The sequence below is a fragment of the Saccostrea echinata genome, unplaced genomic scaffold, assembly GCF_033153115.1.
Source record: "Saccostrea echinata isolate AGI-Se365-2 ecotype Australia unplaced genomic scaffold, CSIRO_AGI_Sech_v1 ptg000030l, whole genome shotgun sequence".
Classification (NCBI taxonomy): Eukaryota; Metazoa; Mollusca; class Bivalvia; order Ostreida; family Ostreidae; genus Saccostrea; species Saccostrea echinata.
The window spans coordinates 23532661-23602245 of record NW_026889779.1 but is presented as its reverse complement, the minus strand read 5'-3'; the positions used below and the strand labels follow the sequence as shown (position 1 = coordinate 23602245).

At 32.0% G+C, this 69585-nt stretch overlaps 3 protein-coding genes and 1 long non-coding RNA gene across 4 annotated transcripts; 2 read left to right on the top strand and 2 right to left on the bottom strand.

The window, feature by feature from the left end:
• Positions 1-12338: 12338 nt before the first annotated feature.
• LOC133197559 (leukotriene-B4 omega-hydroxylase 3-like) lies at positions 12339-28675 on the bottom strand. Its single transcript, XM_061333650.1, has 13 exons — positions 28607-28675; positions 25350-25562; positions 25121-25265; positions 22556-22737; positions 22175-22299; positions 21863-21925; positions 21466-21589; positions 20860-20992; positions 18994-19123; positions 18370-18645; positions 17951-18016; positions 17622-17748; positions 12339-13527 (listed from the first exon to the last, which is right to left on the bottom strand). Exons 2-12 carry the CDS (start codon positions 25536-25538, stop codon positions 17643-17645), a joined length of 1539 nt encoding a protein of 512 aa, XP_061189634.1. The 5' UTR covers positions 25539-25562; positions 28607-28675; the 3' UTR covers positions 12339-13527; positions 17622-17642.
• An 8178-nt stretch (positions 28676-36853) lies between these two features.
• Positions 36854-38697, bottom strand: LOC133196580 (uncharacterized). The gene is made up of 2 exons (XM_061332446.1): positions 38161-38697; positions 36854-37724 (listed from the first exon to the last, which is right to left on the bottom strand). Exons 1-2 carry the CDS (start codon positions 38411-38413, stop codon positions 37471-37473), a joined length of 507 nt encoding a protein of 168 aa, XP_061188430.1. The 5' UTR covers positions 38414-38697; the 3' UTR covers positions 36854-37470.
• A 7095-nt stretch (positions 38698-45792) lies between these two features.
• On the top strand, positions 45793-47243 carry LOC133196967 (acanthoscurrin-2-like). The gene is made up of 3 exons (XM_061332810.1): positions 45793-45832; positions 46110-46142; positions 46624-47243. Exons 1-3 carry the CDS (start codon positions 45793-45795, stop codon positions 47241-47243), a joined length of 693 nt encoding a protein of 230 aa, XP_061188794.1.
• Positions 47244-55688: 8445 nt separating this feature from the next.
• Positions 55689-56484, top strand: LOC133196579 (uncharacterized). Its single transcript, XR_009722380.1, has 2 exons — positions 55689-55773; positions 56152-56484. It is a non-coding gene; the product is annotated as an uncharacterized LOC133196579 (long non-coding RNA).
• Positions 56485-69585: the final 13101 nt, after the last annotated feature.

Genomic DNA, 69585 nt, shown 5'->3' with positions numbered 1-69585 from the left:
GATCGGCGTTACAAACTGTAGATAATGTTAACAAGAAATATCTATGACTGGAAAGCGACCAAGCGAATTTTATGTTTCCTTATGCTACATAAGCTCACCGCAAGTCTTTTTTTTTTGGATGGGATAAAATAAAACAATAACAGTTTATGGATGGAAATTATAATTCATTAAAAATGACAAAATTGATGGAAAAAGGCATTTCATGAATATGGATCAGATCAACTCCAAGTAGCACAATGTAAAATGACATTCAATATGCTGATTTTGTAAAATGAGAGTAAATGACAGAGCAATACCATGAAAAAAAGCAAAATAAATTTAGTTTAAAAATTTTGTGAGACAAGAAATATAAAAACCCAGAGTAAATGTCTATACACACATTAGCTAGTCGAACTAGCCCAGTAGGACTTTGTGTATCATCTTTAGCTTGTTTTTTTTTCCTAAAGGACAGTGGGAAAAAATCATATTAAGATAATCTTTAACAATCATTTCAACAGACCAATTTAAATTTCGTATATTTGAAAATAAATCTCCCACAGGATATGTATTTTTTTTCTTTATTAAGGATTAAATTTCAGAATTATTGGAATTAAAAAGAAAAGAAAATCAATTTTGCTACTCACTCCTTGGAAAGATATAAATATTCCACAGAGTGCTTACCAATTTGTAGAATTAGCGCGTAAAATGAAGTTGATTGGGTACTTCAGAGACCCAGCACATTACAGATTTCTTCTCTGGGTTCAAAAAATGGAAGTTTTTTGTCATTAATTTTTCATATCTTGGCTATTAATAACGACTTTCTAGAATTGATTCTCTGAATTGTGATGTAAACGAGTATGCCCTTGATAGCAATAAAATCGTAATTAGAATTTAATTAGATTTTACTTCCTCGTTTACCTTTTAATCTAATTCATGTTTCAATCAGCTTTTTGTTTAACGATTCAAAAACAATTTGCAGGATATACATGCATAATGTTTGTATCATTGTTAAACATTCAGTATAATAAAACAAATATTGGATGTAGTTGATGATAAAACTTGCTAACACCTCGGTTAACACTGTTTTTTGGGGTGAAAATTTCCAATGTTACTCTCAACTACATGGAATAGTTAGATACTCCCTAGTGTTCGTGTGCATGCACGAACTAATATTATTTCTAGGCCCATGGAACGCGCCCCCACTTTTTTCTAAGTATTGTATTTTGCTATAGTAAACTATCCTTTGCAAGCAGATTCCTAGATGCTGGATTTTCTGTATGAGAGAGGACTATCTAAATTTTTAGAACTTGTGTCCAATCCCTTTGACATATTGTCATTAAAATATGTTCAAAACAGATGCTGGTTGCCCCCTCTTAATTTTTTGTTGCTGTATGGTCGAGCACTGACAAATTCCAGGATTTGAATAGTTAATATTTTGTTAATTATTATTTTTTTTAAAATGTTTTTTCATTTTATTTTATTCTATTTTTTGCTTGTCAGATTTTTTTTGGAATTTGCCCCTCCCTACTTTTCGGACAGTTCAGTTCTTTTTTGGGGGAGGAAGTCGTCAGATTTAATTGGGAGGTTGCTCCCTACACTTTTATAACCGTTGCTACGGGCCTGATTTCATAAATGCTTGCTTTGAGAGATGGCTTTAATGATTTGCTGATAAATCTTTAGAAACTTCTCTCTTGGAAAATTCATTCAATTTTTGGAATCCTGTTGGAATTTATTACATTATTCAAGGGCAATATTGAGGTCTGTGCCATGTTTTGATTGATATAATTGAAACATTAAGGCACAACATATATGCTCTTGAGAATATAAGGGCAATTATTTTACATTGTATTCGGAAAATTAATCGTTTCAAAGAGAGTTATTTATCTATCTCGGACAATTATATTTGTTATATTCTTTGTGATCGTTATGTTTTAGTTAGAATGATTATTTATCATAAAAGTAGAGCATTCCATCAAAACATGATTTCATTCAAACAATACACCATTATTTTTTCACAATAAATTAAAGTCAGTGGTGTTTTTTAAACTTAATGAATAACAGTCATTCTCAGCAAAAGTCCTTAATTGATCTTTGACCTTTTTATTCTCTGTTTGCAAAACCCAGTCTTTAGCTTGTGTCGAAAACATAGTCTCTACTTCTGTCTTTTATTTTGACCTGGAATCAATAAGGTTTTGCTGACAGCGATATTCTCATGAGTTTTGTTGAAAGAAGTAAGGAAAGGTCACGAAACTGCTCATCTAGAAACACTCGAACACTTAAAACATATCAAACAATATTTTTTTTTTATCTCTGAAGTACTTGAATTGTTTCGATGTACCTGTATGCGAAAAATGTTTGACTGCGTGGCTGAAAATTATGAAAACTGGTCGGAGGTGTGTACTGCCTTGTCGGAAGGGTTGAATAATATCCCTATGAGAAAGATGAATGCAGTGACAAACTCCATGTAGAGGAGAATCAATTCTGTGACAGATGCGCAAGGGAGATAATGAGAATTTTTATTTTCACTTGTTGGGGGGTACCGTCTTATGAATTTGTGGGGGGTACCATCATATGAATTTTAATAACTCGTGAATTATCAGTCAAAATCAAATGAAATTTCGGTAGCTTGTTGATTAAAGATGAGTTTAAATGTTAGATAACAATACTGGAAAATACGTTAAAAATAGCATTAATTCACTTCAAATGTTTACCCTGCGTTTCTTTTTCCTTTCAGTTTATGTTTAATTATTTCTAGGTGTCAATAGTTCTATTGCTGACCAACGAACACTTAATATACTTCATTGGAATTTTTGTGCAACTGAACTTCCTCTCCATATTTTAAAGCACCTCAATAGGAAATTAATGGAAAATGTTCGATTTCATAAAAGTATATACATGTACTTCAGTATCTTAAACCAATCGATACGCATATGGAATTTAATTATGTTTTTCTAATCAATTCTAGAAATATAAAGTGCGTACCGCTGAGGGCTATAATTTCAACGTACTCGACTCAAGATACTAGAAACGGACTTTTGTACTTGGCAAACAGTTTTACAACTGTTAATAAATAGCTAAACAATAAACACTTTAAATGACTATGGGATCTGAAATCTTTCTACCCAGAGACAAGATCGGAAAAAAAACATTCTGATAGATACAATGAAAATGCTCACATACATGACTAATTATTAATGTGCATTATTTGATTCAATCTCAAACGCTGAAATCACCGTCTGAGTAATACAGTTTGATTTTGCAGCTGTTTTTGCCATTCTGCGATTAATAATATCAGACTGCTACTGATAAAAGATATGCAGCATTGACCGAAGCTTGTGGTGATTAAACCTGGCTCTGTTTCCATCGTTTAACACCAGTAGCGAAAGGGTTATGTTAGAATAATAATTAATTTAAAGCATTATCATGTTTCTGTACTACTAAACTATCATCTACCGTGAGTATGCGCTGTAGTGACGTAGTATAAATACAAAAAGGGGAAAAGGATAGGCTTAGCTATAATTTCCATCTAGGCAATAAACTTTTTTTTTTATATTTCTTCACTAGGGGGATCGTGCTGACAAGAGCGAAAAGAAAATTGAAGAGAATGATTAAAATCAATATAAAGCAAAATATTTTCACTGAAAGACTGTGACCATGATTACTGCTGGTAATAAGACGAGATCGAAATACTAAGCTTTCATGGGATGTACACCGTGTCATGTATTTCTCGATACCTTGGGGAGTAGTTCTTAATTGAAGCTAATTCATTTCTTTTTTTGTATTAATGAAGATGAGTCTTTTGGTTTAAAAAGGTCACATTGTCTTATCTTAGGAATAGTTCTGTGTTTCTGTCTTTTCCACAAATATGGATATTTATTACTTACTCGATATTATATTGATCTGGTCCCCCCCCCCTTTTTTTAAATACATATTTCAAACTATCCATGCATAAATACATAAAACAGAAAAACAGACAGGAGATGTTTCTAATTCATACACTTTAACGTTGTACTTGAGACTCAATACCTAAGAAATCAAAAAAAAAAAAAAAAAAAAAAAAAAAAAAAAAAAAAAGGATTATATCGATGATATGTAAGGGGCAAAAATGTTTACAAATTTAGTTCATGAATACACGTCAATCACTCATCTCAAAAAATACATTGTGAACAAAAAATAAAAAATAAAAAAAATAAATAAATAAAAAAAATAGAATAAAATTCGTGTTTTTTCATAAAAACTTTTGACTTTCCACTTTTTCGAGAAAAATGTCAATTTTATTTGAAGATAACGAACAGAATTCAAACTCAAAAGTCCATTCAAACAATACAAATCAGGAGCAGAGGAAACATGGATCTCTAATCAGAGGTGGGATCAGGTGCCAGGGAGGAATGAGCATCCCTTGCCTACCGGTCACACCCGCCGTGTGCTCCTTGTAATGATCGGGAAATAATGGAAAAATCCGTCTACAATTCAGTGTTTAAATAACGGCCTAACAATTAGTATGAAAAACCTCAGTCAGCATTTGACTCAATGATAAATTGTATTTGCTGACAAGGTCATTGTATCGACCATAGAAGTTGCTAAATGATGACTTTTAACGAGACTGTTGATATATTTTCATCAACATGTTTGTCAATAATTTACCTCGTTTTAGAAATTGTTTATACGTAGAGCATGATCAACTGGACACAAAAACCCCATATGCAGGTGATAAAGGTATATTGCTAAATAAGTAAGGGAAGTTGACGATTGAAAAGTTAGTCATCACGTTTATCATAAAGCTTTGTTGTTAGATTACCATTAACGTCTTTTTCTAGTAAAATATCAAAGTATGAAACACATGTGTCGGACTCTGTGGTATCTTTAATTTCAAGCTCACTGGGATATAACGTGTCGACATATGAATGGAAATAGCTTTTGTTAAATGATAATACGTCGTCGATATATCTAAATACTGAGTTGAAGGCCACAGCAAGTGTTTTCTGCTTCTCATATTTAAGATTTTGAACAATTTTTTTTTTTCATAAGGATACAAAAATAAGTCTGCTTATAACGGAGCGCAATTGGTACCCATGGGATTTCCAACAGATTGTTGGAAGACATGGTCTCCTAAAACCACATAGATATTGTCAATCAGAAAATCAAGCATCTTCTAAATATCAACTTCAGACTACTAGTATAGTACTTGTGTGCACATCAGAATGTTTTTAACGAAATAATTTTGTAAATAACCAATGACAAGGTAAATAAATTTACGAGTTCCATTTTTATTGAAAAAGCAAATGTCTTTAATGTCAAAAAGCCTTGACTTCAATTTATCGTGGGGAATGCTTGTATATTGAGTTGGAAAGTCGTTTTTATATTATTGACTTTGGTAAAATTTTGTGATTTCAAAGTTTCCAAAATTTCCTTTGAATTTTTAAGTATCCACATCTGATTTACACCACTTCTCGAATATATTGTTGCACAGTACTCCTGCAGTTTCTCCTTCATTGCTGTAAATATTTTAGTGAAGAGTACAGAAAGAGGCTTGATAGGACATTTACTGGAACCCGCAATGTATCTTTGTTTGTATTTTTGTATAAAGTTTCGGGATCCAATATAGATATGGTAATTTAAATTCATTTTGATTTTTGGGAATATTAAAAATATTCAAAACTGGTCAAAAATGGTTACTAAAATTTAATTTCTCCAAAACTTAAGTCGTCTTTTAGTACAAGAAAAAATGTAGAAAATCCAAATCTTCTTTTTCCAAGATAGCCAATACGTTCAAACTCACCAGCATTTAGAAGTAACTTCTTCATTTAACTTAAACATAAAGTTTGTCGTCTCATTTTAAAATCTTACTGTCTAATGCAGAAAAAAATCAGTCTATTACTGAAAAAGTGAAGATAACGAACAGTGATCGATCTCAAGAAAACCTACAAATACAAATCTGTGAACATGGCATAAAACAAGGGCACCAAGAAATTCCAGAAATAGGATCAAGTGTCCAGGAGGAGTAAGTATCTCCTGTCGACCCGTCAAACCCGCCGTGAATGCTATGTATTAATCAGTTAGACGGCATATTCCGTAGTCAAGTTTAGAATGAAAACGAAGGCCTAATAATTCGTATATCAAATAAGTCGGTCAAAATACGACCCTTTGATAGGTTATATATTTGCTAACAAAATCATTATAACGACCACAAATTTTACGAAATGCTGACTTTAAAGGATGTTCTTGAAATCCCTGTAACATCAACTTATCTGTGAGTAGCCTACCTCGGTTTAATGATTTCTCAATAAACATACATGTATGCATTTCAATACAGACTGGGAACTGCATCATATAAGTAGTAAAAGACCCAAAACCCACAGATTAAATACCATGCACAAAATTTATAATAATTTGGATCTTGATTATCTATGTGATTTAGAGCTTATATCTGACATGGACACAATTCTTCTGTTTATACAACAAGGAATTCTCAAAACTGTAATATGTTCGTATGTATATTTCAAACTTATAAATCATCATTTGTTCGAACGTTAGTAAACAAGTGGAGCTCATTATCACTAGACAAAGGAACTTTGAAATCACTGTCTGCTTTTAAAAGTAAAATTACACAAAAAGTAACAGTAGTTCTGTCTTACTTCAGTTTTGGAAGACGACTCTATGATTTACTGCACAATAGACTTCATCATATAAAACTGTGCACTAGAAAGGGATCACTACAAGTGTAGCATTATTTTTAGTCCATTGCGTCCTTGTAGGAAAGTCGTACGTTTATATATCCAACACTGATTGATTATTCTTGTTAAATATTGTGTATCAGCCATACCTTAGCAGCGTTTGTATTCATGTTTTGTGTTGATGTAATTTATTCTGTGCAAACTGTGGGACACGTTTAATTTAATTTTCCATCGTCAACTTTCCTTATTTTTGTAGCAATATCCCGATATCACCTGCATATAATGATTACATCTCCTAACTGATTTAAGAGCATGCTCCGAGTGCGATCAATTCTTCAAACGAGGCAGGCTACTGACAGATAAGTTGATAATACAGAGATTTCAACAACCTCGTTTAAAGTCGGCATTTCGTAAATTCTGTGGTCGTTATAATGACCCTGTTAGCAAATATAACCTATCATTTGGTCGTATTTTAGCTGACTTACATGTATTTCATACAAATTGCTAGGTCTACCTGAACAATACATAGGGCCTACGGCGGGTGTGAGATCAACAGGGGATGTTAACCTCTCTAGGCACCTAATACTACCTCTGGAATTTCCAGGGGTCCGTGTTTTATGCCTTCATCACAGAATTGTATTGTTCATAGATTTTTTGAGATCGATCACTGTTCGTTATCTTTACCTTTTTCATTTTTGAAATTTCATGTAGGGAGAGCGCAAATTTAAGTTTAAGAACTTGTGTCCAACTCCATTGTATATATTTTACTGCAAAAATATATGATCAAAATTCATAACGAGTTTTTGCATTAAGGGGAACATAAATCATCAACATTTATTGATCCCATTATGCACCGGGGAAAGGGTACAGAAGACGTAAATGCATAACTGAAAAACTACTGAAATACAAAAAAAAAAGGGCTAAAAAATAAAAATCAGCAGACTCTGTTTCAAATGGAACGATCACTAATGCAAAACCAACAGTCATTTACAGAACTGACGCTAGATGGCGTCCAAAAAAGAACAGATATGATGTGAATTTACACTAGATGGCGCTCAAGTCTGGTTATCATGGAAAGTTTAAGTGTTCAACTCCGTCGTTTCCTAAAAGTAACAAAATGCAAGGAAACAAATCTTGAAAGTAAAAAATTTACATTTCACGTTGACAAATCGCATGTTCAAAAATTATATATTATATGTATTACTCTCCTTACCAACTCACAACGTACAAGTAGTTCGTTTTTCTAGGGGTTGGGGGGGGGGGGGGGAGGGGGGAGTGTCTGAGATCATTTTTTCACATGTATTGAATTCTTTTGTTGATCTCTCAGAAATTTGTATTATTAGCATTTAAAGACCTTGCCTCAGAGAAAAATTAAAGATATTTTGCATAAATAACAAACTAGGCACAATAATTCCAAATACGAAATATTTTGTAAATATCTATACATGTAGATATGGGTCCTACGAAGCTCGCCTACTTTTTGCTATTATACCTCATATATCATTTATATTAGGTTATTTTTTCAAGAAAATTACCACAATTTCAGAAGAGAAGTGGAAAATTGCGATTTAATGAAAATACATATACATTTTTTTACCGACAAAATCTAACATTTTTTTTTAATTAATTAATTTTTTGGCCCATTCTCTATATTGGACTTTCCATAAATGGCCGATTTAACAAAGTTTGCCTAAATTCAGAGTAACAAATCTCCTTAGACATTTAATTGTTTTTAATATGCCTTTTACTTGGCCACCAATCTCCCTATATTTTAAGGTATTTCGAATTCCTTCAGTCGACACCGGAACTGATAATCTATAATTAAGCAACTTTTTTTAAAAAAAAATTTGAACAGTTTAGAATAAAGGCATAATTATGAAACTAACTTTTACTTGGATAATCGACAACAAAAACAATCCGTCGGAAGTACTTTTCTATAAAATCATTAGAAACCGTATAAAATGATTTGTAATTGAATTTTAAACTAAATTTTATTCTTATAAGGATAAAGACTTCAAATAGATTACTTTGGACGTCCATCGTCCGTCGGAAGACCTAATCGTTGCTTTGCAACGAGCTTTGCTCTAGTTCATATTATATCAGTGTTTAAGGACGTGAGCTGGAATGAGATGTCAAGGCTATCAGGAAAGGTCAAGGACATAACATTTAGGAGTTGAGTTGATGTACCAGTTTTAGCATGATGGAACCTTAGAAATTTTCAAAATAAAAGTTTCAAGTTTGATGAAAAATCTTGCAAAGTTCTTTCAGTTGACCTGGTCTTTGTTTGGACGCCATCTAGCGTCAATTCAGTTAATAACTTTTGGTTTAGCATCGCTGATGGTTCATTTTGAAACGAAGTCGATCTTATTTTAAGCCCTTTGTTTTGTATTTCAGTATTTTTGTGCAAAAATAATTGTTTTGAATTATTTAGCATCTTTTTTTTCTTTTTAAACCTTTTCGCTACTCATCCGCGCCTACCAATACATTACCAGTTATTAATTAACTTGTGCACCTTTCTATACTTTTGTTCTTGGTTATTTCACACTCTAAGCGATTCATACATTGTTGAAAAGTCATCACACCTTCTCGTAATACACGTATAACCAATACTAAAGTCCCACCCTCACATTTCAGAGGTGTTAGATCGTTTTCCCGGTAAAATATAAATAAAATGATATTTATATAAAATAAATACATCAAAAACATCCATGTAGGAATATATGTACATGTATTTCGTAATTTGCATGATGGTACATGTAATACATCTATATAAACACAACGTGTACTGATTAAACACTCTTTATTAAATTAAACATTGCAAATCAGTTTCAATATTACAAAAATCTATCGAGTCTAGGATTTTCAGTTGGTGAGACATGTTTATATTTACGTCACACGGGACAGTCAGTGACATAAACTGTAATCAAGCGTTAGAAGAGGAAATATTATTAGGTAAACACCTACATCAGTTGGTGCAAACTTATTCCAAAAGTCCAAACTTACGTCATTTCGTTGTTTGTCAGCAACACCTGAAAATCCAAGCTATCGGTAGAAATGTTCTAATTTGGCACAAAGGACTGAATACAAATTATGCGTGGTAAAATGAACTTCTAGAGTATGTTAAGATAAAACTTCAAAGATACTTGATACACAGAAAAATGCTTTAAAATCAATTGTTAAACATATCAATTTGAGTAATTTTGCTATTTTATCAAAATATACATTTAGAACAATGGACCTTTTCACAAAAAATCTTACGACTAAGATTAAAATTTGATAGCTCTGTAATTTTTTATTTGATGAAAAAATTATTTTTTTCTGAAGAATAATTCACAATATATTCTATTGTGATAAAAATATATTTTATGACGACCTTTTACAAACTAAGTCACTTTTTGGAGAACTGGAAAATTTTTGTCTCATTCGTAAGATATTTGTGAAAAGGTCCACTGATCCGTAAAATTTTGCATTTTAAATTTTCAAGATACCGGTAGTCTTCTTGTATACCAAGATCTTTTGAAATCGAATTAAAACTGGGAGTGTACATTATTTTTTTTTAAAAAAGATTTTCACATACATGATGTATCATTCTATTTTTTGTAACCATGGCAACAACTTTCATTGTAATCAAAAACTAATAAACAGAATTATGTATCTTAAGTAGTTTTACTATTTGCTCTTGTGTTGACATTTTGTTTTATTTTGTTGCTCTATTCCATTGTAATTACAAACTGATGCATATTAAGAGTGATGTGCACCAAACCTGTAAACAGAGCTGCCTCATAAATACACACACTAATATGAGAGGCCACTTTATGAAAAATGTCCATTACAAAGGCCCCTGTAACACTTTAACAATATACAATGTCATGTATTTGGCACAGAACTCGGTTTTAAAATAGTTTTCACTGTCGCTGTTAAGCCTGTCTTAAAAAATTTGATGACTTAAAAAAAAAATAGACTAGAGGTACTGTGAACACTGACATCGCAAAATGATACCCTCGCCTCCATTTGAGTATAATAACAAAGTCCATGTTTTGCTATGGGAAACCCAAATATCTGTCCAATCAGAATTTAAAATAGGAAGCGCACAATGACACTATGTAATAAAGATTCTGTGAAAATCTCATTAAATTTTATTCAGGAGTAGCGCATAAGAGATAGGTACCTCTAAATCTTATGGGCGTACAAATGTACGGATGGACACCCCCATCACTGTGTACCCTCCACTTTTCAAGCAAGGAGTATAAAAATTACGATGCTTGTGGGTCACAAAACTTGCCTGAGTAACTAAAGCCCTGCTGTTCTTCAGATTTTTCTCCTTTTAATTCCCATGAAAAACTGTGACACCATATTATGGCCCAAACTTAAGTCTTAAGGGTCTCTGAATCCATACAAAATGGAGATGCTTCAATAACACGACTAACATGGGCTTGAGATGCTTCAATATCAATTTGACTATCATGGTCTTGCAGTTATGGAGAAATGTTTTTCTTGAATACGTGCATTATGTAAAATTTAGTCCAATTTTAGCCAACTCTTACCCAGGGTCCATAATTTGAAAAAACAAAAATGAAACCAACAACATAAATTAATGGCTCTTTCGGGGTTCCTGAGAAGATGTTACTGTAATTTTTTTTTTTTTTTTACTAAACTAGCAAAAACATTTTATTGGAACCTTTCACATAAGTTTCATCTTTTCTGGTCCGTAGTTCTTGGGAAAAATATTTTTAAAAAAAATTCCAATACATTCCGAAGTAAACTTTGATCCACTATTGTGGCCCCAACCTATCCAAGGGGGTCATGATTTGAACACTTTAATTAGAATCAACATTATATCAGGATGCTTTTACGCAAGTTTTATTTTTTCAGGCCCAGTAGTTCTCGAGAAGAACAGTTCTAGAGGAGAACATTTAAAAAAGTCCATTTATTTCCATGTAAAATTTTGAGCCTCTACAGTGACCCCAACCTAATCCCAGACCTGGGGGGCATGATTTGAACAATTAAGACTCTTAACTACCCAAGGAAGCTTTCACATAAAGTTCACTTTTTCTTAACCCAGTGGTTCTTGAGAAGATTTTTAATGACCCCACCCTATTTTTGCCTTTTCTTGATTATCTCACCTTATAGGGGGGGCCTGGTCCTTCATTTGAACTATTTAAAATCCTCTTTACCTTAGAATGCAGATGCTTTGTGCCAACTTTGGATAAAACTGACCCTGTGGTTCTTGTGAAGAAAATGAAAACATGAAAAGGTTACAGAGAGACATATGCTGGACAATGGGTGATCAGAAAAGCTAACTTGAGCTTTCAGCTCTGCTGAGCTAAAAATGGCAAGTTTGGAGATACCAACTAATTCTTAGTTGACTAGAAAATATCATTAAACAAAAAAAGTTCCTGATATACAGAGAAGTGTTTTTGCACACAGACAAAAAAAAACCCATTTCTATGTTTACAATTTGTATTTCTGAATTATTCAGATTGTTCTACTTTTCACTTCTCCTTGTGAATTAGTTGCCATTTGGCTAAAATTTTATCAGCTAATCTTCAACACAAACTCTAAATATCAAAGACATAGGTATTAGAATAAATATATATATATATATATATATATATATATATATATATATATATATATATATATATATATATATATATATATATATATATTGTTATAACAGTAACTTGATCCGAAGAGCCGTATCACGTCAAGTTGACAGGCGCGGATCATCAGATCAAACGATACCCCTTAACAACTAGCAAAATATGATAAAAGAAAAAACTTTTTGGATCAATTACATAACTTTTATCCACTAAACAAACCATTTTGTCAAGGAACTTTTTGATGCGCGAGAATAAAAACGTCATTTATCTGTGTACTACGTCATCAGTTTCAGAGAGGGGTGATATGGATTCAGAAAACCACAGTGTGATTGCGTAAATTCAACAGTAAAACTGAGTGACAAACAGTTGGGTATATAATAAAGATGTTTATCCAGTTTTACTTATTGTAAATCTCAAATAAAATGAGCTAAGACAGTATATATGTATCTCTAATCCAATGACAAATAGTTGAGTAATGCACAAAAATACATGATTATAAACTTTAAAATAATTGTAAATCTCATAAATATTTTCAGGAAAAATCAATCATGGAATATTACTTAAAAATTGCACAAAAATATCACTGCGTATTTGTATCAATAAATAATGGAATGAACTTTGTCTGTAGACTAGCTATTACCGGAGGTACACATTGTACATAACAATGGAATGGAACTGAAATGATATGGATTGTCATTTTCTTACTTAGTGTTAGGTCATTAATTCAAGTAATTTCAATTGAAAACAAATTGCAACATAAATACTGTACACAGGGAAATTTTTGCCCCCATTTTATTTTCGCCCCTTTCGCCCTACTCACAGGTGGGCGAATTTAAAACGAGGCGAATTCAAAGAACACTGTATAATTTCTTAAACAGATCTGTGACTGGGTGAATTTAAAATGGGGCAAATTGCTTGCAAGTGTAAAAGAGCGAAAATAAAACGGGGCGAAAATAGCACTGTATACAATATAACCTCTCTCAATAAAGTTATAAATTAAACAAACATTGAAAAAAAATCATATGAGTAAGATCAGTACATGCAACACTGAAAACATAATAAATATTGGCTTAACTTTAAACACTCCCAACTGGGCAAGGAAGAGAAATAAATAAAGTGAACAAAAGCCCAATACAGTAATAATACATGAATTTACCGGAAGGGAAGATTGATAACATGTATGGTGTAAATAATAGCTATTGTTTGTTGTGATTAAGTACCACTACAAGTCTTCTTTGGTGAAGAGACGCATTTCCATGTCATCGAACATTCTGAGATAAAATAAAAATAATCATTAATGTGATACAGAATATTTATCTTCCCCTCCCACAAAGTGACCTATTGTTGTATAAAAAGTTACTCTTCTTGGTCTCTTTTAACAATTGTATTCATAGCAACTTTTGTATCACTAACTTAAGAAACTTGGCATCTTGTTGTATTATTATGCAGAGACAATGTGATATTTTCCATCAGGCCCCAATGGACCCTAACCTCTGTGGTCAAATTGAAAAGATTTTTGTCAGAAAGCCTATCCAGATTTATAGGCTCAAGGCTTCATTTAGAACATGAATATCATATCATACAATAGTCATGAGTCCTGGCCTATAAATGACCTTGATATTTGACCTTGAGTCCTGGCCTAGAAATGTCCTTGATACAGTGGCTGCAACATTATTGTTGACAACTTACACAAACGATCACATTACACAAACAATTCCACATTACACGTTACACAAAAAATTACTTAGGAGTGGATATTTTTTAAACTTATTAAGACTTAAGGATATCCGATCCTCAGCTGGGAACGATAACTCTTAAATCTAATATTTAATTTAAAAAGTTCCAAAATAAAGCTTAAAATTGAAATATTTTCTTGCAACAATTTTCAATTTATGCATCTCAATATGATTCAAGGTTCTTTGAAGTCTGAGAAATGGAATTATAGAAAGTTAACATTTGTACCCCACAAAAGTACAAAAATAAATTCACTTTTAGAGAAATTGAATTTACTTTAATCTAGCAAAAGATACCATTGCTTATTAGCATGTTCTGGAATTAGAAGTGAGCTGTGATGTCTTACAAAGATAAAACAAACTTTTTACACTATGTATTAAATAATAATTGGAGTAAACAGAAGAACTAAAAATACTGTATGTGCAAAACATGCAATTTCCTCAAAATGCCTGGATACCTATAGTTTTGAATCCCAAAATACGAGGGGTGATCAAAAAGTTCGCGAACTAACTCTATATCTATCTATCCATAGTTCAGAGCAAAATGAATTTTGGCACACATATAGTCCTAAACATGTGCTTGATGTAGCATGAGTTATGTTGTAATTTGCATCATATTTATGACGTCATGATGTAAAAATTACGTCAATATAGAGGTGACTGTGACAAAAATGGATGAGTCAGTCATACTTGAGCAGAGAACAATAATAAAGTTTTACGTAAAACTCGGAAAATCCTTCACGGAAATTTACAATGATTTAAATAAAGTATATGGGGAAAGTGGGCTTGCAAAAAGTTCAATAAATAAGTGGATGAAACGTTTTATTGATGGAAGGGAGACTGTGAAAGATGATGATCAATCTGGGTGCCCACTGAACGTTAGTACAGAGACAAATGTATCTCAGGTTGAACAGTCTGTGAAGAAAGATAGAAGAGTTACTATAAGAGAAATAGCTGATGATCTTAGCATGTCTTATGGAACTGTTCAGGAGATTTTAACGAGTAAGCTTAAAATGCGGCGAGTTTGTGCAAGGTGGGTTCCTCGCCTCCTGCTGCCAGAACAAATGAAGATGCGGGTAAATGTTTGCAAGTCATACATCAGTAGATATGCAAAAGAAGGAAATTTTTTCATGAATAGAATTATAATGTGTGATGAAACATGGGTACATTTCTATGAACCAGAAAGTAAACAACAAAGTTCAATTTGGAAGCATTCTTCCTCTCCATCACCATTGAAAGCACGTGTAACAAAGTCTGCAGGGAAGGTTATGCTCATTGTTTTCTGTGACATCAACGGAATTATTCTAAATCACATGGTACCACCTAAAACTTCAGTTACTGGAGATTACTATGCGTGGGTTATCAAATCAGATTTGATGAGAGCAGTAAAGAGAAAGCGCCCTGATCTGATACGAGCTGGATTCATTTTGCACCAGGATAACGTGCCTAGCCATAAAAGTCGGGTTGTGATGGACATCATGGAAACACTGGGTATAGAAAAACCTAACTCACCCCCCTTACAGTCCAGATTTGGCAATTTGTGACTTCTGGCTATTTCCAGTTTTGAAAGATAACCTACGGGGAGAGAAATATGAGTCCCAAGAAGATCTTGGTACTGCTGTGAACAAGGCGCTAAGAAGCATGTCACGTGATGGCTTGGATGACGTGTTTCGGGCATGGGCAGACTGATGGCAAAAGTGCATAAAAGCAAGAGGAGCCTACTTTGAAAAAGAGTAAACTCAAAATCCCACTTTGAATAATATTATGTAAGTTATCCAATTAGTTCGCGAACTTTTTGATCACCCCTCGTATATCTGTAGATCAGTTTTCAATTAGAAAATGCATAGCTGGTTCTTTTATTTGCATTTACCGAAAATGTATGTGAGATTTGATGATTTTCCCTATATAATATGATTAACTTTAATAATAAACTTTGAAGAAATACCATGGGTAAATGCATGTTATTCTGTGAAATCTGAGACATTTTTGTGAGCATTTTAAATTACCGAAAAAGCTGATTTTCTGAACCTGAGGATTGGACTACCTTAATATTTATTTTAGATTACAAATAATAATCTATGAAATTCTCCGACTTCGTAAGGATGTAATTTATGATCAATTGCTATATGTTCTATGAGAATTGAGATGTTATAGGTGCATGGGTCGTGAGTTTTGATTCCATTGGATTTTATGATATGCAGTTAGGGGGATAAGATAATAAAAATTGACATATAAAAATTAATTAAATTTATATCCATCTTTCCACTGGTGAATCTCTAAAATCAGTAAATAATTGACAATTCATTCGTTTGCAGAAATTATAAATATAAAAGTAAGTATCAGGGATAAACACTGATAGAAGAGACCGAGACAATCATGTCGGTAACATTTGCCGACTAAATACTTCTGTCAGCATTAAGAATTATTCATTACTTTTGTAAAGATATACATTTTTGATGCATTGATATAAAAAATATCTTGACTTGATTTAGCAGTAAATATAATGAGCATCAATGTTCAGAAAAAAGATCGTTAAAGATCTTAAATACGTTTATCATTAAATGTTACGATACTTTAAGAGAATACAATATTGAACGACTTACTATATTGCTTATTTACCGGCGATAATTAGTTTGTTCAATTATGTAAATCGTGCTGCATTTTTTTTTTAAAAAGCAGACAAGCGAAATGCTTGTTTAACAAATGCATTCCGATAAAAACTTACAAAACGAAATTTGCACGTTTCATACTGCACGACCATGCACGATTTAAACCACAAACGATTGAGCCTGATACACGCATGATCCCTCACGTTACACGAACGATCACACACGTTTCACGAACAATTCTACACGATTGGTTTGTCAACAATAATGTTGCAGCCACTGTATTTGACTTAGAAGTCAAAGTAATATAATTGCATTTTGGTAAGTATGTCTGTTGGGAATATAACTTATACTGACGCAGGTATATTTTAGCATGTACATATTTCATTATAATTTAAGGACCCTCTATACACTAGAGGAAAATATTTTTTGGACAATGAGAAAATTATAGTTTGTAAAGGTGTAAGTATTGAGCTTATCTATCACATTTTCAACATAGGGTACCTTGCATTTACCCCCAGGAAAAATGTTTATAGACGATGAAGTACATGTACTGATGAACATAAATCACTGTTGTTTACTTAAGTAGGCTAAATACCTTCAAATAATGTGTTCTATCTATTCATCTTGGCCTATTAAAGTGTTATAAATGCTTGATTTGATCACAAATTAAGTAATAAACTGTACATTTCCATTTATTTTATTTTTGATCAAGGGCAGATCACTCTATCTGCGTAAAAGTACCACAAAATCAGAATTCTCTAGTGTGCAGTGTACATAGGGCTCTTAAGACAAATGGTCTGGTCTTGGTTCCATTATGATCTTAACCTTTCACTTCAGTTATATCTCCTTTTTAGGCAAAAAAACTTGTTAAGGCTAGAACTTTATTTAGTGTTGACTGTTGGCTGACAATGTTTGGCTGTATGGATGTCACAATCAAAGAATACACCATCACCTAATTAATTCAATGGGAATTAAGACTCAAATTTTTGTGCACTCCAACAATACAACTTAAAGAAAACTTACATGAATACCAGCCTCTGACCTTTAAACATTCCTCCTCTTTGCTTGGACTTTTATTCCATTCTTTGTTCGTAGCACAACCCCAATCTTAATGTCAACCTCATGATCTGGATCCAAACTTAACTCATATCTGTAAGTACATGAAACTTTGAAGGATATTTTCTACTTTATGGCATTTGTGAGAGGACTACATGTAAATGTCAGCACTCAATTAGATAACTATTATAACAATAAAAAACTTCAAGAAAAAAGATGACCAAAACAAAATCTTTTAAAATTGATCAATTCATGCATGTGATGATTACTGATCAATCAGTTTGTATGTTACAAACCTTCGTAAAATATGAACAAGAATGATTTTCATTTCATTCATTGCAAAATGTTGTCCAATACAATTTCTGAAAAGAGGAAAATAAGAATACAGTATATATATAGTATAAAAGGAATAAATTAGTGGTTTATACAACATCTGAATTGAGTTCATTAAAATACAGAACTTCATTTTTTTTCTAGAAATTAACAGATCTGTAAGTCATGTACTTTGAAAATAAATACATGACTGTATAAAATCTTGAATCCTTATTAAAACTGTTTTATAGATAAATAATCTTTAAAGTTTCTGTGGATGATAAAACAGACAAGACAGGTTAAATCCTTGTAAAGAGGTAATTTTCTGAAAATTATCAGTTACATTCTTGAATTTCTTTCCAGTCTGCATTGGTAAAAATTTTCATGATGAAGATGGTCTTACCTGGGGCCTGCAGAAAAAGGTACGAAAGCAAAACTATCATTCTTTTCATTGTCTGGGGAGAACCTGTGGGGGCGGTATTCATAGGGGTCTTCCCATACTGCCTTGTTATGATGGAGGTTATAGATTTGAATTCCAATCGTTGTACCTTTAGGAATGGGATGGCCATCTAGCACTGTTTCCTTGGTTGTGACCCGCTGTATGAAGGTCACTGGGGGGTAGAGCCGCATGCTTTCCTTTATACACTGAGTGAGGTAATTAAGCTTAGATAGGTCAGCCCTAAAATCAGGAAACCAATCACACCATATATCAAATGATGAAAGAGAGATCTTCACTTTTCTATATATTTTTCTATAGTTTCAAATTTTACTGAAATTTAAATGTTTGCATACAATTATGACCTTGAAATGTCAAAAATTAGTGTTTCTTTAAGTATCGCTGCTTTAAACATTATAATTGTAGTGGAATAGGATATATATATATATATATATATATATATATATATATTTTCTTTGTTACATATTTTATATCATCAAAATGACACTGATATTTCAAAATGATTTTTGTGGCACAAATACTAAGGAACTGAGACATTCAGAAAGACAAAACAGAGGCACGTCTCCTTACCATTCTAAATCCTCATTGTCTCGCCCCTTCAGAAGATCGTCAATCTCCCGCTGACAGAGATCCTGGTGCTCAGGATGTTTGGCCAGCAAATACAGAGTCCAGCACATGCCACTTGTTGTTGTATCATGGCCTAAAAAAACAAAAAGTTGGTCGCATTAAGCAGACAAACGAACTACTTAAATGGCTCTTCAGAGAAATCTTATATTGAAAAGAAAATTTAAAGCACTGATGTGACATCACTTTGGAATGTACTTAAAGCATTAAGATGGATAGATTGTGCAATGAATTGCATTAGAGAAAAATAGATTTCCCATATCAATTTTCTTTTAAGCATGTGATAATCAAATATCGATATGTAACCTGTAGACAATGTTTGCAGCAGAAAGGGGAGCAACTTCTACTACAAACTTGCTGCTACTTCACTCATAGCTAATAAATTGAGGAGGAACGCCATATCAGAATTTTATTTAATAGACCTTTAAGACACACGTTTTAAGCTATGGTTTCAGCATTGAAAGACCAATATTAGCTCTTAATTATTCTATACGATTTTCCCCCCATTTTTTTCAGAGAAAATGAAAAAATGTTTTATTTGCAAATAGATGCTTTATGGTTTAAAATTTGCTCTTAATAAATGAATAATATGAATGTCTAATAAAATATGTAAAGAAAGGCTGGATAGACATTTTAACTTTTTAAATAAAAAAATATTTAAGAAAATAAAACACATTACTTGTGAATATTTTTTAAACCTAAGGATAAAACCTTCATAAAACTAGTCACAACTAGGAAGAACACGTAAGTCAATCACATTTTAAAAAGAAATTGAAATGACATTGCGAAATTTTAGAGAAAATAATTATTTTAAAATTTGGACCAATCCAGATCAAAATAAAACTGATCCCAATCAAAATTAACACAAAATAAATAAAATAATAATTTATTGCCTTTTTTATGTATTTACCACTAAGAAATCTATTTGATTGTCAAGTACAATTACTTTTTTAGCCGTATTACACCTAAACAAACTAGTATTCTTGTGAAAATGTTATCTATTTCCAATTGTTATAAAATTCCAGTTGGGGTCAGTTTAATTTCGATTGGGATTGGCCAAAATTTAAAAAAATAATTTCTGTAAAATTTCGCAATTTCATTTCAATTTCTTAAATATGATTGTCTAACATACATGTATCCTTTGAAGCTGAGACCTGTTTTTCGAATATTTTATCCATAGGTTTTCAAAATATTCACAAATAATGTGTTTTATTTATTTTCATAAATAATCTTTTAGTAAAAAAAAATTAAAATGTATCTCTGGCTTTTTTTTTTTTTTTAAATTTTTTTTTTTATTTTTATTTTTTATTTTTTTTTTTTTTAACATATTTTATTAAATATTCATATTATGCTATTATTAACAGCAAATTTTTAACTCTAAAGCATCTTATTTGCAAATAATACATTTTTTTTTTCATTTTCTATGAAAAATTGGAAAAAATATTTATAAAATAATTAAGAGCTAATATCAGTCTTTTAATGCTGAAACCATAACTTAATTAACATGGATCTATTAAAGATCTATGAAATAAAATTTTGGTCTGGCATTCCTCCTTAAAATGTATTTGAAATTGCAGCATCACTGAGTTCCACATTTACAATATATCCGTCTTATTGCTCTGCTACTTCAAGAAATAAGCTGTTATCAATATAAGGAATTTGACTTGAGGATAAAGCCACACATTTATAATAATAATAGGTACATGTAGAAACTTGACATTCAAACTGACACATGAGTAAGTATTGATATTAAAATAGGAACAATTTCACTAAAACTGATGGCTAATATGTCACAAGAGAATAATTTTTTACCTTCAAACAAGAACGTGTCCACCTCATTCCTAATTTCTAGTGAAGTCAGTCCCTTGTCATTTTCATCTTTTGCTGTCAATAAAATGTCCAGAAAGTCAAGGTGACGAGACTTTGGATTTGGACCATCTTCTTTCTACAAATTCATTCATGAGTTAAAACAAATAACAATTATATGTATTGCATGCATTCAAAAAGCTTAATATTTCTATCATGCTGAGGAACTATAAAGTGAGAGTGAAATGTGTCTATAGAAAAAAGGTACAGTATCTCGAATACCAATATCTCAAATACCAAGGATATGTCAAAGTAGTTCTGAAGTTCCAGCTACTTAATTATTATTTAAGAATTTTACCCTCAATATCTCAAATCTTTGGAAATCTCACAGTTTTTTCTTGGTTCCACTGAGTGCGAGATTTGAATGTATGTCAGTAGCTACAACTTTTAATCCCTATGAAGTTTTCAATTGTTTTTTTTTTTATTTTTTTTATAAAATCTTATTATCATTTCTTTTAAACAACAGAGATTCCCTGTAATTTCCTTCCTTAAAATGCATGCATATATGGATCCTCCATTACAAAGTGAAGAAGACAAAGACAATTAACTTACTAAACTTCTCCTTCTTTTCTCAATAATGTCCTCTGCCACTTTATGCACATAATCACAGTTCTTCTTAAACTCTCGGCCACTGGGTGACAAGTTGAACAGAAAGTCAGCGTAAAACCAAGGTTTTCTGTAATAAATTCTTTATATCAGCTCTACATATTTTGATACATGCAGTTTATACAGATCATACCTCATGCAGTATACAAGGTAAAATAATTGCAATAAAAAAAAATTAATGATTATATATGTATATGCACACATAAAGGAATTTCAAATGTTGATAATTGCATCATGTTTGTTATGTTTATCAAGCCACAGATTATGCTTATATATGACACATAATATATATACACTCTTTTCTACCAGTAGAGCAATTGAACTGTGTATGTAGACAACTTACAAAGACCTTGCCACCCAGATATCAGACAGCACATTAACTGCATGGACATAAGGATGTGTGTCCCTGAAACCCAGTACAGACATACTCAATAAATTATCATACATTGATTTGTTTTGTATCAGAATCAGAGGTGTAATATATATTTCTAGTAATCATGTGAGCATCAGCTTGAATTATTTTAATACATGTATGTAACTAACCATTTTAATTTAAAAAAAAAAAAAAAAAAAAAAATACATATTCATATTTGGCATAACTGGATGATTTAATTTTTGACAGTTACATGTGCTCTCAAAGGAAAATGCACATTACCCTAACTGTTGGCAGTTACTCTCAAAGGAAAATGCACACTGGAGAATGATATCTAGAGAAGCCAAGCCAATGAAAGAAAACATCTCAAAACTCTTCCCTGCCTCCACCTGTTTATCTATCTTGTCCTGAAAATTGTCATAAACACCAACTCCCATAGATACTGGGTTAAAAAGACATCATAATATGGAACAATATGCATGTAGTTTACAGATTAAATATTAATAATCATTCTCCATGCTTTATGAAACTGATTTATATATGCATCTATATATGTTAGACATATGTTTAAATATTTGGTAAACAGAAAAGGATATATTTCTAATCTAATATTCAACAAACACCCAAATTCATTCTGTATTTCATTTGCAAAAACATAAATACCACTAGAATGGAAGCAGCCTTGTTTTTGAGGGCTATATAAGACTGTAAAATATCAAAATGGAATGCTGGGGTAAGAAGCCTGCGATTCCGTGCCCACTTCTGTCCATTAGCTATGAGTAAACCTTCTCCCAACCAATCCAAACCCAAGATATACACTGTACCTGTTTGGTGAGGTTTTGGCTCTATCAAGAAACAAGAGGACCAAGGGCCTTAACGGTCACCTGAGTATAATACAACAATTTAAAGAATCCATAGAGTATAAAATGAACTGAAAGGTGAAGCTTTGTTGCCCAAAAGCAAGAAAAATAGGGTGATCAGGATCAACAAAATAATTAGTCTAGTGTTCATTAACAGTTCGTAAATTAGGTTCTAATCTGTTCCCCATTTATCACTATCACAGTATATTAACAAACTATCAGTGCTTCTGTACTATTTTAATTCCTTGTTGAAATCTCTTACATTGGACTCTCTTGGTCTTTGATGAACATTGAAAAAGACAAGTTATTTTTGTCTCATTTTTATTTATCTATTACTTACAAGTCTACCTGATCATTAAAACTATGAAAGTACTTTTTGTATTATACAATAAAAAATCTTGCAAAATTCTTTTATTCCATTAACCTTTCAAGTACATTATTTACAGTGACTAACTATCAAAAGTAAATGGCAAAGGGGAATAACTCCCCTCAGTAGAATACAAATTAATAGAGCCCTGGCCAAGACCAGAACACTTGACAAAATGGTCCAGATGTTCAAAAATATTTATTAAAACTTTTACTCTTTTTGCCTCTGATATGCCCAGGTGCAGAGAAGATTTTCAAAGAAATAATGCATTTTTTACTACAGATTCACTACATTATCAATAGAGCCCCCCAGTCCCCCCTCCCCACACACTCCCCCCCCCCCCACCTCCCATCCCCACCGAGAAACACCAGAGCCTCTCACCCTAGGACCAGAAGTTAATTCATCATACATGTAAGTAATCACTTTGTTTATCTGATTAACACTAAGGGGCAGACAGGATTATTTAACAGAATTAATGCATTTTCACTATATTATCAAGAGCCCCACCCTTACACCAGCACATCTGACCCAGGGGTCATGCAATTCACTACTCTGGAAGAAGCAATCATGCTCATCATAAATATACACTTAGCTTCTTTGCTTTGTAACCAGAAGCAGAAAAGAATATTTTCAGAGATATTTTGTTTTTTCACTATATAATCAATAGAGCCCCCCCCCCCTTTTTCACCAGAACCCTTGACCCTGGGGCCATGAAATTCACAATTTTGGAAGAGGCATACTTGCGTATCATAACAATGTACTAATAGTTCGTTTAAATAATACCCAGGGGCAGAGAAGAAGATTTTTAAAGAAATAATTCACCTTCACTATAGGATATATATGGCTCCACCCTAGCACCAGAACCCCTGACCCTGGGGCCATGAATTTCACAATTTTGGTAGAGTCACTCTTGCTTATCATAAATATGTATTCAATTTGTTTCAATAATACCCAGGAGTAGAGAAGAAGATTTTCAAAGAAATAATGCACTTTCACTATATGATTTACATGTATATAGCCCCACCCTAACACCAGAACCCCTGACCCTGGGGCTATGAATTTCACAATTTTGGTAAAGTCACTCTGGCTTATCATAACTATGTATTCAATTTGTTTAAATGATACCCAGGAGTAGAGAAGAAGATTTTCAAAGAAATAATGCACTTTCACTATATGACCTATATAGCCCCGCCCTAGCACCAGAACCCCTGACCCTGGGGCTATGAATTTCATAATTTTGGTAGAGTCACTCTTGCTTATCATAAATATGTATTCAATTTGTTTCAATAATACCCAGGAGTAGAGAAGAAGATTTTCAAAGAAATAATGCACTTTCACTATATGATCTATATAGCCCCGCCCAAGCACCAGAACCCCTGACCCTGGGGCCATGAATTTCACAATTTTGGTAGAGGGCTCAATGCTTATTACAATCATGCCAACAGTTTGACTGCTTGATGTCCAGGAGTAAAGAAGAAGATTTTTAAAGATTGCATTAATTTTGGTGGTTTTAGCCCCACCCCTCAGGCCCCAGGGGGGCAGGGACCATGAAATTCACAATTTTTGTCCCCCTTCACCCATAAATGCTATATGCCAAAATTGGTTGAAATTGGTTGAGCGGTTTCAGAGAAGAAGCTGAAAATGTTTAAATGTTAACGCACGACGCACGTCGCACGACGGACGCACGACGACGGACAAAAACGGATAGCAATAGGTCACCTGAGTGACTCAGGTGACCTAAAAAATAAACAAGTAAAGGTTGCTTTATTAGTCTTCACAAACACTCACTAGTATCATGGCCAACATCATCAAATTTTGTGAGAGAATGAATTGTTAACACTGTAATATTCCGACACATCATTGTCATAAATATCAAACATGTACCAATAGATTTCAGACAAAACATTGTCATAAATATCATACCTGTAGATTTCAGACACACCATTGTCATAAGTATCTCACATGTAGATTTCAGACACAACACTTTTATAAAAGTCATACCTGTAGATTTCAGAAGCACTTTGACTGTTTCTGGATGATGGAGAATTAGCACTGGTCTAAAACTTATCCACAGTAAGTGAAACATTGGGTATTTGTCACAGCGCTTCATCTGGAATTTAAGCCCCTCCTCATTTGGACCCGGATACTACAGCGGGAGAAGGTACAACCATAATGCCTGTCATACTATTTCATCTCAATAACTAAAGACTGTTGAAATATTACTTCTTACCATCAGCAGGTGCCCCATGAGTTTGCTGGGGTAGGGGTCCCCTGGGAGGTTATTGTAGAAGTGGGCCCAAGTACGATAGTCTATATAAGCCAAGGTCACTTTGAAGATGACATACAGCAAGATGGCCATAAATCCAAAACTGACCCAGGACCACCAGGAGGACAGGATAGAGATACCCAGGACCGTCATTGTTTACACTACTGACCAGCTGATCTAGAAAATAAAATAAGATTCATTACTCCATTTTCATATCTCCTTCTCCGAATTTATGGTTTTGTTTATGAGCACTACATGTATATACTTCAAGCATTGGCAGGCATCATCCAAAGTAAACAAGCATTAAATGGGAGATACAAACTTACCTTTTCATTTGTACATGGAGTTTTAGGTTAACAGATATATGTCATCTTTTAAACAAAATCAGTCTTTTAGCTTACCTTATAAATACCTTCTTTTATTATTGAAAATTGTCTGGTGTCTGTCTGTTGTGGCTGTCTCTACACCTTACACATTTAAACTACTTGACAATTTCCACCAAATCTTACACAAAGTTTCACTGGGTAACAGGGATTTAAATTTTGTTCACTGAAAGGGCTGTGTACCATTTCATGAAAAGATAACTAAAATTAACCATTTTTCTCCCCATGTATTCTTATCTAAAACTATGGTCCCCTACTGTGTCCCCTACCTAGCCATAGGGCCATTTCTAACATGTTTAACCAACTTGAATCCAAACAATATGAGATATACATGTATGTTTTTGGATTAATTTGACTCACTTGCTGTTCTGCAAAATCTCATTTTATTTTTTCCTCACATAGTAAAAGAATAAAATGGCACTACCTAATCCCATCTAAGACCATGATTTGAATATATACTAAAGCAGAGATGCTTGCATGTTAATTTGACTCACTGTGGCCTTAAAGAATTCAGATCCTTCCATCAACTCTCTTTATATTCACTTTTGAATTAAAACCCACCTCAGTCAAATGCTTACAATTTTCTTTGTTCTTTGCACAACACTGCAGATTTTACAAGTCTTTTCCCTTAAGTCATGGACTTTGTTTTTGATTATTTTTTCATTGCAAAATAGCACATATATAATTTTACAGCATGGACAGTGTACACATTTAAGCATAGAAAGTATACATATCCATGCAATACAGGTGTACATGTACTTGCATACATAAATAAACTGACTGCAATGTGAGAAAATTCTCAATGGCAAATGCATAGAATCCATATTGAGATTAAATACACACAGTATTTTACACAACTGATTTTCCCTCTCTCTAAGTGTTCTTGGCTTAAGTACAAATTTTGAAAGCCCACTGTAATTTGATGCACAAGATACAACTGTAAGTATTTTACAATAGTTCACAGTCAGAAAAGTGATACAAATAAGTACACAGCACAGGAAACCTTGTGTACTTAAAAACAGACATCTTACAAAATCTCATTTCCCTTCCTTAATGAATCAATTTATTTCACAGAGACATAATCAATCATTTATAGAGGAAATATTATTAACAAGTTACGTAATTCTGTCTCAATATATTTTTACATTATTGCCACAAATGAATTTTGAAGGAAATAATGTTTTTATCCTTGTTTGTTTGTCTGTCTGAAACATAACTCAACTTTTGAATGGATATTGAGGAAATTTTAAGAAAAAAGTGTACTTTAAGGGGGAAGTGTAAATAAGATTCTGCAGAAAATTCATTTTAACAAAGGTTTAAAATAAATTTAAAAGTTACCAACTTTCTACCACTAGGCATTATGAAGTCCAGCAGAATCATTACAATCACTAAGAATTGCAAGAGCACTCCATATCATATATGTTCTATTTTTTCCCCCTTGAGAACACAGAATAAAGGATATAATCCAAAGAATAAGATAAAAGAGAGACATTCCCATGGTTGGCAAAGGAGATTTCAGAGTGTCCTCTAGTTTTGACATTGTGCCTTGATCTAAATAGTGAAATACATGTCCACCTACACTGTACATGTAACAGTATACATGTACCTTAAATGATGAATACATGTAGAAACTCACAAAAAACAAACAAAAAACAAAAAAAAAACCAATACACTGTACTATGGCAAATAAAAAAGAATAACATGTATCTTTTACATGTACATACAGATATGCCTTTGTTTTGTTATTATGTAAAAAAAAAAATAAAAAAAAACAAAACAAAACACATTAAATATATTTTTTGCATCATTATACAGGACTGTTTTTAAAAGAAATCATAAAACAGACTGGTTTAGTATAGGGACAAACATATTCCCAGATCTAGAAAGGAAATATATTGGTGCCACATGCAGTTTGCAAGTTAGAAATACAGCGAAACTGGTGGTACAAGAGAGAGTGTCTACAATAAAATATAAAAACTGCACTTCAACATATAAATTTTACAATGAATGGAAGAAGTATCTTAGTACATGAGCAACAGAAGCATTTCATGTACAAAAGTCACTGGGTTAACAGGTGTGTGAAAGTCAACATATTGGGTCTCAGTTATTAGCTCATGTGATTAGAGCACTTGATTTATTACCATCTGTGACAGTTAATTGGCACCCAACATACACTAAAATGTCACAGGTGGTGAAAAATGCAGACTCAACCAGAACTCGAAACCAGGGCCTCTGGGGCACCATGCCTATCAGCTTTTGAGATTCAATACATGTATACAGACTGACTTTCACACACCTGTTAACCTTGGTTAATATTCTGGATGGCTTGGTATCCGTGTTGAGGTTGGATCGCCTAGTAGCCCAGTACCCATGTGAATTCTAGTATATGTACATGTATATCCATATATAACAGAAACAACCAGCCAATTTTTATAATTGTGTTTTAAATAAATGTCTAATATTGCATTCAGTGATTATAAAATCAGTTCCACATTAAAAACAAGGTCCGGAACAAGTCATGTCTGAGAACTGGTTGCTGGATTATTTAACACGTAGCACTTTAAAAAAAAATTGACAAAACACAGAAGTAAACTTGAAGAACCTTTACACAATTAAAGAATGGATACATTAATATAAAGAGGGGAGGTGCGTGCAGTTTATTCTCCACTTACATTTATCACCTCGCTGATAAACGTTTTGTAAACAGTGCATGTCACCAGTTATGATAGATAAAATGACATATTATTTATATCTGATTCTCTGATGTCACTACGCATACAATATACTTAATCAGTTAATACAGTTGTTCGCATAAAAAATCAACAAAAAAGACTTTACCATCATAAACTGTCAGTCTCATAAACTCTGTCCAAAGCCAATGGTCGATGTCAACTTCAGTCTCGAGATAGTCAGCTCATCACCGGATGTACATAACCTTGGAGGTGCTACTAATATCCGAAATTACAACTAGTCGGTGTCAAAGAGTTAGGGCAATGCGCCTTATCATGATTAGCGCTACATATTATCTTTTAGCTTGTTCAGGTCCTAAAAAAATGAGGAAAAGCAGGAATCATATAAAAAGAATTGTATTCATGGCTTTATCTATTTATTATTTATTTTTATTTTTTTTGGGGGGGGGGGGGTAGGGGGGTCATCAGGGATTTTCAGAATATTAATTTAGATTTTATCTTATAGTTAAATAATTTAAAAAAATGACCTTGAACCCCTTCCCCCTCCTATGAAAAGCTGCACTCCTGAGGGGTCCCTAATTTTTCGGGGGGGGGGGGGTTAAAGGTAAATTTTTGGTTACTTTACTGTATAATTTTTTCTTTCAGGTTGCATACAGAGAGAAAGATGACGTCAACAAGTGCGTGAGGAAGTTGATGGCACTCCTTCTCATGCCCGAGGAACACTTCGTTCCAGCCTTCCAGAAAATCAGCGACTCTGCTGGGGAGGAAGGACTCTTGAGGGATGTTGTCAACTATGTCCAGAGGACTTGGATCACCAAACGTACCTGGCCAGTTTCATCCTAGTGTATACCTTCAACCAGTCCATCAGGACAATCAATGAGGTATTAATATATTAAGAAAATTAAAGATACATATGATAAATTCTCAGATATTCAAGTACGTTATATAAAACTTTTTTTATTACATGTAGTTAATATTCTAAAATTTACTTTACTTCTATACAATGTACAACTTGAAATAAAATCATTTGGTATGACTTTTAATTCTAAATCAATTCTTCAGGTTGAAGGCTGGCACACCAGGATGAAACTCCAGAAGGCCCAAGGGTCCCACAGCCTTCCCTTCTACATTCTGCTAGACCTCCTGAAGAAGGAAGCAGATCCCCTTACAGAGGCGTCTTGTAAGTGAGGGGAAGTTGCAGAGGATGCAGAGAAAGTCAACAAGAAAGGTAACATATTAATTTCATTTTAAAATAATTACTACATTTTGTAAGAATTTGCTCTTAAACTGCTCACATACAGTGTAAAAATTATTCTGATGCAACTTACTTTGGATTAATTTTATTTGTTGATGAAGGATCTTACTTACTTATCTTTTTAATTTTTCAAATTAGGTTCAGGCCAAGATCTTTCAGCTGTGGAACCAGAAAGCAGAGGGGAATATCTCTACCTCTTCACTGCTGAAGAAGCTTGGCCGCCTCTACAGTCCTTTTTGAACCCAGTGTTCTGCTGATGTGACTGTTATTTGACTGTGACTTATGTGACTTAATGCTTGTTTGTTGTGCTTGTGATTTATTTTTATTTTAGTACCTTTGTTATATAATCTATGTAAATATTGTACAAATAAAATAAATTATAAATGACACTACTTCTTTGCTTTTTTTCATTCAATAACCACAACAAAAATGAGAACTGTTTAGAATGTATGGAAAAAATACCTATAGTGGGAAATTATGAAATAAGGAACCAAAATGACCATAAAATTGAATAAAAAAACAAAATATATGGTGATTAATGCCCTTATCATATTTGTATTTTATTTATTCAAATTTGAATAAAAACTTACATATAGGCCTAGTATATATAATTATAGTATATAATTATATATCTATTTTTTTCAAGTGGGGGAAAGCATTAAATACAAGAAATAATACCCGAAGCAAGCGACATATAAGCGGCGGTGTAAATCGAAGGTTTTTACAACGCTTGGATCTGTAGCTCTCTTAATGCTTTGTCTGTCCGAATTTTCTAAAGCAGAGAGCTACAGTTCTGCAGCTACTATTTAACAAGCAATTGTTGATGTTCTTGTACCAGAACACACCATAGAAAAAATTACCTATCACCTTTTCTCGAAACTCTAAGTGTAAAAATCCATGGAGCTTATACTTGCAATTTGAAAATTAACAAAATTGCATGTAAATCCCCAAAAAATCCACAAAATTGGAACAAAACCCATGCAAATTAATTTGGAATGAACAGTCTTCAAGTAAATTTCAACAGTATATCAGTAATGATCCAGAGATCCTAAACATAATTAAAGCTATATATGGCGCATCTGAGCTAGAAAATCATAATACGTATAGACTGAGTGTAGATATATAAATAATATATGTTATTTATCAAATTAAAATTTTCACCGATTTTGAACTTGAATAACCTCAGGTTTCCATAGTTAAATTGACTTAAAACTTAGTCTGTTGATTAAACGTGGAGTCGGTAATCAAATAGATCGGTTATCAGATTATAATTTAAAATTTTTGATATCTTTGAAACGCGATAGATTTAACTTGTGTAATTTACAGAAAATTCCTATCTTTATATAAAGTAATAAAATAAATAGGAAGATCTGTTTAATTTTGGCTATCTGCAATAAAGCAGCTGATAACTTTAATATTTTTTTTTCTAGATGCAGCATATAAAACTCTGAGAAAACCAAAATTCAATAAGCAGCAGGAAACCAACAATCAGAACCATGGTTTGACAACCTTTAATAAGATTAACACTGTTTACGTCGTATATACTTATTTCTGTTGGTACAGTCTTTGTTTTTATTCCCTAGAAACCCACAGTTACACGCGTACGGCAGGTATTGCAGAATATTAAAAGAGTATTCTAAAACTGCAAAAATATAAAGGAAGGAAATTTAAATCGGGTATGTTAAACAAAATAAGTGAAATTCATAAAGCTCATTTGGATATGCCTATCAAAATTAAGAAATGATAGAGACACTTAAGTTCCCCCTTACTTAATATCCCCAGACACATGGCTAGATCACTTCAATACGTTAAACAATATTGATAACAAATTTACTAAATCATGTTCAAATTATCAAAAATCAAGTTGAAACTTTAAAAAAAATTGAAGTGTTTTAATGAGTTGGACTTGAAAATAACAATAATCAAGGAGGAAAGCTATTTGCATGTTTCCTCGATTTCCGTATTTTAGCCTTTGACAACTTAAAATTTCTACAATTAGGAGTTATTTTTACAATTTAATTAAAAATATGCATTCAAAAAGCAGGTCACACGTTCAAGTATGAAATTATTTAACAAAACCTTTCTATATACTCATCTGGGTGTAAGACAAGGGGACAATTAATCTGACCCAGTATTTGTTCACAATATTTATTGATAATCTATCAAGTATGTTGTCTAGTTTAGTAACTTCGGATCCTGCGACACTTAATAATTTAGAATAACATTGCTTGCTATATGCTGATGATGTTGTTCTATTATATCAATCTCAGATAATGGCCTTCATCAAAAGCTAAATACATTAAATGGTTTTTGTTCAAAATGGTGTTTAAGTGTAAACGTTGAGCATTTCATCCTTTTGTTAAAACAAGTCAGATGTTTTGACCATACAATTAAAGGGTTTTTATTACTACATGTATCTAACTTTTTAAAAATGAAACACTATGATATTATTGAAACATTTAATTATCGTTTAATTAGAAAACATAATGGCAATGGAGAATGTCAAGTCAGATTTCAACTTTGGGATGTCGGTGACAATTTCTCTGATTTTGACTGTTGGTCTATTTTCTAAACCTAGCTCTCACAAATTTAAATATTAACTTCTTGTTCAAAGTATCAAGTTCAATATAAACTGAGGCTTTGTACACGTATAAAATTCTCTTTCCAATTTGATTTGTCTTTTGTTATTCATCTCTGCTTACGGTCCAATATTTTGCTAGATATTGGAATATATATGAGAAAAAATATTGGACTGTTATATGTTTAAATATTAGACACTCTTGGCATTCAAGAGAAAGTCATCTTTGTTGAGTAGGCACAGCCGTATTACCATTGGTAGTATCTCGATCGTCAGTGTATTATAGAAAACAAACTTTTTTCTACAAAAGACCTTATTTACAGAATTCAAATTTTACACAGTAGCCAAATTATCATTAATGGTATGGTTGGTAGTGTTCTCTATAGATGTTCGATAAGGTTTCGAAATTTTCAAGTCAATCCAGGGTGTCAGAACGGGGAATGGAATACAATTTTTTACAGCAATGATGTTCCCGAAACTCACCACATTTTAAACATGCAGTACTTAAAGCGAAAATGTATTTTGAAATACGATTGGTGGTGTCCTGTAGAAATGAGGAATAAAGTTTTGGAAATTTCATTTCACCTTAGGTGCCAGAAGTTCAAAACATTTTTAAACACACACATACAATCTCTCTCTCTCTCTCTCTCTCTCTCTCTCTCACCAAAACTCTTTAAAAAATAGAATTTATGCTGTATATATCAGATAAATTTTTGACAGTTATATATCTATAGTTTTTTAATTCAAAATACTGGATTGTGGAATTAAGATAATGTTAATAACATGAACATATTCAATTCAATTTATTGACATCACCATGTTGGTATACAGTCAAAATAACAAATCAAATGGCATAAACAGAAAAAAAGAAAAGAAAAAAAATATTATAACAATACATAATAGCTATAGCATGCAAGCAAATTTACTCGATTCTTTATAGTCCATGGATTTGTTCTCTCTGCATAAAGCATGCATCTCTCTAAATAGTAAATAGTTACATAAACGTAGTAGTGTTATAATCACATGCATTAACAATTTGTTTAATGGGATTAGTACCACAGTATAATTTATCACTAAAATATCACAATATTGAAGATTGTCATACACAGGAGAGTATCAAGTACAAAATGTTTTTTTGTTTTTTTTAATTTCGTTTTACAATATCTGCCTGTTTTGTTATATTCATTGTGATGTAACAGAGAAAAAGGTAATAGTTAAAAATTTTAACACAATTATTTTCAATTATTTCTGGAAATAAAATCCATCTTTTTATCTGTACCAAATGAGAGTTGTCTCTCTTTTTATGTTAAAAGATACAAAATTTCAATAAACTTGTTCAGTATATATATCCAGTTTTAAATCCATTGTTAGCTTCTCTCACAAGCACTTGTTTCTGTTGCTGTAAAAAAAAAATAACCCACAGTATAATGTTATTATTATACTATGGGTTAAATATTTATTACAGATCGAAACACTTGTCTTCTCTGTAGAAACTTGGACGAGGTCTGCAGAGATGCTATCAATGCTGAAATTATGTTTCGTCTCTAAGTAATAGAGAAAACGTTATCTCCTCGTTTCATGAAACGTGAAGTTGATTTTTCAGAAATTCTTAATCAATAAGAGGGTATTACAGTCATACTATTAGAAGGACATACAGTATTTGGCAATGACAAACAATAAATATCTGATAAAAATATTTGCAAATCCTGTTTTAAAGTCTTAAACCATGTAGAATTTACTTTTAACTTTCAACAGAACCATTGAGTTTGTACATTTTATGATATTAACAAGTTGTTTCAGTGTCTTAATCAGCTTGATATTGAACAGAAATGAATCCACACAATCCTCATTTGTCGAGGAAGTTATGTATCAACTTAAGCTTGAAAGAATTAATGACTGAATGTCACAATATCATGGATTTCCGCAAAAATGTTTATGAAGAATTCTTCTTATTTTTTTCTAAAATTAATTTCAAGGTCATTTCGTGTACAGCCGAAATGACAAAAAGGTATTGTGAACTTGGTTGGTACTTGATCAAATTTACTGAGAGGTCCTTATTAAATTCGGGCTTCACAGGATTTGATCAAGTAACCAACCAAGTTCATTTCCCAGAGAACCTTAACCTTGTTATTCATTTTTTAAATAATCCGTAGATAATGACGATAGACAGTGACCAATCTCATGAATCTAGTAAAAGATACGAATTGTGAACAGAGCAAAAACAAAGACATCTGGAAACACAACAATGGGATTAGGTGCCTTGGAGGAGTTAGCATCAACTTGTACGTACTTAATTAGGTAAAGGGATTAATCTGTAGTCAAGATGGCATAAAACAATGGCCTTACAGTGAGTGGGAAACATGCCAGTCAAAATACAACAGACCGATGGGTTGTATTTGCAAACAAGGTCATTATAACAATCATGGAATTTGCGAAATGTAGACTTTAAACAAGATGGTTGAAAACCCTGTAACATCAATTTATCAGTCAGTAGCCTGTCTCTGTTTACAAATTGATCGTACACAAAACATTCTATTGTGTATTGAAACAATTGGGAGACATAAACACCAAGTACAGATAATAATGCTTTAAATTTTATCTTTAGTTATAGCTGTTTATCATTATAGGTTCATTTACGTACGAATGGTTGTTAATCATTATTTTTGCTAAAGTACTCTTTTGTTTTTCATAACTTCTTAGACTAACTACCTAAGTATTACTTACTCTTAACCTTTAACTCTAACGGGACCTCAGCCCTAACCCTGACCTAGTTAAAATACTAGAACATGTACATATATATCCATAGTAAACACTCAAATTTTATGTGAACCTAGCAATGCACGACTGTCATGATTTATTATGAATGAACATTCGTAACAAAAAACAAAACAAAACAAAACAAACGAAAAAAAACAAACAAACAAAAAACAAAAAACAAAAACAAACAAAAAAAAAAAAAAAAAAAAAAAAAAAGATATGGTCAAATATTAAGAAGAATTTTAATGGTAAAAGCAAGATTATTTTTCAACAGACAACAAATTCTTTGAATCGGTTTTTAGGCGTGAAGGATATGATTGACAACACAGGGGAGGGACATATAATAGTCAGAACAAAACAAAAACAGATAGATATCAATAACCCTTAAACATACATTGAATCGGTAATAAAGAGATAATTATATAAACTGAATTCTCTGAGTTTCATGTATCAGATTAACGTTAAAAATTCAATTTGCTTGTCAATTTTTCGAACTCATAACATTTAAAGAAGGCAACATATAATTTAATCCTGCGTGTATACACTGACTACCCTGACATGTTCCCAGGGTATAAAATATCAGTATTCTTTTAATGTTCATACTATCGTCTAATGTGTCTAGATCGGTCTATTATGATTGTGTACTTTAATCCGACTTTGAAGGCCGTATTCCATTTAACATGTCCTTATTAAAGGGCCATCAAGTGCATTACAATGATTTTATGTGAATGAATGTAATCAATTAGATTTTACATAATACATTTCAAATAGTTATTTAAAGAAATTCTGTGAATACCCGCCTCTGAAAGCAAAAACAATATTGCTGTTATGATGTCCTATGATTAAGTAATTATAAATACATCGACTACGGCTTTCTTATCTTAAAATATTCTTTTACAAATCCCAGCTTAAGGAGTGTGCAATGACCAGTAAAGAGTTATATCAACATGTGTTCGAAAGAATACAGAATGAATAAATATGAATGTTAAGGAAAACAGTTATGAATTCTTTTTACATATTGTCTTTGGTATCATAAGAAATTTAAATAAATCATTTCGGTACATTGCACGGTTTGATTGATTTATTACTCATCAAGATTAAAATTTGAAATTGGACGTTTATACATTTGAATGATTTATTAAAGAAATACTGGATCTGCATTTCAATGAACATTTGAGTTTAAAACATCAATCAAATTCAAAATATTTACTCTAAGTGAAATGACGAAATATACTGCCTTATCTTAAAATTTTGTTATCCCGTTCAACTTAAGAAAAAAGCGAATATTATTTCTTTCTAGATGAAAACAACAAAGGAATGATTTTGTTTCATTTTGATGGAAATATTCTTCTTAATGGATGATATAAGCAACCAATGTATATTGCACATGATGTACCGGTAGCAAACATGAAAAAGACTATGGTGAGAGAGAAAACAGAAAACAACGCGAGCGTATTTTAGATCACCTTGTGGTTAAGTTAGTGTATTGTCATAGAAAAAATAATAATAATAAGATAATAATAATAATAATAACAACAACAAAAATGAATTTTAAAAAAACTTATTATATTAACAAGCTTCTTACTGTGAATACTCTGTTGATAACTAGATACAAAGTGCGTTGTATTTACTGCTTTTAAATGCATAATTTTTTTTTAATTTAATAATCTTATATCATGACACGTCAATGAAATTATATATATATATATATATATATATATATATATATATATATATATATATATATATATATATATATATATATATATATATATATATATATATATTAATTTACCAATCTCCATTGAAATTAATCGAAATAATTGATCAAGATTTTTCTTGTCAAAATATTTACATTTTAAAATTTCTTTGTGCGAGATAAAACTACAAAGAGTAAAAATACTTCATTTCTACATAAAGCTACTGGTTCATCGATAGGCGTGGTTAAAAAAAAAACACGTGCGGATCGGGAGAGAAACAGAAGTAAGCGGGGCTTGTAACACGTTAAATTGCGGAATCAAGAGCATGTAATTATAAGGAATTACTGTCAGATTTTTCGGTTTTATGATGTGTTCATGCAAATTATCACGCAAGCCAATCGCATCATCACATCATGAAACCAGACAGTTATTCCTTAATTCAATTATATCAACTCTAAAAATGAGATTTTTATTGAAACGTATAAAAAAAATTTAATTGATGAATTATGGTAGAAGAATTACTATAAATGAAGAAAATGATGAAATATAGATGAAGAAGAAGATTCAGTACAAATGTACATGTAGTACTGTTATGACCGTACAAGTCAGATATTTCTGAATCTCGTGAAAATGTTGCCATGTGGGACTTTAACTTCAATGTATCATTGATGAATAATTATCAAAGAATTGTTTGTAATTATAGAAATACATCTGTAGTCTGTCTAATTTTTTTCTCTGCACCAGTCATTATCAGAATGTTTTTTGAGCAGATCTCTATAGTGTGTGTGATGACTGGACGTACACAAGCTTCCCCTTAAGGGGCCTTTTCCTTGCCATGCGAAACTAGCCGTCACTCCTCGTCTGCTTCGCTCCTCGGCTGTTTGAATTCGCCTCGCATCCGGTATCCTTTCCGGTTTTGCGCTTGACAGTCTGGCTATCATACTGTTTAAATCAGACTTTTTCATCTTCTTGTTACCTGTTTTTGTAGTATGAATTATGAAATGGTTATGGCATAAAGTATCTTTGAACAAATAAAAAAAAATGATAATAATATATTTTTTTTTAAAGTCAAATATTAATATAACACTCTGATTATGCTATTAAACACAAATATTCATCATATTTAGAATGATTTATTGTATATTTCTACACTTCTGAAATGAGATGATTTTTTTTTAATTTATGATAAATTTTAATCATGGCTTGTTTTCTTATTAGAATTAGCCGTTTCAAAATTAAGTACATCACACATACAATCATTAAAAATGATCCTTACAATGTACATCTTTACATATAATTTGTTCATTAATTACAAGTTAAATTCTCAACTCACTCATAGTCATCATCCTTATGCAAAAAGTATACTAAACTAATTTTCACGACCTACAGGTACCTGTAATTTAATAAGTTACCTGTAAATCTACCCCCGGATGTGCCTGAACCACATCTCTGTTCTGTATTGGTATCGGTGACAGAGTTATGAACACTGGATGTTTTAGGCTGTGATAGTCTGTCGATGAGAGAGCCCAGGTCTGATTTAGAAAGTGTCTCCAGACCCATGTACTTTTTGCTAAGACCTGACATCGGAATTGGGCGCCTCGGGGTGAATTCCTTCTTTGTTGGTACAAACTCTGTATGCGGGAGACCAACTTCTATGAAATTCATTTTCCAAATTTTACTGAAAATTTATTCAATTCACGAACACTTGCACGAACATCATGATTCATAAATCATCCCACCACAAAAACAGCAACTAAATGCCAATTGGAAAATTCCCATTTTTTTATTTCCCTTTAGATAGAAATTCTTGAGACGATTCCACCTTACATAATAATGTTGTTAAAGGGTGTACATTAGAATTGATTTGACCATCCGGTCTGGCAAAGGGAACACATCTTTTAAAAGGCATTTATGACTAAGCCTCAGATATAAACAATAAGTTTTCTGTATTGATGTAAATAATAGTGCTTTGATCAACACGACGAGATTTGTTAGTCTTAAATGGCTTATAGAACACAATATCATTTTGATCTGGACACAGATTTCCAAATAATAACAAGGCTGATTTGTGCGAACTGGTGTGGGAGCGTGTATTCATTATTATGATAAAGAAAGCTAAACCACGCATACTCCATGTGCATGTAATATGATTTCTACCGATCCAAAGGGAATATATTTAAGACATTCCCTTGACAACTAAGATATATTTCAGCGAGAAGGACACGGCTGCTTTCAATTTCGCACTTATTTTTTGAGGGGAAAAATTTTGAGGAGGAGTCTAATATTTAAAAATGATGTTTTTTGTTTTGATCATGATGTATTATCCGGATCTGTTACAGTATTTTGCGACAAGCATGATTTGAATGATATAATGTCATCTTCATTAGAACAGGCACATTTATGAGGCATACTGACAATGTTTATATACTTGTAATCAAAATGATAAGTTATGCTGGTAATTCAGAGTAAGTAGGTCACTATTACATACATTTACATCTCTTCTTTCTTACTTATTATTTTGATGTTCATACATTGTAGTTAACCCTAAAAAAATTAAAAACGAAATGGAGGTAATTATTTGACCATGACATGAAGGGGATTGATTATTGGTTTGACAAAGTGGGGCCTTGTCTACTGCTCCTCCTGACGATATTTTGTTAAAGATTCATCTCAAATGTAATCTTTTAAATCACTACTAATAGGTTCATTGGGACAATAAATTAGATCAAGTTACATTTTATGACATAGATGCATATTCATTCGGCAAACCGTGATCATAAAGAACTAACACACTTTTGATGTAGATCACAGAGTCTGACACATCTGATTCATATTTTAATATTTTACAAGGAAAAGACTTTGATGGTAATCTAACAACCCAGCTTTGTGATAAACGTGATGAAATCGATTTTTCAATCGACTACTTCCCTTACTTATATAGCAATATACCCTTATCACCTGCATATGGGGTTTTTGTCTCCCAGTTGATTAGATACGCAAGAGCATGCTCTACGTATGAACAATTTCTAAAACGGGGCAAGCTATTGACAAACAAGCTGATGAAACAAGGATATCAACAGTCTCGTGTGAAGTCATCATTTTGCAAGTTTTGTGGTCTATACAATGACCTTGTCAGCAAATAAAACCTATTAATAAGTCAAATGCTGACTGATGTTTTTCATACTAATTGTTAGGCCATTATTTTCACACTGAATTATTTCCGTTTTTCCCGATCATGACAAGGAGCACACGGTGGGTGTGACCGGTCGGCAGGGGATGCTCACACCTGATCCCACCTCTGATGTTTTTAGAGATCGGTGTTTGCTCTGCCCCCGATTTCTATCGTTTAAATAGACTTTGAGCTTGAATATTGATTATTACATGTATATCCATATTTCATTCGTCAGGAATCTGAGCTCGCGAAAAAAGTAAAAAATTCATTGATCCGACACATAATACTTAAGCATTCTATTTATGATTCGGATTTATGTTATATTTTTAGGAAAGGGAAACATTTTCCTGATATTGTGTTTGATTTGCAAAAATATACCTTGAAATATGGCTAGATGAGTCATTTGGTACAGAATGTTACACATTTATATACATTTGTTATATCTGGGTCATCGCTGGACAATTTTAAAACGTTATATGTGTGTATTTTAATTCAAAGAAACGAGCAACGTTTACAAAAATAAAAATGGAGAAAAGACCCAGAGGCCATAAAAATCAACTTTTCCCAAAAAATCCTAATAACTGTGTAAATGCTCCGCTTCATTGTCGTTTTAATGCTCATATTTGCATTCGCGTTTTCTCAGTTCTTTCCAGCAAGGTCGGAAAAACACTTCGGATGTATTTTACATCACAGGATTTTAAAATTTTATACAATATGGAGTCGTTTATATTACAGGACTTTCTATGATCTCGTTCAAAGTAAGCATTTTGCAAATATATGGTCGTTTTAATGACAATGACATTGCAAATACAATCTATCTTTGTTTCGTATTTTGTCTGAAAGCCTCATACAAGTTGTTAGGCCATTGTTTTTTTTATACTAATTTTGACTGGATTACCCATTTACCTCATCAATACAGAGGGCTCAGGGCTGACAGGGTATGCATTCTCCTCCTAGGCACCTGATTCGATCTCTGGTGTTTCCAGGAGTCCGTGTTCATGTTTTATATTGTTTGTATCATATATGAGATTGATCAGAGTTGTCATCTTTATCTTTTCATTATATCTCATTCTCTTCTTTATTAAATTTAAAATTGTAATGGTAAATTATTGTACTGTAAATTAGTTAGAAATATATACATTAAAAGTATTGTACAAAATACACCTTTATTTTGGACACTGCTTTAATGTTAAATCAAGTTTTGTCTGTTCATAACAAGCTGTGATAATTGTATATCAGAATAAAATGAATAGTAATTTTGAATTTCTGTTGTCTTGTTCTGACAGCATCTGTGGTGGATCCACATCTGTACAACCAGGTATCACTTCCATTATATGAGATATAAGTATAAAGAGTAGATAGCCCCAACTCACCTTATACAATAAAACTTAGGTAGCAATATTAAATTCATCCCTACATTCGAAGAAAATAAAGATAGACAGACAAGGAAAAATTCTTTCAGAAAAGCTCACGAGCTCTAGATCTTGGACTAGGTGAACTAATGTACGATAAAGTGAGAAAGAGTGACAACTCGGTTCAACGAGGGAAATACCAAAACATTAAAATATCGAGTCAAAGACCTTGACTTTATGACAGGACATTGACTAAAGATCATGACACATGATTGTCAGAAGGAACTCCATTACTTTGAGCATCCATTTACTTTTTTTTGTGCCCGGAGAAGTAGGGCTGGCCAAATGTAATGGTTTTAAGAAATTTTTTTTTTCATTTCACATTGCAATTCATGCATAGTTGAAAGACTATATAGAACGATCTTTAAAAAAAAAAGAAAACAAAACCAAAAAACAAAACAAACAAACAAACACAAAAACTATAAATATAAAAACCCCTCAAGATACGAGGGGTGATCAAAAAGTTCGCGAACTATCTCTATATTTAAAAAACCACAATTCAGATCAGAATGAAATTTGGCACACATATAGTCATACACATGTTTCTATAAATAGCAGATGTTAAATAATTTTTTGCTCCGTGTTTGTGACGTCACAATGTGAAAATTACGTCAGTATGTAGGTCACTTGTGACAAAAAAATGGTTGACTCAGTCGTACTCGAGCAACGAACGGCTATAAAATTTAACGTATATCTCGGAAATTCCTTTGCAGTAGAATATGATAATTTTTACAAGGTTTATGAAGACAAAAGACTTACCAGAAGTTCAATCATTAATTGGATTGAATGTTTTAGTGAAGGCAGGGAGATGGTTAAAATTATGTTTGTTCTGTTGTCCAGCGAAAGCAAGCCGGTAAAAAGATGTGTCCTTAGTTGAGCAATTTGTTTTAAAAGATCGCCAAATTACAATAAGAAAAATAGTTGAAAATTTGAGAAATAATATAATTATTAAATTCCTAAAATATCGTTTACTTTAGACTTTAAACATATGAGATATGAAAAAATGAAGGCGCCCATATTTTAAACGACGCTCCCGAGACAGAGGACTCGGGTTGTGATGGTCGCCATGCTAATTCTGGGAAGGGATATCCTTATCCACCCATCCTATTGCCGAGATTTGGCCATTTCTGACAGATGGTCTGTTCTTGTCATAAAGAATTACTTGCATGGTATGAAATATAAGACTTGGAAAAATCTCTTAGCTTCCGTGAACAGACCTCTACGAAGCATGTCACGTGACCGCCTGGATCACGTGATTCGCGCATGGGCAGAACAATGGCATATGTGCATTAAAATCGGAGAGGACTACTTTAAAAAAATAATGAACACTAAAACCTCATTTTATTTCTTTTAAGAAGTAATTCAATTAGTTCGCAAACTTTTTGATCACCCCTCGTACTTAAATTCACATACAAATACCTGTCTTCTAAATAATTTGAAACAAAACATTTCATAAAGAGAAGAAAAATCATGTTTACAAACTTTCTCCTTACATATAGACAGATTTGAAATCAATGACAAAGATATTGAATAATGGTAAATGCTAAATCCTGATGTCTATATTAAAATCTACGCAGTTATTGGCATATACTTTTTTTGAAATAAGACTTTTTTTCCCCTGAAAGATCGTCCTACCATCTGTCAAGAACTCAAGTTACTTGATATTTGATAAACAACAAACAGACCACAAATATATGAAACAAACCGCCTTTTAAATTTTTTAATAAAATGCATCTATTATTATACTTGATTGATTTGATGGTAAGAAAATGCATTATTATGTAAGATTGTCAGCTTTAATGATTAATTATCTCCAGTTTTTTTCGCTTACAAACCTAACATAAAGAAAAGTTGTTTTTTCTGAGATAAAGTTCCTACAATTCTGGTAATATTCCATCAAAAGTGAGACCTGCATTCAGCATTAGTTGAAATATCTACCACAGATGAAGACAATAAGAGACGTTACATGCTTACTTTAGATTTACTTTCATTTGTGCCCGGAGAAATAGATTTGACCAAAAGTAGTGGGTGTTCATCTCACATTGCAATTCATGCACAGTTGAAAGACTCTATAAAAAACTTTTAAAATTTTTTAGAAAAATAATTAATTAATAAATAAAAAGAAAAAGAAAAAAACTCAAGATGCATAAAATTCACATTATGGAAATCATTTTGGTTTTATATTCGTAGATTTTATTAAGAAAGATTTGAAAGAAACTTGTGTCCAATCCCGTTGATATATATTGTCAATAAAATATGTTTATAAAGAAAAGGAAAACGAATTAATATGAAGAAGGAGTTATTTGGGATATACACGTGTTAGCAATAGGTACATGCAGGTAAATGAACAATTTGATTTTGTGGTCGTGAAATAGGTCTAATGCAAAGTCTCATTCATTTTAAAGGATATGTGCAATTTAAAACCGATCGCGAAATAAGTGGCATTTCTAGATTCAAGAGGTAATCTGAAGAAGAAGGGAAATGAAATAAGAAACATACAACCCCAGGTTTATTTGAAATGTTTTTACCATTTGTTGTGTTTCTGAATTTTGTAAAACACATTAACGGTATATTCATATACTGTGTAGTTTCTCTTCTATAAATTATTTATTATACATGTAATTTCCACCAAATAAATTTTAGACCCTTCTTTCAGTTAAATTATCCTTGCATTTTCTTCTCAATAATTGAACTATGTGTTCTTCCCAAAATCAAAGTCATTTAAGCTTGATTCGTTATATATATTTTTTGAAAGATGTAGTCTCATAACTGCAACGGTGAGTACAAACAAATTGAGTAACGCGTTTAGCGCGTTATGGAAATTTGTTTGCAAACACCATCATGTGGCAGTTATGAGACTACATCTTTCATAAATAATGATTTAATGCTTATACATGTATTTACATTAATTAATCTTTGCATTGACTACAAGTGTGATTTATATTTCAAAATCCCTGTATTATCCTTCGGGTAAAATACAATTAATGGAATAGCGATTGCAACAGCTTCTGTTCAATAGGAGCGTGAATTTTTACTTTTGCTTATGACGTTGCCGCACAACGTTTGTGACGTCAAAGTAAAAAGAAAGCATACTTTAACCCCGTCCGTGTTATGGTGTTTTGAATGCAGTCGCTTTCCACACACTTTATAAGCAAAATAAATTAATGTTGATTGTAAATACACTTGTAATCGAGAGAATAATTGGACTGAAATTGTAAATTTCTACATCAAATATGACTGTAAAAGTCGGTTGTGTAATTTTGTCCAATGCCAATTGCGATCTTTTATGACAAGCAAGACCATCTTTTTGAAAGTTCATATTCTTATTAATCATTTAAAAGCAATATTTAGATTTCAACAGAAGCAGCAGTTTCTGTTAAAAACAAAAAATGTTTTGTGTCTGAAAATGTGAAAATAATAATGATAAAAAAAAATATGAAAACTACTTTACGTTGTAATTTTAAAAGACATTGAAAATAATTTGAAGTCATTTAGATAAAAAACACATGAAAATTTCCCAAGAGACGTCGTTTCCAAGAGCCGACATTATTTTTATTTTCCCGAGAGACGTCGTTCTCAAGAGCCGACATTCAGTTTTTCGGTTGGTACTTGAGACCATGGTAACGTCTTCAACTTTTCTGCGCACGCGTACAATAAGGAGGAAGAATTAAAGCAATATTTTCGTCTTGGACCAGGCAAAGTTTTTTTTTTCTCCAGAAAAGTATATTTTTAGGTTTCGAAACCTGTAATTATCTGAAACCTAATACTTTCAGGAAATGAATACAATTTGCACCCATCATGCCAAATTCTATTTTTGTCAAATTTCCTGTTTGTGCGTTACGGTGCAACTTTAAGTAAAGGCAAAATGTGATAATAACCCTCACACATATATCTCGAAAAATAACAGAAACTAGAAAAAAAATACTAAGACAAAAATACCAGAACAAAGTTTTATTTTGACCCTTTGCGCTTCAGAATGATGTTCGACAGCATATCTATTTCAAATTAACTAATCATGCAGCCCCATTTTAATAGTATTTGTCAAAAGACATGTAAATGATCTAAACAAATATTCAATGCGTGTCCTTTTGAACTCTTCCGGAAAAAAAGATTTTCATGTTTACATTTCAAACATCGTTAAAGATGAAAAACATCTCAATTTTCTGAACAGGGAAAAATCAGAAAATTTTCTATTTAATTGTTTTCACCCCCATTTATTTTGACAAATGTGTTCTCACATGCGGAATAACATTTTTTGGAGGTGCAAATAATGACCAAAATAACGAGTTCAAAATTCTCCGATATCGTTGCTTATTTACAAAAAGACATTGACATCGTCAAACATGTTAAATCACTTTTTGCTAATGTATTTACAAAAGAAATAAATTCTAAATATTTTCAGTGGATATGCTATATAAATGAGCCCATTCCTCAATTAAAAGGCATCCGAGCTAGAGACCATGATCCGAAATCTCACTGCCTTCGCCTTGGTCATCTGTGGTAAGATACGTCCATTCTATTGATAATATTGAAAATTAAAAAAAGTAATCAGGTCTTTATGATTCGATTTTTGGTGTATTATTCAGAGTATAGTTTTTAGAAAAATATATATTAGTATATCTCCTGGATTTAAATTTTGAAATCCAGTGTATTACCTTTTTTTTTTTTTTTTTTTTTTTTTTTTTTTTTTTGATGAAATGGATATATTGATTTGAGTGACATTGAATGTTTCATTCATACATCAATGTGTTCTAAGTTCCTTTTTTTTTATCTATAGCCGTGTGTGCTACTGGCTACGGCGGTGGAGGAGGTAAGATAATATTTAAATAAATTAATTAAACATTTTCCATTGAAATGGTTTGGATGTAAAAGTATTTTTATACATTTGTTTAGAATGATTTGAAAAGCCCTGAAATCGGCTCGGTTATTGTTTTATTCCCTGATTTGAAAATAAGGTGTCAAAGCGTCTCTTCACAGACTCTGATCTGCATGTCATATTTGAATATATGTTACAGCATGTAAATTTGCACAATGTAAAACTTTCCAAATATTCGCTGTTAAAAAGAATCTGAGAAATAGCTGTTTCGATTTGATAATTTATTTTTAAAGGAAATTTTTTAAAGATTTTATCAAATTTATTTTAATGTAATTTATATTTTAATGTAACATGCATTCAACTGTATGTTCCGGGTTTATATTTTAATCTGAAAGTCTGAAGTAAAACGATATTCAAATTTTTACTTTACGGGTAAACGTCACATAATTAACTCGATGCTACATTTTTCTTTTAGGATATAGAGGTGGATTGTATGGCGGAATGGGAGGTCTCGGAGGTGGTCTTGGCAAAGGACTCGGAGGAGGAATAGGAGGACTTGGCGGTTTGGGTGGAGGAAATCTCATCGGAGGAGGTGGTATAGGAGGACTAGGCGGAATGGGAGGAGGACTTATAGGAGGAGGCAGTCTTGGAGGACTCGGAGGATTAGGAGGTGGAATGATTGGAGGCGGTGGACTCGGAGGACTTGGGGGTTTGGGAGGAGGGCTCATTGGAGGAGGTGGATTGGGAGGGCTTGGTGGTATCGGAGGTGGAAGTTTAGGTAAAGGAATTGGAGGAGGATTAGGAGGACTCGGTGGGCTTGGTGGACTAGGAGGAGGTGGTCTAGGAGGACTTGGTGGAATTGGAGGACTTGGAGGAATAGGAGGTGGTGGACTTGGAGGACTTGGTGGACTGGGAGGAGGTGGTCTTGGAGGACTTGGTGGAATAGGAGGTGGTGGTCTTGGAGGACTCGGTGGTTTAGGAGGACTTGGTGGTATAGGAGGTGGTGGTCTTGGAGGACTCGGTGGTTTAGGAGGAGGTGGCATCGGAGGCGGAAAGATAGGAGGAGGGGGTGGAAAAAGTGGTAGCTACTATTAAGATTTGATGGAAAAGAAGGGTGACATGTCTGATGAAAAAGGTAAAGTAAACAATTTCATAATTTGCACTTTTCAATGTATGATAAGGGTATGGACATTGTCAATTTTTTTCATTGAAGATACAATATTGGTTGCAATTAGTAAAATCAAAACCAAATGTTTTTTATTATCATATTTTTTGCAGTGGATGCCCGGAGGAAAGCTTTTGTCAAAATAAAGTGTATATGAAATCATAAATGTTTCAATTGTTCTATCTTTTGAAAAGCATTGATTTTTTATTGTTATATTCTTCAACATTTAATCAATGTGAAGCAATTGGATTTGTAAGTAAATGTAAACTGAGGGCAAGGGGAACTTTTTGGGATTTAAAAAGTATTGAACCGCATATTGGTTTCTCAATCATCTTTGGAAAGGAAAAGAACATCTTATTATCATTTATGAATTTAAAAGTTTCTTTTCTTTTTTAAAAGAAGAAATTCATGTGTTATTCTCGTAGATAAGATTGAAGAATAATACCGCATTTATTAATGATAGACTGAACTTGCAACAGTTCATGTCATAGATCTGTGAAAAAAACCGTTTCAATGCTGAACATGTCAGAATAAAAACAGCTGTTTTCTAAGTTCACTTTACTCTACATGTTCAATGTACACACCCCACATTAACTGTCATTTAAGTTCTTTTACTATTTCTGAAAGCGTACAAAAGTATCATTCCATCAGGTCATCTATAAAACACGAAAACTGTTCTTTCAGTGGGATAAAAAATCCAAGATCAGTGAAGTATGCTTGTTAAAATATCATGCATTTTACCACTTCGGACAAATTGATAGCGCTTATGTAAAAAGAAAGTTTGGTTTTCCTAATGATTATTGTCGATACTTCAAGCGTAACCCATTTAGCTTGTCGCTCATCAAATTGAAAATCCTGATGATTACAGCAATCTACTGTATGTATTAGAGCTTATCTCTCTGTATTCTTCTCGTAGAAAACACATCATTATTTTTAAAAAAAAAAATCATTTTTTAAGTTCTAGATTATATTCGCCTTCCTAAAAGATGAATGACAAGATATAAGAACATGATTTAAGACGTTTAATAAATGGGAATTCAAATGTTAAAATTTTGTAACAGGGAAATAATCATAATTCTTTGCGATGATGTAGTTATGTAAAGTATGATTGAAAATTTCAAGCATGTAGCTATAACTTCTTCGTATGTGATCAATCCATGTATCTTTTTGGATGAAATTTTCATGAGCTTGATCGTGTATGAATCGGTTTCGAAAGGAACATAGGAAAACCTCTTTATTAACCAAGTGTTGGTAATCTTCGCTTATTATTTGTACAAAGTTAACCTTATTATGTCATCCTTTTTTATTTAAGACACAAGATTTATTATGCACCAATCGACAGTTCTTTGCAATATATGTTCATAATAAACATCAGAAAGGTCGATTAGTGTATTCTAATTCTTAAAGGAAACGAATTTAGATTAAAGAGATAATTATTTGCTGTTAAAAAATATCAGCAGGTTTTACTTTGATCAAAGTTGTAAAGATTGTCAAATTTCAAAGGTAATATAAATGGCAAGTCAACACAATTATTTGACGTTTTATTTTATTATAACTTCATATGCGCTGTAATGATTGTTAATGAAGGCAAAGTTAACGAGAAACAAAAAATATATTCAGAGACTAGTTTTAATTCATTCATTTTTTCTATATTCAGTTTATTCTCTCAAATGATGTAAATAGTTCAGAGACGGATCCAGGATTTTTCCCAAGGGCGGGGTGCGGGGTGGGGGTTGTTCACATCAAATATAACAAACAAATGTCAGTTTTAGAAATTATTTTTGTCGATCAAAAAATTGTTACGGGAAGGGGACTACACTTTCTAAGTCTCTTCTCTTCTCATAGATGACTCTTCTTACCGTTTTCAAAAGGGTCCATATTTTCTTGGAGGGGGGGGGGGGGGAGGACATTTTCCTCTTATTGTTATATAGAGAATTAATAACTGAAAATTCCGGACACCTGAACCCCCCTCCCCCTTTTGCCCATGGTAGTTTGTTGTTCTAAATTTTGCTATTTTTTCTTCTACATTTACATGATAACAGTGTTAGATATTTTTTACACTAAAAATTTGTTTCTAAAACTTGAAAATATAAGGAAATGGTCAACATCAACAGTCTCGTTTAAAGTCATCATTTCGTAAGTTCTATGGTCGATACAATAACCTTGTCAGCAAATACAATCTACCATAAAGTCAAATGCTGACTGACTTGTTTCATATAATTTGTTAGGCTATTATTTACACACTGAATTGTCGATGGATTTTTCCGTTATTTCCCGATCATGGCAAGGAACACACGGCGGGTGTGACCGGTCGGCAGGGGATGCTCACTCCTCCATGGCACCTGATCCCACCTGTGAAGTTTTAGAGGTCCGTGTTTGCTCTGCTCTTATTTTGTAATGTTTTACGGACTTTTAAGCTCGATTACTGTTCTTTATCTCCACACATTTCATCAAATGTGACAGCATTTCCCGAATTTCCTATTTTGCTTAATTACCAAATATATATAAGGGTCACTCAAAAATACGTAGATTTTTTCCAGAATTTTTAAACTCTACATCATATAAATAACAAAACTTGGAGGGCACATTCTGACAAAAAATCCGATTTATGAAATATGAAGGTCCATGGACACAAATTTGAGGCAGAACAAACATAAACCTCAAAAACATCAGAGGTGGGATCAGGTGCCATGGGGCGAGTAAGCCTGTCACACCCGCCGTGCGCCATGTGCTCCTTGTCATGAACGGACAAACGGATAAAAGAGAATTCTGTGTAAAAATGATAGCCTAACAATTTGTATGATAAACGTCAGTCAACATTATACTTAACGATAGATTGTATTTGCTAACAAAGTCATTGTAAGGACCATAGAATTTGCTAAATATTGACTTTAAACGAGACTGTTGATATCCTTGCATTATCAACTTATTTGTCAATAGCTTGTCTTGTCTTAGAAGTTGTTTGGATGTAGAGCATGCTCTTGCGTATCGTTATCATACATTATCACTAAGTGATGATATCAATTAGATTGAATTTGACCGTTTTATTTTAGAAGCAAGGTCAGGTCAAGGTCATTATCTTTTTCCTTGACATTTAGAGTAAAAAAATTACTTTTGCTAATCATGTGATGCCTACTTCTATTTTAAAAGTTAAAATGTTTTTCTTTTTGCACAAAAAGATGTTACCATATCGGGTATATCAGATGATTCTACCAAATTAATTGACACAGTTTAACTAAAAGAGATATTGGCTAATCCGAATTTCCTCTATTTATATTAATTTTCTAGGATATATTATATACTACTATTTTTATATACTTCCTTATATTTAAATATTTCTTATTTTCACATATGGTAAAGTAGTCATAGAAATATACAAAATGATATGAAAACAAAAAACTTTGTCCGTTTAGTAAGAGAGAAAAATACTTTTTACTGATTTTTTTGCTCAAATCCAGTTTTAGCTTTCTAAAGCTAACAAGATTGTAGTTTGTTAAGAAAATCATTATTATTTTCTATAGTTTAAAACTTTAGGGTATTTCTATTAGTTTTAGCTAATTTCAAAATTTCTTTAAGTCTTTGATTGTTTAAAAACATTAACTAAACATATTGTTTTCTAAGTGATTTTGATGGGCAGAAAAGGAGATATTTTCATACGCCACAGTTGCGCCAATAGTATAGTCCCTGCTGGATTTCAAACTCAGTTTACTATTTCTATCTAAAATTGTACAATTATGATGAGTAAAGAAAAAGCATGATCTTTTAAGTACATCACAGCTACGTATAAAAGACATACAAACAAATACACTTGGATTATTTCGACTAGTCAGAAACCAGAGAATAATCCTTCCTTAAAACACAATTTCTAGAATATTTTTATCGTACAGTACTCCTGAAGTTTCTCCTTCACTGCCGCTAATATTTTAGTGAGGAGTAAAGAGAGAGGCTTGGAAGAACGTTTACTGGAACGCACTGTGTATCTTGAATTGTATTTTTATGTAGTTTAGGAATCATTATAGGTATGGTAAATCAATTTGAACTTAATTGTTAAGAAAATCAAAAATATTTCAAATTGACATTATAGCTCATTCCTCCATGGCACCGGATCCCACCTCTGATGTCTTAGAGGTCCGTATTTGTTCTGCTCCTATTCTGTAATGTTTAATGGACTTTTGAGCTCGAATACTGTTCGTTATTTCCATATATTTCATCATAAAGAATTTCCTCCTCAGAAAGGGATCCATGAGTATAAGTTGGATTACCGGTTGCAGAATTAAGTTCTTTTAAAATACAATTAAAATGAGACTTACAGACAAAGACAATATTATTTTCGCTTTGTCAGCTGGGAACAGTATATATTGATCGTATAATCTAATTCTTTTTTCACCTGAATCATTGAAGACAAATGGATGGATGACTTTCATACTGCCCCTCAACCGTTCAATGCGAGATTTCAACATCCATCTGTTACTTTTATTCCATTCTGACAGATTCGGTGTCTTCTTTTTTCATGTTTGGTCCCTCGCCTGGAGTAATTTTCCGCAGAATTCATATTTATGAAATTTTGACGCCAGTTGAAATACCTAAAGTTTGGCTTTTTAATAAGTGATTTAAGGTCCTCATTATTAACTATATTTACGTCACCAGTAATGTCGTGTCCAGCAGGACAATTCTGGTAGGTAGAAGAACATGATCTCGTAGGATGATTTTGTTTCAGATGTGTGGATATTTAGGCACTGTACGTTTCTTTATAATAACAAGTTTGGAAACAAAAGTCGTTGAATATTTGTAAGAAAACAAAATGCATGTGGACTTCATGGAGCAACTTAAGATATGGAGAAATTAAAGACTGGACCCTTTTGTGTTTAAGAATATTACTAATATTTACTGCGTCCATTCATTGTTGGCATATTTAAGTTAAAGGAAAGCAGAATGCTTTTCCGTGACACGCGGTGGTTTTTACAACATGTGATTTGCAAAATCCATAATCACAGATTCGAGCCTGTATTCTGGTGTCGAAGTATCCAAATGTGTACATTCCTTGCAACTGGCCTTTTCAAATAAACAATTTAAGCTTTCAAAGGGACAGCTTGGTGCAAATGTGATGAAGAACCAACTTTTTTTTTTTTACAAAAGGTAGTAGTGAATCAAAAGAGACATGACCGATGTCCATGACTACGCGTACGTCTCTATATATAATCAACAATTCCCATCACATTCACATTGTAACACTGTGGACTTGAAAGTTTCCCAACACTATCGACATTGCTACCATATGGAAAGGTCGTGCCTAGTTTTCTTATCCAGTATTCTTCTAGTTGTTTCTACGGAAATGTGTACTCAATGATGGGCTGTTAGTATGATGGTTATTTATTTTCCCCTGAATTCTAACTTTCGTTGACAAAATTATTGATCAGGTAGATTAAAGTGGTTGTAGAGACACTGCTGTCCACCTTTTATTTAAAATCTATGCCTCGGAATTCTTCTGTTGAATGAACCCTTGGTTTCACCAATATAAATAAGCCTACAAAATGTACATTCTATTCAGTAGACAACATTGAAGATTTGCAGTTCAGTTTTGGTATAGAAACTTTGTAAAAAAAGAAGAACAACTTAAAATCAAAACAGCACAGGTTTTTCAGCCTTTAGCAGAACATTTATATATAGATGACATGGGATAGGAAAAGGATTCAAATACATTCATTCAATTTTTTGTAGGAATTGTGGTTTTTATACCAAAACTGGGATTCTGAAAACTGCACATATGTATGACATATGTTTAATACCCCCGGAGGATTATCCGAGGGACATAAATGGGACTCTTTGAGTCTGTGTCCCTTATAGACTTAAAAGAGCATTTTTTTTAGTCTGAATTATAATAATCAAATTTATTACTATACGAGTCAAAACTATCTAAAATTTAAATTTGCGATAGCACGAAGAATTTAGTAATGTACTAAAATACATGTAAAAATACATATAATTATGTATTGTCTATAGTCATATCTCTTTAAAAGGAGATGAATTTAGATGATAAGGGTCAAACTAAGCAAATGTAAATAAAACTGAAGTTTTTTTAAAGGAACGATTGTTATAGCATTTAAGATATAAATACATGTATATTCCAAGACTGGTCAACTATTTATTATTAGGTTATGCTTTTTTCTGCAAAGGAAATCAACCACGGACAGTAAGATTTATAATAAAATGTGACAATCAATGAGAAATATGATTAATCAACCCTCAAAGCAAAATCTAATACTGAAAAAGAAATCATAAGAAATCTGTTCATACATGTTTTCCTTATAAAAGATCTAAGTCAATCAGTCGACTTTACTGCAGTTGTCAGTCTACAACTTTATTTGAAATACAATTCATTTCAGTATGCCATATTTTCATCAGTTTGTTTGGTACTGCACATCGTGCGGTTTGAAACTACAGTACCAAGAGCTGATTATTGATGTGCTACTTGAGAGATATTAAAGCACTAAATCTCAAAATAGTTCAAAAGTAAAGTTTCAGAAAAACAGACTCCGGGTAAAGTGATAACGAAATGTCACTCTGCTCTGCAGAAAGTAATTAAGTACATTGGAAGTTTTGACATATAATATAACAACAACACAATTATCAATACTTTAATATGATTTTTTTTCTCTTGAAATACCGATAATTATTTAATCTAGTTTCAATGTATTGAATGAATACTGAAAATAATTATGAAAGAAGCCTCCATCATCATTTTTATTTATTTTTTTTTTCATCTAGAACTGTTAACCAAAGAAAGTCTAACATTATATTAAAGGATTCAGAAACACTAATCAATTTCCTTCAATTTTTTTTTCATCCAGCATATCAGTATATGTTTTTTCATTTTAATCTTTAAAAAGAACTGTAATTTAGATTTCACGTTGAAGAGATTGATTGCAGTGCAAAACATGAACGCTAAATGTGAAATGAACGAAATGATATGTAACGCACGATAGTGATCAAATCTATTGTTTATAAATATTGCAAGCATTCCTTGATTTTATTAAGTGAATGCATTTTAACCTCAATAAATGATCCAAAATGGAGTGGTTATTCTTTCTTATATTTTCAAGAATTTTTCTTTTAACTTGATTATTTCATATATGTTACACGTAAATGTCAAAAATTTGCTATATTAATGAAATTTTGTTTTAAATGCAAACTAACACTTAATTACAAACTTTTTGAAATAGATATATTAATATAGTTATCAGGAATAAAAACATTGTCCCATGTGGTTTTTTGATCAAGAAATGTTAATTGCATCGTTAAATGAGAGATCCGTCAGAATGACGAATATCCTGACCACGACAGAGTAAATTAAGCTATCCCTCAATTAACTAGGGACCTATATTTGAAATAGAATTATTAATTAAATTATCATGTACAAAAGGGGAATTTTGTAGACCTGTATAAGCTCTATCGATCAAAAATTGTTAATTAAACCGTAAAATGAATTGTTGTTTTAAAAGACACGTCTAATGGACTTCCTGATTAGGACATAACAAGCTTACTTTTTTCTCACTCTAAAAGAAAGTAGATTGCACATTTCGGAAATTGGTTCTGTTCAGTGATGTTTGACACACATTAAAAGTAAAGGGAGAATAAAGTTTTAAATTTAATTACGTAAATTACAGGTCTTTGTAAAAAAAAAAAATAGGTAACCCTATTCTCTGGATGCTTCAGATAAGAAACTCGAAATACTATAAATAAACTGGCATTTAGAAAGAGTCGTCTATTATCAAAAGTAAAGAGAATATCAAAATAATTTCTTTTTCTACTTCATCATAACAGCAAATTCAATCTTGTAGATCATGATTTAACAACCTGCATTATTTATTATACTTCAAAAACAAATTCATTCATAGAATTAAGGAAAAAATATAGTTTTTGTAAAAGTAATAGAGTTAAATGACTTTAAGTTCTTCTTTTAAAAATATAATTGTATGTAGTTTCAAGTAAAGAAATGTATGGTGTCCATTAAAGTGTTGCTTCATTTTTTTCCTAAATGTATATCAACACATTATTACTTAATGAAAAAATATATCCTTTCACTTTTACTTTGTCACTTTCACTTTTAAACCTGTATCCTCTGTAGTACAGAGTTTTGCCTTGAACTTAAATACCCTTAAATATGTACAGAAGAAATCAAATATGCGTGTCACGTAGTATTTAACTAGGGAAAAGGACAATATCTCAAAATTGTTATTATCTATAAAATGATTAATGATGACGTACACTAAATTATTCTAAATTATTATTAAAGGCTTTGTCTAAAAGGAAAATTTGATATGCATAATTAAACCGTATCCGTATAAATACAGATTTTCTGGTCTATATGAAAGAACACTGTTAGTAGACACACAGAGATTCTCAAAATGCTGCGACTGTTTCTGATCCTAGCTTTGTGCTTAACTGCTGTGATGTCTCAAAGTAAGTGTAGTTCTTTTAGATCTACAGATTGCCTAATTTTTGATTTGCATTTACAATTTGTTCAATTTAGAAAACAAAATAACCTTTGGTATAATTTGATATTAAATAATAAATTAACAAAATAGTTCTCTTTTTTTTATATATCATAAGAGTTTACGTTTGTGTATATATAAAGATAAAAGTAAATTATTTGTAATGTTTTTGTAGGAGTTTAGTTATTAGGTTATGAGATTGTCATTCTCATCATATTTAAGACTAATCATATTGCATGATATAATTTATTTTTATTTAAATCTATATGCAAAGAAAATGGCAATTTTATGTGTTTTTAAAATGTGAAGTGAACAAATTTACATTAGTCTCTCTTTATATTTAAAGTGTTCGGAAGAAGATGGGGCAATAACGACTGGTGGAACAATAACGGATGGAACAACAATGGATGGTGGGGAAACAATGATTGGTGGAACAATAATAACGGATGGTGGGGAAACAATGACTGGTGGAACAACAATAACGGATGGGGATGGAACAATTAACTGGTGAAAGCCTAAATTGAAGCAGCTATCGTGGAAAAGAACTAGTTGTGAAAAAAGACCTTGCTAGAACAGTCATATCAAGGGGTCTAATGAGTGGACTATAATTATCGGTATTCTATTAAAGTGGAACAGTGGTGTTTTTTTTTTCCGGAAATAAAATATTAAAAATGCCTAATCTGTGTTTGTAACGAAAGTATATAGAAAAATATATGTGTATTTCCTGATATTGTGCCAAATCTCTTAAATGTTTTTCACTTTATCAGAGTTTCAAATTTTCCCCTTCTATTTCATCTTCATATTCTTTCTTTTTATCATGCATAGTTACGCTATTTTGAGAGAATAAGACCTTGTTCGATTTACTACTATGTCGTAATTAATTAGCAACAATTCGTTCAATTATGTAAATCGCCGACTACACCCGATAGACCAGAGGAATTACATAGGGGCCAAAATTCCACGTTACACCAGGTTTTTTGAAATTTGTTTATGCAAAACTTACAATAGTTTTCCCATCTTTGTTCAAATCAATGTTCAAAATCCATGTAATCAAAATGCAAAGAAATGGCTTTTTTCACAAGCCCTATGGTTTATGAAGTATCGTCCCTCTTAATATATATCATGCTTGGTGGTAATTAAGAAGAAAAATTGGGGAAACGATGTCTTCTTGAGCTATTAAGTTATAATAAGTTCAAGAATTAAAACTATAATTTGAATCTTATCTATATTTTTGAAAAAATTCCAAGGCTATAATGGGTTTTTTTCTTAACAAAAGATTTTAAACAAATCTGTCATTTTAAAATTCCGTTTGAGGCTAAAATAACGGAGGATATGCATAAAAGGCAAATTGAAATACATCAATATTTAGTACAAATCGGAATTTTGTTTCAATTTCTTGTGCAATTTGATATTTATTTTAACATAATTCTGTGAAATATCTCTAAAAAGCGTTGAAGGTGGGGGGGGGGGGGGAGAGAGAGAGAGAGAGAGACTTAGGCCTTACTTAATGTACTTAAAGTATTATTCTAAAAGATTTGTAAAAATCTTATTATATACTGTAATAAAATTAACAAAAGCTGAAATACAATTGGATCTCTCACATTTGCAAACCTCCATGTTAAAAATGACAACATACTGGACTCTTCGTGTGTGGTTGCTTGTGAACTTGTGAACGATGAGATGCTTAGCTATTTTTTCTTTTAATGAATTCAATGAATTTCACATTTTGGTATGTAAATGACGATATCAAAAATTGAATATTTTGCATTGACAAAAAAATAAATAACTACCTAAAACCGTCTTTATCTTACGTAGCCATAATAATGCCGTATAGGGGTGCTGTGTTTTATGCAGGAAATGAAAGACAAATTTTATGGTATACTTCACATGGAAAACATACTGAATAATGTATGTATTGGATAATGGGACATTACTAAAATCAAAACCAGTTCATACTGGTTATATTAGCTCTAATTGATTGACAGGTATGAATTTGACGTGACATAGTCCTTGTACAAAATTAAGTCTGTATAATTAAATAAATTTTAGTGCTACATATCATGAGGTAGGAATAAATACAAATAACTAAGACATTAAGCTATTTACCCATGTGATTTTAAATCTTCTTAATCCAAGTAAAAAAGTAATGTTTAATATCAAACAGGATAATTATATCTTGTTACGCACTCCTAGCAACTAAAAATTAACCTATTAAAGGTCTCTCTTCCGGAACAAGTAAAGGGATTTTCCAAGACAGTTACTTTCTTTTCTGGACAAAAGGCCAACAGTTTCTTCATATTTCTTATTCAACATCATCCCAAGTAATCAGACAATGCATATCCCTTCCATCTTTAAAATCTTTACGTGCATAAAGAAGCGTATGAAAAATAAATCTGTACTGTTTTCAGGACAAGTTTATCTGTAGGAGATTTCCTCAAATATTGTCTCGACTGTCACATTAGAGATCGAGATCACATATGTGGTCGTCAATTCTACAAAATCACATACATGTATATAATGACCTTTGATAGCTGTAAAACAGGAAAAATATTATCTCTTGCTTATGATGTGTTCAGTACATTATTTCACACAAATGATGAAAAACAGAGACATATTTTGTTTAAAAATTTAATTTAGGATAATGTAATTTATTTTTTTTTATCATTACAAATAATCATAAACTTTTCCATTGTGAATTTAATTTGTTAACATTGTCTTTTAGCATATACATGATAGGAAAACTCCTGATGTTGTCCAGCAAATCATACCTCCTAAAAAAGAAAGAAAAAAATGTTTCTTCACTGCTCGTTATCTCCACCTTTTTTATTTGAAAAAAAAATCTTTTAAGAATGAAAAGCAAACTGATCGATGATTAGCATGTTGAATACATTTTTAAAACTTTTGATTGAAGTTCATTGTTCATTTGAATCCCTTTAAATTTTATTTTTGAATACTGACAATCCCTTTTGCTATCACTTTCCAATGCAATTAGCAATGTATATATATATATACAAAGCACTAAAATGACCAACGTCACGAACGATAGAAATTGTCAAATTTTCTCATACAATCAGGTATAAAATATATTGACGTTTACAGTTATGATCTATTCATTTAAAATTAACACATGTATATAACACTTGTAGTTATATTTATATTTAACTATATCCGTAGGAACCAGGTAAGGGAAGTTGACGATATAAGGGTATCAATGATCTAATATACAGTCTACATCTTGCAAATTCTATGGTCGATACAATGACGTTGTTTACAAAAACAGTCTGTCGTTAGGTTTGTTTATTTTGACGCATTTCATATAAAAAGATGGGTCATTTTTTTCCTACTGAATTGACTGTGTGTTTCTCCATTTACCCGATCATGATAAAGGGTACGCGTCGGGTGTGACCTCTCGACAGGGAAAGAGTACTTCTCCACGGCATCTGATCCCACCTCTGATGTTTTAAAAGTTTGCTCTGCTGACAATTTGTATTTTTTTTATTTAACTCTTCAACATGATTTCGTTGTCTTCACTTTTCATGAAAAAGTTGAAGTCATCTCGTTTCTCATACAGTTTAGCTGTAAGTTGGTCATTATCGTCTATAGTCAGTAAACGCTGAAATATGAAACAATGTTGTGGACTCTGTGGTATCTTTTATTTCAAGCTCACTAGGATATCGAGTCAACATATGAATGAAAGTAATTGTTAATTGATAAAACGTCGTCGATATACATGTATCTGAATGTTGAGTTAAAACCCACAGCAGGATTTTTCTTGTTCTCATGTAGAAGCATTTGAATAAAGTCTGCTTCATAGGATTTTAAAAACAGGTCTGTTAATAAAGGAGCACAATAAAGTCCCATCGAAATTTTAAAAGACTGTTGGAGAATAGGCCTCCAAAGACTACAGAGATCTTGTGAAAGTGGAACTAAGGCATATTTTTAACATCAACCTCAGAGTAATTGTTTGAAGAATCAGCCTTTTTTTTTTAACAAATTAATTGTACATGTAAAATGACAAGTCAGGGGACAGGAAAATTCCCAAATTTTCATTTTTCTTGAAGATGCCGTTCTATGATATCAAAACACATAATCTTTAATTTATCACAAGGAAAAGCTATATAAAGTGTGGAAAAATTAGACGTTTTGGTGTTACTGACTTTGGGAAAAAAACTTGTGATTTCAATTTTTTTTAAAAATATAAAAGTTTTTAAAAAATCCATAATTTATATGATTTACACAATTTCACGAATATGTTGAAGCGTAGTGCGTCTAAGGTTATGCCTTCACAGCTGTTAATATTTTTGTGAGAAGTAAAAATAAGGGATTGGTAGGGCATTTGCTGGAACCTGCATGTACCTTGTTTGTAAGGACTTTCCTGAAGTTTAAGAATCCGGCACAGATAGGATAAATCAAATCCCCTGCCTGTCGTAATGTTGAAGTATTTGAATAGAGTCTGCTTCATAGGATTATAAAAACAGGTCTTTTGATAAAGGAGCATGGTTAAGACCATTTAAGGACTGAAGCGTGTTTCTGAGGAATTTCATCCTTAGAGAGTGAACCTTGGAGTATAACTTTGATTTTCGAAAACAAATTAAATCTAAGTTCTAGAAGATCGCAAACGAGATGGGCTTGAAATGTGTAGGTAAATCAAAGTTATGCAAGGATATAAATTCTGCTGTTTTACAGATCTATATCATAATCAGTGGATTAGGTATCAAACATAAAGTCAAACTGGTTATCTTTGTCGTATGTTCATGTGTATATACAGCTGTATAATCGATTCAGGAAAAAAAATCCTACGCATCCTGTCCCAGTTTTGGAGAAAAAATAAACTCATACATTTTTATCCTAGGCGACAGTTAATTATATCATAATAAACACCTGGAAAGGGGGGATAAAGAGGTATAGATTGTCAATCTATTACAATATGTAGTTCATCTTTATATATCTAAAAACCTTTGTCAAAGATGACCATGAAAAAAGATGTAAATGTGTACTGAACATCAATTGTATTTTTGGGTGCTATATGTTTCCTGATTTCAGTTCGATCTTAATATTATGCTAGAAGAAATTAAAATTTTGAAACTGATTTAAATACATGTATATTAATATTTACATGTATATATAAATCATATATAACAACTTTCAGATCGAAAACTGTAGTTTGGGTTCAGTATTCAACAGGGTCAACTTTCATCGCGTTTATGTCCTAAGTGTCGACATAATAAATTAACAAGATGTAGAAAATGACCCTAGGTATAAATTCCACGACTTTTAGTCTCAATTTTCAACCTTGAAAAGTCACCCCTGTTTAAATATTCAACGTTGAAAAATGAACCCCTGGTCAATTTTCAACCCGGGTTCTGTATTTGCTAATATTAAGAGTAGTGTATATCCTACAATGATTACTTACGATATGCACTGAAATCTATTATAATTATTTCTTTTTAAAGATGATTAAGAAATAAGGTATCATTTTTAAACATCTATCGGGCTTTATGGAATTTGATTTCGTGACCAACCCGTATTTATAGCCCGATAAATGTTTTAAAATGATACCTTATTACACTGTACTTATATTTACATTTGTGACTTATTCATATTTTATATTTGACTGATTATAATCTTTAACGCCTGAAACGTTTTATTTTTCAAACCCAACGGCACGTGTTTGATCCACTGATTGCGCGTCTACCCTTTATGACGTCACTGAGAAATTACGTCGAACGTTTATGACGCGAGGAACCCGTGTTTATACGGATATAGATAAGCCTTGCTTTTAATAGTGTTATATAAAAGAAAACATTTGCAAATGTAAATATTTAGAATTATATGTCAATTCTATTATGAAAACAATATATGAAATACTTGTACATGCATTAACAAAACCCAAGCCAACAAAATACTCTACTTTTTGCAATACAACCATTAAGTTTATTGGGTGGTTTTATAAATTTCACGATGACGTATACGTGATCCATTTTTTCTTTTACCTGATACCAGAGATAAAATAGACTGTAATTATTATTTAAAGAAATATTTGGAGGAAGCATCCTGAAGTTGAACTTGTCCTCAAAAGTGCAGATTTGTTTCCAAACATTTATCCATTTAAACAATGTGAAGATGAAAGTATCCTAGTTTTCTGATTGTATTGGAAGGTGTCGTAGCACCGGATAAAATCTTTCAAGGACTTTTTTTTTATCTCTAGCGATCATGGACACTTACATGTTCGTCCATGTTCAATCAATGTATTATTAAATGTCTCGTTTGATTTTAAAATGGCATTTACATCATAAAATCCGTAATAAAATCGTTTGATGATTTTTCCTTACAAAACTGTTTATTTTTTTGTTCTTCACTGGACATCCTATATAAAAGCCTGTACACTGGTCATACACCTGAGCTATTGACCATGATTCAAACTCTCCTTCTCCTTGCTGTGGCCGTTTTTGGTAAGCCATTTATTCATCTGACATATAAAACAAACACGGAAGATTTTGTAAACTTATAATCATTACTTTGGCAATGGAAGGACACTTTTTTTTACATGAAATTAAAAATAAGTTGCAAATACAAAAAGTAATAGCAAAGACGTACATTATTGAAGAAAACTAAATCGTGCTATTGAATGATTTTTCTAAAACTTATTTTTCTAGCAGTAAATGCCAGTGGGTACTATGGCGGTGGAGGTAATGAGGATTTTTATCTCTTTTTTTTTTTTCTTTAAATTTTTATACAGTTTATAAAATGTTATCTTTATTTTTAAACTCTGAATTTTCAAAAGACAGCTGTTTGGAAAAGCAAGGTAGAAAATATTCTTATTGATCACTAAGATCATGACAACAAAACATTTAAAAAAAAACTATATCACTTAGATATTAGATGAAATTAAACTTGCTTATACTCTTCAAAACAATTTTCTGTAAACGAACAGGATTTTTTTTACATATCAAAGATATGGTAATTGTGAACATTAGAAAACTTGATTAATTAACTTATTCAAATATAGAATACAATAAATATTTTTAAAGAAAAAAAAACGTTTAAATCACATTTAAATGGATCACACAGGAGGGATGTACGGCGGAATGGGAGGTTATGGTGGACATGGTTTTATAGGAGGATTTGGAGGACTCAGTAGTAATATATTGGGAGGAGGATTCATTGGAGGTGGTGGTTTTGGAGGAGGAGGAAAGATGGGAGGAATGGGCGGAAAGGGAGGATATAAATAAGGTGCATATCACGTCAGAATAGTAAGATGCTTTTGATTTCAACTAATGATAGTTTCAAATATTTTACCAGTGAACTAGCTATATGTATAGCAGTAACGGAAGTATTTATAATGTAGGTTTAGGTAAAATCATTTACATGTATAACAATTCATTTTTTTTTTGTTTCTCTTGCAGTTGACGTCTACTGTTCGTGTGATACATGAAATATAATTTACATTAAATTTTTGCTATTTCTTTGCATTTTATTTTTTGCATTAATATCATATTCTTGCAACAATATATCATCAAATTTTCAACTGATAGCTGATAATTAAACAAACATAGAACATGTGTAATGAGTACGTGGGGTGATCAACAAGTTCGCGAACTATCTCTATATTTACAAAACCACAACTCAGATCAGAATGAAATCTGGCACACATATAGACATTAATAGTTCTATAAATAGCAGATGTTATGTAATGTTTTGCTACGTGTTTGTGACGTCACAATGTGGAAATGACGTCAATAAGTAGGTAACTTGTGACGAAAAATGGTTGACTCAGTCGTACTCGAGCAACGAAGGGCTTAGCTGCAATAATGTAGCCCTCTCCGATTTTTTTTTATCTGATTTTTTCTGGAGAGGGCTACAATTCCACAGCATCTCTGTAATGGTGCAAATATATTTTTTAAATACGGGCGACTGCAGGCAAAATAAATTGTTTTTACATTCAACTTACTTCTAAAAAGGCGAAATTTTTATTCACTGTCAACAACATAGCCCGTTAAACGCGAAAACCAGATAAAATAAATCTGCTTGTTTACCAGTCGCTCTCATCAGAAGCCATGACAGTTCTCGCGTGATGCACTGAGACTTGCGCTTGAAAATTATAAATTACTTTGTAAAGTAGATTTTCGGGGTTACTAAATGATTATGCTGTATGGCATCATTAAATATTTATAAATAAAACTATTCCATGTGACATTTTTTCGTAAACAGCGATATTTATGCCTAAAATAAGGTATTCATACAGAGATCCGCTCCCTAGAGATCCCTAGTCTCATTGGCTGTCCCAAAATAAAATCGATCAAGGTCAGTAAACATGGCGGATAAATTCAAGTTGTGATGTTGACATACACGAAAAATAACCGATATATGGATTGTTCTGTGTATGTTTGGATTGATTTATGTTTTGCATAACTACATTTTTGGAGTTCAGGTAAGAAATGTCAATTAAATAGCCATTTACTGATAATTTAAGCCGAAATTTGTGCGGGAGTGAATCACTCCCGCACTTGCACCATTACGGAGATCCTTAGGAGTTGTAGCCCTCTCCCAAAAAAAAAAAAGGGAGAGGGCTACATTATTGCAGCTACGAAGGGCTGTAAAGTTTAATGTATATCTCGAGAATATCTTTGCAGTAGAAATGATAATTTGTACAAGGTTTATGAAGACAAAAGACTTACCAGAAGTTCAATCATTAATTGGATTGATTGTTTTAGTAAGGGTAGGGAGATGGTTAAAAATGATGTTTGTTCTGTTGCCCAGCGAAGGCAAACCGGTAAAAAGATGTGTCCTTAGTTGAGTAATTTGTTTTGAAAGATTGCCAAGTTACAATTAGGAAAATAGTTGAATATCTGAACAATAATATAATTATCAAATTCCTTAAATATCGTTTGCTTTAGATTTTAAACATATGAGATATGAAAAAAAGAAGGCGCCCATACTTTTTCCACATTGGATAAACGACGATCCCGAGACAGAGGACTCGGGATGTGATGGTCACCATGCTTATTCTGGGAAGGGATATCCTTATCCAACCATCCTATTGCTGAAATTTGGTCATTTCTGACAGATAGCCTGTTCTTGTTATAAAAAAAATAACTTGCATGGTAAGAAATATAAAACTCGGAAAAATCTCATAGAATCTGTGAACAGACCGCGTCGGAGCATGTCACGTGACCGCCTGAATCACCTGATTCGCTCATGGGCAGATCAATGGCAGATGTGCATTAAAATAAGAGAGGATTACTTTAAAATGTAATGAACACTGAAACCTCATTTTATTTCTTTAAGGAAGTAATTCAATTAGTTCGGGAACTTTTTGATCACCCCTCGTATATACTCCACTCTTCAAAACTTATTCAATAGATATGTCTTAGAGGTAACGGTTAAGTCCACTAGAAAGGAACTAGTACACAACCATACAACTTAAATTCTTAACCTGTGGCAATTTCAAATTATTAAATCGGGATAATTTTTATACTTCCGATTTTCCATAACACTAAACTCTATTCTAATAGCTCGAACTAGATATGGTTGAAAGCTGTCGTGTATTTAAGTTGTGTCAAAAAACATTATCAATATTTTTGTTTCACTACTTCTTTGAAATATATTCGTGCAGTAAAAAAAAATATATATGTCGAGGGGAATAGGGGTTAATGAAGAAACGTCATACTTTGGTATGATATAGGTAAAAAAAGAAGTAACGAACCGTGGTGGTCAATCTAAAGAAAACACCTGTAAATGAAAGAAATCAGTGAACACAGGGTATATATATAAATATAAATCTTGATGAAATATGGTGAAATAGAAATAAATTCTTACTGGTAATCCGTAAGTGTTGTTCAATTTTAATTCAAGGTTAAATCGTAGGGGTTAAATCCAATGCAATAAAAATAGAAATTCAGGTTATAATTTTTAAATCTTTGAATTCAAGTATGCGCTGTTGTTGATACATAAAATGTCAAATTAAGCTTTAATCTCAAAGGTGAAAGACCCCGTACGTTAAGATCAATAAACGAAGATATGGTACAAGTCTGATTGGTTTATACATGGAATCGTCGATTTAAGCATATTCAATCATTTTATGCTATTTTACCATTATTGCATTTATTTTCGTAGGCGTCACACAGAGGTTACATGTATCTCGAGAACAACAGGTAGGAAGCGCAACATTTTCCAAAAAAAAAAAACCCTTCTACTTTGAAGTTGCATGTCATTAGGAACACACAGATAAAACACTCAGCGATTGTCTGAACATTGAACATTTTCTGGCAAATGCGATTTTTTTTTAAAATTTCAAATACAGTTGATAAATGGTTTTATCAACTGACTAAGATAATTTTTAGAGGTTTATAAGCTATGCTGTGAGAGAGGATTAATTGCTTCATTTAATGATTTCTAAACCTTATCTTTAATATATTATTAAAATGGACATGTTTAATCATATTTAACTTAAACGGAAGTAAATCTTCTTACTTTCGATAGGAAAAAAGCGAACTATTTTTAATTTTTAATGATTAACACATAATATGAAAAAGGATAAAAAAAAATCTAGCAGGTAAAATTTTGATTTCTTAAAATCTTGTTGAATTATTTATACTATTTTCTTTGTAATTGTAGATTTTAAAATACGAATAAAACATTGTGTCTGAAAAATCAAGGAGCTCCAAAAACTGGAAAAGTAGAATGAAATATGAAGAAAACTAACAGTAATCAAGCTCCAAAGTCTATTGAAACAATGCAGATTTGGAGCATAGAAAACACAGACCTCCAAAAATATCAGAGGTGGGATCGGGTGCCATTGATGAGTGAGCATCCCCTGTCGACCGGTCACACCCACCATGTGCTCCTTGTCATGATCGGGCATACGGAAAAAAATCCGTAGACAATTCAGTGTGAAAATAATAGCTTAACAATTTCAAAGAAAAAGTCAATCATCATTAGACTTAATGATAGATTGTATTTCATGACAAGGTCATTGTATCCACTATATAATTTGCGAAATGCTGATTTTAAACGAAACTGTTGATGTTATTATTTCATAAACTTATTAGTCAATATTTTGCCCCGTTTTAGCAATTGTTCATACGTAGAGCTCTTGCTTTTGCTTATCGAATCAATCGGGAGACATAAATTTCATATGCAGGTGATAATGTTTATTGCTACATAAATAAGGAAAGTTGACGATAGAAAAATTGAAGTCATCACTTTTATCATAAAGAAAGAACGATTTTCCAACTATGTACAAAAATTAATAATTTAGTTCAGGAAGTTTGTTAAATAATAAAAAGTTTTCTGTGACAACCCTTGTTGGACCCAATATAATGTCAATACAATGGAAAATTTAAATAAGTAACTGCATTTTCACGTTATCTTAGTATATGTATATAAAACAAACCGATCCAAGTTTTAGCCCCAAATTATAACTGTATTTGTCTGGTTTCAACTTTATATCGAACACATCTAGAGGAGTTAATATTTAAGTGGTTTATATGATAAAGGTTATAAGGCTGGTCATCCTTTGGTATAAATGTACATTAAAACACGCTTATGGCGAACACTCTTATAATGAATTGACGCACTTAGAGCGAAGTGATTTTCATTCCTCGTGACTTTAAAATATACTTTGAACCTAGCAGATATAACAAATTATGCTGATAACGCAGCAAAATCATCCACCCCTGGCACTTCGTTGTAAGCGTATTTGACTATATATTTCTTTTGGTGAATAAAACGTAACCACGAAAATGGAAAGCCATTAAATTGTCTTTTCAATGCGAAAGGAAGCATCGAATCGTGCCTTGTAAAACTCAATTTTACTTCTGCTATCATTTATGAATTATGAATCCATATATCACATAATACATACTAAATATAGAAAATTTAAAATGTTACCCACTTTTGAATCTGAAACTTTACATGGCATAGTCGTTTATTCCATTCCTTACCCCATAAAAACAATCAAACAGACACACCCACAGGTTGTGTCCTTAAAAATGAGAATTTTATTTTATAAACTTGATAAATTTGATAAAAACTAATCAAATAGTGCATGGGATTAAAGGTCTTTATTGTGTAGCATATCATTTAATAGGGGTTTATAGGAAATGGAAAAACTCAGAAGAATATTCTCCTACATGAATCTTATTAAAAATTTTGGTATCTTTAAATATTACCTCCGCATTTCACAATATTTTATTTTCATGGAGACATACATTTTGTAACGAATATTGAATTTGAGGCCTTTTTCTAGATTATTTGATTTTAGATTTAGTAATTTCCTTTAGATCCTTTCTAAAAGAATTTGAATCGGTATTCTTAGTTTTCTTTGTATAAATATGTTATATATAACGATAGAACTAAAAGAATGAGATACGTTTATGACCAAGAGGCCACATGATTCATCTATTTTTAGCAACAAAGTGAACAGTGACTCATGTGATTGCATTTATTTATTGCTATCTTTAAAATCATTAACCTGTCACTTGCAGCGTTATTTATAGTTTTTGGGTTTGATCCTATATTGTTTTAATTGCAAATAATTAATCTGATATGGTGGGTCCTACACTACTACATATTAAAGTAGTACACATGAAATGCGTTTTAACTCATTTCTTATAAGTACACTAGAAAAAAGAATAATATAACTTTAATGCCAATAATTAATGATCTTTGTAAGAAAAATAATAAATTGTTACATGTTTTCGTCATATTTTGCAAAACATTAGAGAATCCTATATATTATTCTTTAGAGCCTACATTTTAGAATGTGTTTATGCCATCTACATGCAATATGACAGTCTGTTATTAAATGCCAAGTAACTTTTGATCTATTTTCAGTAGAGACCAGACATTTGTAAGAATTCTCCATTCTTTATACAAAACAAGGTCAAGGTCATATTTCGAGGTCAAAGGTCAAATAATTGTGACGTCATCTACTGATTCTTTTAATTTTTTGCATCAAATATTTTTTTAAATCGCCAAAATATCTGAAACTGCCTGTTCAATGTCCCTCATTTAGAGACATTTTAATCTGTGTTTTATTTCATTCATTCTGTTGATTTATTGTAAAAATTGAATTATACATTTCCTCTTAAGAGTACTTACATGTGACTTTTCAATTCCTTGGCAATGTATGTTCTCTTTTTATCACATTTTACTCAAATATACCAGTGTCAATATTATTTACTGCAATTTAGTAAGAGAAAGGTTGAATTTATAAAAAGCATCACTCAAATTTGCAGTAGATTGATCGGTATTTTATAAAAGATGCTTATTTTAAAGTGCAATGTCTGATTTCACATTTTCCTTACAGGGGGTTGATAGGCCATTTTACAAGATAAATGAGCTACAATTGTGCGGTTGAATTTCTTTCAAATTACATATAAAGAGAAATTTTGTATCCTGGAATACAATTTCAAAGTTTCAAAAAAAAAAGAATTTCAGGAAAAATATGGCTTATCTATTGTATATTACCTTAAATTGTCAATTGCATATCCGACTGAACATTTTGCAGATACAGACAAGAAAAAGTCATGAAGTCAATCTTGTCTCGTGTATTTTGTGTGTATGTTTAGCTTAATTCTAAAATTGGAAAAAAAAGTAGGTGATACAGAGTTGAAACATTGCTTTTTGAAAATTTAAGTTAAGGAAATCTTTACTCAATAGGAATTTTATGGTCAAGATAACTTTCTCGTAAATCAAGATGACTTGCTAGTTTTGTCGAGATACATGAACTTCCATTTCGACTAGTCAGGGTAAGCTATCACATTTTGTTGTGATA

Coding starts and splice junctions, on each gene's coding strand:
- LOC133197559 (XM_061333650.1), bottom strand. CDS start 25,538: ATGACGGTCCTGGGTATCTCTATCCTGTCCTCCTGGTGGTCCTGGGTC. Junction 22,738..25,120: donor AGTGCTTCTGAAATCTACAG/GTATGACTTTTA, acceptor GTTTCTTGATAG/AGCCAAAACCTCACCAAACA. Junction 21,590..21,862: donor ATCTGGGTGGCAAGGTCTTT/GTAAGTTGTCTA, acceptor AATTTATTACAG/AAAACCTTGGTTTTACGCTG.
- LOC133196580 (XM_061332446.1), bottom strand. CDS start 38,413: ATGAATTTCATAGAAGTTGGTCTCCCGCATACAGAGTTTGTACCAACA. Junction 37,725..38,160: donor ATCCGGGGGTAGATTTACAG/GTAACTTATTAA, acceptor CTACAAAAACAG/GTAACAAGAAGATGAAAAAG.
- LOC133196967 (XM_061332810.1), top strand. CDS start 45,793: ATGATCCGAAATCTCACTGCCTTCGCCTTGGTCATCTGTG. Junction 45,833..46,109: donor CTTCGCCTTGGTCATCTGTG/GTAAGATACGTC, acceptor TTTTATCTATAG/CCGTGTGTGCTACTGGCTAC. Junction 46,143..46,623: donor TGGCTACGGCGGTGGAGGAG/GTAAGATAATAT, acceptor TTTTTCTTTTAG/GATATAGAGGTGGATTGTAT.